The sequence below is a fragment of the Nansenia antarctica genome (assembly GCF_963989245.1).
Source record: "Nansenia antarctica genome assembly, chromosome: 12".
NCBI classification, from domain to species: Eukaryota; Metazoa; Chordata; class Actinopteri; order Argentiniformes; family Microstomatidae; genus Nansenia; species Nansenia antarctica.
In genome coordinates this window covers 3,324,131-3,395,429 of record NC_137682.1, presented here as the reverse complement: position 1 = coordinate 3,395,429, position 71,299 = coordinate 3,324,131, and the positions used below count along the sequence as shown (strand labels likewise).

The 71,299-nt window shown below is 42.4% G+C and overlaps 6 protein-coding genes across 7 annotated transcripts in view; 1 reads left to right on the top strand and 5 right to left on the bottom strand.

The window, feature by feature from the left end:
• Positions 1-5,121, bottom strand: part of LOC308168556 (potassium channel subfamily T member 2-like) — a gene marked incomplete at both ends in the record, with an annotated part of 29,954 nt that extends 24,833 nt beyond the window's left edge. The window contains 6 exons of the mRNA XM_080543155.1: positions 1,812-1,871; positions 2,008-2,056; positions 3,151-3,195; positions 3,435-3,534; positions 3,810-3,889; positions 5,030-5,121. Of these exons, the coding sequence (XP_080399281.1) occupies positions 1,812-1,871; positions 2,008-2,056; positions 3,151-3,195; positions 3,435-3,534; positions 3,810-3,889; positions 5,030-5,121 (426 nt within the window). The remainder of the gene's footprint in view (positions 1-1,811; positions 1,872-2,007; positions 2,057-3,150; positions 3,196-3,434; positions 3,535-3,809; positions 3,890-5,029) is intronic.
• A 5,745-nt stretch (positions 5,122-10,866) lies between these two features.
• zbtb41 (zinc finger and BTB domain containing 41) lies at positions 10,867-23,155 on the bottom strand (the record flags this gene model as incomplete). Its single annotated transcript, XM_080543154.1, has 11 exons — positions 10,867-12,703; positions 13,295-13,383; positions 13,999-14,104; positions 14,229-14,335; positions 14,610-14,705; positions 16,814-16,943; positions 17,488-17,635; positions 19,908-19,977; positions 21,156-21,363; positions 21,781-22,143; positions 22,228-23,155. The coding sequence occupies 11 exons, from the start codon at positions 23,153-23,155 to the stop codon at positions 12,045-12,047; spliced, it is 2,904 nt and encodes a 967-aa protein (XP_080399280.1). The 3' UTR covers positions 10,867-12,044.
• A 7,009-nt stretch (positions 23,156-30,164) lies between these two features.
• Positions 30,165-36,506, bottom strand: LOC308168362 (sentrin-specific protease 5-like). Of its 2 annotated transcripts, XR_013937730.1 has the most exons (8): positions 36,079-36,506; positions 35,634-35,681; positions 35,374-35,451; positions 33,233-33,370; positions 31,935-32,018; positions 31,000-31,050; positions 30,316-30,530; positions 30,165-30,263 (listed from the first exon to the last, which is right to left on the bottom strand). XR_013937730.1 is itself a non-coding variant. In XM_080542924.1 (7 exons), the coding sequence occupies exons 1-7, from the start codon at positions 36,316-36,318 to the stop codon at positions 30,420-30,422; spliced, it is 750 nt and encodes a 249-aa protein (XP_080399050.1). In that variant the 5' UTR covers positions 36,319-36,506; the 3' UTR covers positions 30,235-30,419. The 2 variants fall into 2 exon arrangements, 1 of the variants encoding a protein (XP_080399050.1); XM_080542924.1 differs by having other exon boundaries at positions 30,235-30,530.
• A 71-nt stretch (positions 36,507-36,577) lies between these two features.
• On the bottom strand, positions 36,578-39,143 carry LOC308168554 (uncharacterized protein; the record flags this gene model as incomplete). The annotated part of the gene is made up of 3 exons (XM_080543153.1): positions 39,080-39,143; positions 36,938-38,092; positions 36,578-36,720 (listed from the first exon to the last, which is right to left on the bottom strand). Exons 2-3 carry the CDS (start codon positions 37,779-37,781, stop codon positions 36,578-36,580), a joined length of 987 nt encoding a protein of 328 aa, XP_080399279.1. The 5' UTR covers positions 37,782-38,092; positions 39,080-39,143.
• A 1,575-nt stretch (positions 39,144-40,718) lies between these two features.
• Positions 40,719-44,223, top strand: ahsg2 (alpha-2-HS-glycoprotein 2). The gene is made up of 7 exons (XM_080543247.1): positions 40,719-41,079; positions 41,681-41,791; positions 42,186-42,267; positions 42,428-42,588; positions 43,000-43,107; positions 43,214-43,270; positions 43,378-44,223. The coding sequence occupies exons 1-7, from the start codon at positions 40,876-40,878 to the stop codon at positions 43,933-43,935; spliced, it is 1,281 nt and encodes a 426-aa protein (XP_080399373.1). The 5' UTR covers positions 40,719-40,875; the 3' UTR covers positions 43,936-44,223.
• An 18,396-nt stretch (positions 44,224-62,619) lies between these two features.
• Positions 62,620-65,952, bottom strand: LOC308168553 (mesoderm induction early response protein 1-like; the record flags this gene model as incomplete). The annotated part of the gene is made up of 6 exons (XM_080543152.1): positions 62,620-62,631; positions 63,518-63,652; positions 64,377-64,468; positions 64,625-64,706; positions 65,395-65,546; positions 65,865-65,952. The coding sequence occupies 6 exons, from the start codon at positions 65,950-65,952 to the stop codon at positions 62,620-62,622; spliced, it is 561 nt and encodes a 186-aa protein (XP_080399278.1).
• Between the last annotated feature and the right edge of the window lie 5,347 nt (positions 65,953-71,299).

Sequence of the window (71,299 nt, the reverse complement as noted above, 5' to 3'; positions counted from 1 at the left end):
GAGAGAGAGAGAGAGAGAGAGAGAGAGAGAGGAGAGAGAGAGAGAGAGAGAGAGAGAGGGAGAGAGGGAGAGAGAGAGAGAGAGAGAGAGAGGAGAGATGAGAGAGAGAGAGAGAGAGAGAGAGAGAGAGAGAGAGGGAGAGAGAGAGAGAGAGAGAGACATAGAGAGAGAGAGAGAGAGATGGAGAGAGAGAGAGAGAGAGAGAGAGAGAGAGAGAGAGAGAGAGGGAGAGAGAGATGGAGAGAGAGAGAGAGAGAGAGAGACACCAGCGTAAGTAATGGGACAGTGCAGCAATTTTTTCATACTCCAAATGAAAATGAAATTAAATGAATTGTTTGAAATCAAACAATTATTACAACACCTTTTTATGCATAGTCCCTCTATTTTAGGTTACCCATAAGTAATGGGACAGATTTATTAAATGTTCAAATTAAGCATTAATGTTTAGTATTTTGGTTGACAATCCTTATTGCATGCAATAACTGCCTGAGGTCTGCAGCCCAGTGACCCCACCAGATGCTGGGTATCTTCTCTGACGATCCCTGCCAGGCCAGTGCTGCAGCTATCTTCAGTAGTTGTTTATTTTGAGGTTGTTTTGCCTAAAATCATATCATCAGGAAATAATATGCATGTTCAATTAAATGGTAAATGGACTGACTAATATAGCACCTTATTCCAAAGCACTTTACAATGGCCAATTCACATTCACCCATTCACACACCAATGGCGGCAAGCTAGCATGCAAGGCACCGGCCCGCTCATTGGGAGCAATTTGGGGTTCAGTGTCTTGCCCAAGGACACCGCGACATGTACCCAAGCCGGGGTTTGAACCACCAATCTGCCAACCTTGTGATCATTAGACACCGGTTCTACCTCCTGAGCCACAGCCGCCCCTAAACATGGTGAATGAATCATGGTGAGTGAATCAATTGACACCAATAGCAAACTCTAAAGAAAAAAACGCCTAGAATCAATACTAGACGTTGACAGCTCTCTTACACCTGCACAATGTGACGGAACGCACCTGACTTACCAGAGACACCTGTCAAGCCAATTGTCCCATTACTTTTGGGTACCCTAAAATAGGGAGACTATGCATAAAAAGTGTTGGAATTTCTGAATGGTGTAACCAATTTGTACACAATAGTAATAGTAATTGTTTGATTTAAAACCAAACTTTTGGAGTGTAGAGCCAAAAGAAGAAAAAATGCTATATGTATATGTTACGGTACATGTGGGAATACGGTACATGTGGGAAAACTAGGGTTAGGGTTAGGTACTAGGGTGCGACGGTTAGGGGTAGGGTTAGGGTTAGGGTTAAGGTTAGGGTTAGGGTTAGACATGCCAGCATGTACCAAGTCACCCTAGCACCTAACCCTAACCCTAGTTTTCCCACATGTACCGTAACACATATAATAGATTACAATCTGTTGGTATTAATAGCAGTGCCTTTTCACATCCTTATCAATCATATTACTGTTTATGAGAATATTGTGACATAATGCAATATAAGAGTTTTTCCTTGACACTGACATTACGATAGCCTCTCCTGTTCTGCTTCTGTATGTTTTTGGAATTTCTCTCTTTGCACTCTTGATCTGCTTCCACTATCTTCCCCCTGTTATAGAGTAGATCGACTTAACTCAGTCTCCTCCATTACTACTACTGACAACAATGTGGGTGTGGCTTAGTCAGTTAGGGGGAGTGACCTGTATCAATGTGGGTGCGGCCTGTATCAAAGTGGGAGTGGCTTAGACAGTTAGGGGGAGTGGCCTGTATCAAAGTGGGTGGTGCTTGTAGGTTAGACTTGCCTTGTAACTCAGGTAGGTCAACAGAATTGTTTCAAGAAGACAATAAACTGCCACAGACACCTGAAATTGAACAAACAGAAGGATGGTACAAGTGTTTTCACCAACCCACTGTGGTTGGGTTGACAAAAAGAAAAGCCAATGATATATGAGGAGATCTGTGTGTAGTTGGTGATTGTTGTGGATTCAGAAATGTCACCTGTAGTGCCCATAAGGGAAGACTTCTGTCGACCCATATAATTGGTGACCTGCATGCAAAAAAAAAGCTTGTATTTGTTAATGAAATGCCACATAGCATTTTCCATTCATCATCATGACATTTGTGACAAGGTCTGGTTAAAAAGTCCTCAAGTAAGCCCCTAAGGACTAGGCTCTAGTGCAAGCTGCCCACCGGGGACTGGGATCGAATCCCGGTCTCGCCAGACCCGGATATGGCCGGGGCACACAGGGAGCGGCATATTGAGCGGCCGCTCCCAAAGGGGGGTATAGGACTATTTCCGGACAAGGATCCGTCGCGCAACACCGCCCCCGTCTGGTGCTGGAGTCAAGTCCTCAAGTAAGGCGTAGTCATTTTTCCGTTTTTTTTCCAGATTATGAAAGTGAAACAGACTGTAAGCTTTCTTGATGGGATATGTCGCACTAAAATAGTTAGATAGAAGAAATAGAAGATATGCTTATTTAAATGTTGGTACACGTCAAACCAAATAGCGGAGAAATGCGCTCTGAATCAAAACACACGTAAAACAGCTGCTAGTAGGCTAGCGCTAAAAAGGAACATCACTACGGACATCTAACTGCATGTTTAGCACATCACAACATGCTGATAGAACATGAACATGCTAAAAAACACATAACTACACATAATTAGATGATCACATAGTCCTCTGAAAACATCCTAAAACGTAAGTTTGTTTACAAGCCATGTATCACTTACCCAGTAGCCTAGCCCTAGGGCACACGAGATAGTGAATCCAATTCACAAATTACGAGTAGTGATCCTAAAACTGTTGGGCTCTTCAACACTTAAACTTTCGTAATTAAGCAAAAAAAACTGGGGGGAAAAAATCTTAAAAAGAAGCTTTTTGCTCATTTGCACGACTTGAGAATCGCCGACATGCGGTCCTTTTCACCAGACCGTGTCACATTTAAACACATTTTAGAAATTTGAAAACATCTAACAAAGTTTGACAGTGGGGAGAAATGTCACTTAGTGTAGTCTACATAGTGAGTCTAGTAGTGATACAGATATAGTCTGTTTCCAACGGTTTATCACAAGGGTAGCTGGATAATCTAAATAGGTTCTCATGTCGAAATTCCCCTCCTAATGGATAAAAATACTCACCAGTCAATCGTCAAAAAGATATATGTTTGATTTGTGCATCCCCAGCTTTAAAGAGAGAAGGGGTCACAACAATTCATGAGTGATAGTTCTGACTATGCACAATAATAATCACTGTCACAACAATAAAACTGTGTCTACCGAAAATATGTACAATAATTAAATATGAAACATGTTGATGTCATTGTTTATCACGGGGGGGGCAAAGGCAGGGAACGGACAGTGAGTAAACACACTTCACCCTCATAGGGTAAAATAAACACTAAATATTGAATGAATATCCATACCAGCGGTGACCTGTCGAGAGATCGTCTGTCAACACTCGGCACATATAAAGGACACAGCTCAGAACCTTCAGAGAGAAGTGGAACACTCGTATTCTCAGGCCTGAGAGAAGACAAAGCGGTGGTCATGGTCACGTTCTTCTGCTGCACCAAGACTGTATCTGACACATTCTATCTGACACATTCTATCTGACACATTCTATCTGACACATTCTATCTGACACATTCTATCCGACACATTCTATCTGACACATTCTATCTGACACATTCTATCTGACACATTCTATCCAACACATTCTATCCGACACATTCTATCTGACACATTCTATCTTACTGTACCATTAAGGTGACTACAACTGCCAAAATATAATGACTTACTTGATCTTTGGTTTGTGATGAAGAACAGCTTGAGTCTCTCTTTAAAGGTACATTCGTTGGCATAAAATTCAACCTGCACCCTATAGGAAAAATAGTAAAGACACGTTGTCAGTTGATTATGACCTCATAATCACTATTTATGGCTCATTTAGAATGATAGAACACTGAGGGTCTGATTCACTAAGCATTTTGCAGCCAGGAGCAATGTACACCTGTTTATTCAATACTAGATAAAACACCAAACAGACCTGAACACAAAATTGTCTTCATTTGTGTTTTATTGCAATGTCTCCTTCCTTTCTCTTTTTTAAATTGAATGTTTTAATTTCTATTTCTCTTTGGGAAAAAGCAGTTGCAATTTTTGCACTATAGTACAAACTTTGTGAATCAGGCCAACAGTTTTCTGATGTATTTACCGTCATGCAGAAAGTCAAGTTATATTGTACAACACTCCACTCTACCATCCACTTTAGTGTGGTTAACATAAAACACAATGTACAGTATTCCCACATGTACCGTACATATATTCTTACCTAAGTGACTACACATGAGCTGTCAAAACAAATACCTGGAGTTGCAATTATTATTACTTTAACCACAAGAAAATCTGGGTTGCACATTAATTAACGAATTAACCATTAATAGGACGGTATATAAAGTGTGTATAATGTGTTCATGTATCTAGCTATCCAGAATACACGTAAGGCCTACCTATTAATTTTGAGTATAAAATCCTAGAGCAAATAAATCAAGAACAGCAGGCAGGCATAGGCCTATCTGTTGCCAATAGTGGTTAATAGGCAAACCTTGTTAAAGATAACATCCACAATTACAATAGGTGAGCTTAGAATGATAAGGTTCTATCTCCGTTTAGAATGATAAGGTTCTATCTCCGTTTAGGGCAGTTCAGAGCTATTGAGCGTCAAAGTTTTTACATTCCATTATGTTCTGTGAGATGGAACCTTTGTATTTTATGAATGACTAACTCAAAAATGTCAACATTTTAAAAATAACACCACACAGGCATTAATAAACACCTAATGGATCAGATTATGTAAAAAAACTCAATTTTGACAAAAATGGAGATAGAACCTTATAATTCTAACGTCACCAATATACATCTAATATTTGCAAATGCAGGGTACAACGATTTCGTGTTAAGTGTTAGGCTACTATGTTTCACTCATCTCCCTGTCTTGATGTGAACTCCGTAAACTTACCTGTCGTCGAAACTCTGGTCCCTGAGTAGCACATCCCTGAACCTGTACCTGGGGGACAGAGGGGGGACCACTTCACTCTCCTGATCAACCATACTGTCCCAAACCTGTTCATCAGACGATCACTTCAACTATGTAGTCAACGAGTAGTAGCCTAAATAATAACTTTGATAACATTAATCAAACGTGTCGCACAGTTTAAAGAAAACTTCGCACCCCGAAAATAGTGTGCATAATTCCAACAAGCTACATCAAATACTGAGATGATCTTGAGAAAGACGTGACGTTCATTCTTTGCAGAACCAAATGTAGGTAGCACTCTCATCCCTCTCTCGGACAAACATCAGATCCATCCCGGGCGTGACTCCCTCCTCTGGGACTAGTGTTTGCTACCCAAGCCTATTACGTCATCGTTTGAGATGGGCAATTAGCATCCAAAGACTCACAGAGCGCGCTCATATCGCAGGGTCATTTTTTTAATACGGTGCCTTTTCCGTCCCCAGTACTAAATCATGTTGTATTTTGTCTAAATAGGCTAGGTGCACGATCTCCACTACTTCCTGAAAGGCACCTTGCATGAACATATCCTGTCTCACTCTATTGGTTTAATTGATTAATCAGCTGTGCGGTAAACTGTTGGAACACACAGTGCACAGCTGATTAATGCACCTAGCCTATTTGGACAAATACTAATTCCATTAGGTTTTTCATGTATAGTCAATTGTTATTTATTATGAATACAATGATATGGGCTTCTAAGTTGTTGTTTTCTACATTTTAAAAGCTTTGGTTAAAGATGTAAATTGGATTTTGCATGGGATTTGGGATGTCCCCAGTGTTGTTCATTCAACTTCAATCCAAAAAATAACTATTAAAAACATATACATTTCCAAATATGTTATTATTATTTCATTTCCCTGATCAATATCTATTGAAATCAAATATCGTTTTTATCCATTTTAAAAATTATTTTGTACAAAAAAATTAAGGTTTTGCTTACAATATTGCTTGTCCCTGCGATCACTGTCCACCCTGTTATGCTGTGTTAATGTCCCTTTACAAGAAAACCATATTTCTCAATCACATCACTCTCATGAGGTGACATCACATCAGTGGAGGGGATTTCAAATGTGGTAAGCTGTGTGATTTTCTGCCTCTTTTACCATCTGATTTTTTTGTTTTTATCCAGTGAGTTTAATGTGGTTGACCATAACGTGTCCACCCTGTTATGCCTAAATATTGAGGAGAGCAATCAAATTGAATAATTAAAAGTATTTAGTGCAATTTAGATTCCTCATCAAGTATTCATGGTCATTCTAGGCATTATGCTAACACAGGCAGGCTAAAGGCTAACTTTAACTCAAAATGTCCACCCTGTTAGTGTCCACCCTGTTATGTGTCCACTCTGTTCTGGAGACACTCGCCCTATTCGGGTATTCTAAATAAAATACAATTTAGGTGCCTGAGCTCGACCACTATGTTTTTCAGCAATCTAGATATGTCCTTTATATAATAGAACATTCAAATATAGATAAATCAACAATTTATTTTTCACAAGTTATGAAGTCCAAATGGCACTGTATTTTTAAAATGACCCCGCAAGCTTTGAGATGCTGACGTTTATTTTATTTATTTGTGATTTGAACATGCAGGTTCTGTAGACTATAGGTTATAGGCTTACGTTTACCTTTAGAAGTTAAGAATCTAACCCCAGCCTGTCTGTCTATACTCTCGGTACTAACTGCTGGTAAATATATATTCATAGGCTAGACCTATATAGCCTACATTTATAAATAAGTTGTATCTTAATAGGCCTGCTATTACTGCATCATGCATATGGGCAATGTGCCCATTCCACTTATTTACTCTGGCAGACTAGGCTATCACTTGTTACTTCAACATTATTAATTATTAATATAAAATACCAATCCATTCCATGGTCTCTTACTCCCCGATGTTAAACCTTGCACAAACAGGAAGGCTCAAAGCATGTGAAGTGTTAGTGCTGAACTTGGTGAGTAAATGGTGTGCAGTGCACTAACAAAATGTTTGTTCATTAATTATTTCTATAATAAAACATTTACATACAAAATAAGTCTCACTGCACAATTTACTAACCTATGTTCAATTAACTATTTTAATCAGAGCCCTGTAAGGTGGATATACCTATTATTTGGCCAGACAACCACAAACATTCTAAGTTCAAGAAGCAGAAACAACTGACAGCTGACAAGGACTGGTATGCGAGGGGTACTGTGGTGACCCCCACGTAGGACCCGGTAAACACACACCACCCAGACAGGAGACGACACGGAGTAATAGGTATACTTTTTTTTATTTAACCTTTATTTATACAGGTAAAAACACATTGAGCCCCAAGGGCTCATTTTCAAGTGTGACCTGTTCACAGGCATACAACAACAACATCCACCACAAACAAATACAATACAAAACCTGGCCTACATAGTCTAAAACTAAACTAAAACTACACAGTCTAATACTAAAACTAGTCTAAAACAGTCTAAGATGTCTTAAACTAAACTAAAACTACAAAACCTAAAACTAGACAGCTAAAGAGCTAGGGACAGGGAGGGGTCAGCAATGGGCAAAAGGGAGGGTCAACTCAATTGCAAGAACAAATCATAGACTCGCACTGTATGTCTCTCAGCAAGAGCTTGAAACTGGAAAGAGGGATCAGATGAGACAGTTTCACGCCCACTGGACGTATTTAATTAGAAAAGTAGCTAGTAAGGGTTCTGAAAAAAGCAATGTCCAGTGAGTCCAACTAAAAACTCGCCTCCTGGCGCCTAACGGGGAGGGGGAAAAGGGTGGACTGATTTTCTTGTAATCCGCTTTGAGTTTCTTCAGTTTATCTCTGCACTGCTTGGGTGTCTTGTGAACGCCAATGTCCAACAAACGGCGAGAAATTGCCTGGAAGATCTTCGCATTACGAACGGTAGAGTACAGATCTAGCTGGATTTGGTCTTCAGACCAAATACAGATGAGGGCCTGGACCTCGTTTGGTGCCCAACTCGAACACGATTCCATAATTAAAAAGAATAGTAGAAACAGTCAAATTAACAGTAAAGAACTAGTATCTAGTACGCTGTTGTATGTTCGGCTGCCGGCTGAGTTTTAAAAATGGCGGTTAGAGATTCGAGGTGACTTCCATCGGATGACGATTTTCCATTGACCAATCAACGGTGTGCAGCGTCACACGTCACACGCAGCCTGGCAAAGAGACCCGGATATGAAATGTTAGACCCTGCTCCGATGTGGGACCTGGGACCTGGGACCGAAGCGACCTGGAACGACGAATGGAAAAGGGGAACGAAGCGGGCTGACCTGGGTCAGCACCAGGTCTGCACCGTAGTGGAAAAGCGGCTATAATATTCCTTCGGGGGGACAACCCGGTGTCCCGTCTCCGACTCCGGGGGGATGGTGCAAAGAGAGGGGGGCTGGTCGCTCTGCGAGGGGCGGGCGGGCTCGTGCTCTCCCTCCTGCCGGTTCTCCTTCTTCGGCGTATGGGTTGTTGCTTCCTCTCAGTCTCCACTCCCACCAGGCTCGGGGCCGAGAGGGGCTACCCTTTTACCACCCCGAGACCTGGTTGAGGAGGGGCTCACCCGGGCTATATTTCTGGGCCAAGCCCCATCTGTGCATTGATGAGCGGAAACGCCCGACGCCGGTCCGGAGACGATTGAGCCTCACCCATGCAGGATAGCCTTGTCCAAGTCCATCCAGAGGGGCTCAGGGCCGGCGACTGGGATGTGGTGGTCACGGAGTTTGGAGGTGTTTGCCTCCCACTCCGTGCGCCACATATAATCCGCCGCCCATCTCCTCACTGCGGGGATGAGACAAACGTTATCATCACCGCCGGGCACTGATATTCTCTGCCATACCACGGCCCTCCTCACCCATATGTCGCGTTGGCTATTTGCCCCGTACGTACCTCCGCTCCGCCTCTCATTTTCTCTCCCCCCTGGTCGCATCGGCTGTGTGTTCCAGTTCTGTGAGGCTCAGGAAGAGTTTAAAATCCAAGGAAAAGGCTTCTTTTTGTCTTGAAAGGCCTCCTCCTCCAACCCTCCACCCGTTGAATTAAAACCAAAACTTTAAAATCAATCTATGAATCCATAGTAGAAACACTGCCACTAAAAGCAAGTAATGTGGTAAAAACGAAACATTCAAATAAAAGAGACTATTAAAAAAGGTACAAAGGATAAAAGGTATGAAAGAGCCTGACATTTCGCAGGGTTTCTGCTTCATCAAAAATTCACCATTCAATTGGCAGGTTGCACTGTACTACTGGCTATTTGCCCCGTACCGACGCCTCTACTTTACCTGGTCTCATCGCAGGTTACAGGTGTGCCTCATTGGCGAAACGAGCCAATCACTTCGTTCCCCGCGGCGTCCCACCTGATGCCGTAACGCGTGGCAGCCGGGTGTATGTGACGTCACCCCTTCCGTCACTCAGCCCCTCTGCTCCGTGCGGGCGCTGTCCATGGTGCTGAAGGCATTTTTACATTTTTGGGCATTTAGCAGACGCCTTATTCCAAAGCGACTTACAATCAATACATTTGAATACTAAGCATGTGAATCATCAATCCACCAGTCGTAGCAGGAAGAGTAATCTAGCTCAGGCCCGGGGCCATTGTTAGAAGGAAAAACCTTCTCCTATCACCTTCTTCTAAAACCCTTTTTTTTTTTTTACACTGGAGAAACAGAGAAACAGTACAAGGGGGGCAATAGAAGTTTTTAGGGACACAGTAGAGACGAAAAGCGGGTGTCCTCAGGAGAAGCTTAAATGTCTACAATGTAATGTAAATGAAATAACTTTACTCTGGTTGGTGCTGTTGAAAACCCCTTTTTTTATGTCAATGTCTAATTTCTATCCACCATGTCCTCTAGGTGGTGGTGTCTGGGTAAGTTTCCAGTAACACATTGTGTTACACTGTAAGACACCACTTTCACCACATCTCACTGCTCACTTAAAATGACTCAAGATACACAATAGAAGAAGTTGATTGGGCCTCTGTATGGTAACTTACTGTTATGTACTCAATATGTTCTATATACAGATCATCTGAATCCTACCTCATACCACTGGCGGACTCAAGAGGGGGGGGCAGGGGGGGCGACCGCCCCTCCTGGTGCCCCCACGGTTGGAAAACGTCTGTCTTAAGCGTCCTTTTGAGTGTCCAAAATGAGAGGACGTGCCCTATTGGTGCCCCTCCAATGGTCTAAACTTGAACATGTGCCCCCACAGTTGAAGAACGTCGCACTAAAGTGCCCTTTTCAGTGGCAAAATTAGAAGATGTGCCCTATTGGCTGCCCTTCCAATGGTCTAAACTTGACCATGTGCACTGATGGGGTCCCATGTTGTGCAGTAGGTGCCCTTTTTTTCTTTTCCCCCCTGCCCTTCAAACAGCCTGAGTCCACCACTGACTCATACCCAAACCTGCTGCAAATACACTGATGAAGGATGAGGTCATCCGGGAATAATTGCCATCTGTAGACTGATGTCAGGTAACTCCTTGTGATTGTAGAAGGTGGTAGGTATTCTGATAATTATACGGAGACATGCATTTCAAATAAGTTTATGTGAATAAAGTTTTCATCTGTTTATAGTGGGGGTCACGTTTTCATACCGTAGGTGGAACACGTAGGATCTCCAATTTCTGCACATGATTCACTTTATTTAGCAAATAAAAGATTGTTATTGCACATATTAACAACATAATAATCCCTCCAGGTTACCTCCAGCTTGTGCACATGGTCTGGGTTTATTTGGTGAAAGTGTTGAATGGACAGAAAAGTTTGTTTATTCGGTTGTTAAGTCGTGACGTGTTTCCGGGTCCAAAGTTGGCTGAGGCGCTGTCTTCGAAATGCCTCAGTAATTAGTAATAATAATAATTAATTATATTTATATAGCGCTTTTCCGAGGCTCAAAGACGCTGACAAATATGGGAAAAACGGGAAAGTGCTGTGTCCCTTGTTGTATGAATAGATCCCAGTCTAAAAAACGATTGAACTGTACATTCTACCGCTGTAGTACACTGGTACTCTGGTGCGGGGAATTTCTGGTTTGGACCCGGAAATTGCTAAACGTCACGTTTGACGTCAGACTTAACAACCGAATTGCAACAACATACGAGTCCTCCTCAGGTGACACAGAGGTGTCACCATAAGGAGATCATAAGGGCACAAAAGGACAATTCATTAGCAACACTTTATTACCTCCTGTGTGTTACTAAAAACCTACATTTCAAAGAGACACACAGTACATACACATGATATACATATTACATTGACTGGTTGGTTCAGATATGGTTAAAGGGACACATCACCAGTTTTTAACATCACATTCATTCCTATGATCAATTGGGGTCATTGGGGGGTAAAACAAATTCATCCAGTCAGTTCAGACTGTGTGTGGCTGTATTGACATACTAATGACATCATAGTCATTAGTATTAATAGTATTCATTTCCTTAGGACCTTTTCTCTTATCTTTTTGACTACAGAATATAGAAATAAATCGCAGTTTTCAATGAAAATGTGATGTTAACAATTAGTGTCCCTTTAAGGGTATTGATGTGCCGGTACAAGAGCCCCACCCAGAGGGGATAGAGGGGATTGCAAGCTGACTAAGCCTCCGAATCAGCATTAAGATTCACTTCCATACTGGCAAGAAATGTATTATGATATGTGTCACATATTAATACATTCAATATGCACAGGGGTAAACACATCATGGTGAACAAGACGTTCATCCCACCCATAAACTTTAATTAGATCCCACTTAAGCTGTATTTTAAGTAAAAGTACATTTAAGTACTTTTTCCAGCCTACACCCAGACCTTTGAGAAAAATAGTTGGAGAGTCACTGATTTCATGGCATGACAGAGAGTGCTTTTTATATAAAAAAAAGATAAACATTAAAAACATTTCAAAAAGAAGGCTCTGAATAGGAGTGGGCCAACACGAGTCTACATACAGGAGCAGGGATAGAGGGCATCAGTCAGTGGGTGTGATCAGAGTTAGAAATGTTCTGAACGTTGGTGCCAGAGTCCAGTCCCAGCAGCGTGCCTAGATAAGACTGGTCCCTGGGGTCCAGCATCTGGTCTGGCCGCACGGGGTGCACGATGTTGGCGGGCTGCGGGGTGAGGGTGTACTTCTCCAGGAAGGCCAGGTCCGTGGCGGCCTGGTACCCCGACGCCTGTTGCTGCTGCCCCTGGGCCTGCATGGATAAGACACTGTGGGGTTGGGACGAGAGGGGTGTCCCATGCCCACCCAGGTCACCCCGTCCTTGGACGACCCCTCCTCCCATCTGGACAGGTACTAGAGTGACGGGCGCACACACACCCACGTCTGCGGGGGTGCTCTGGAGGACGGCCTTGGGTTCGGCCGCCCGGTAAACCTTGGAGGGTCCCCCGTCGTATGGCGTATGAGTCACGATTTTGTCCTCACCTGTCAGCACTACGAGAGGCTGCTGCTCTGTGAATTTGGTGCTGTGCACGTGGTCCATGTGGTACTTGAGCTTGTCTTTCCTCTTAAAGGTGGCGCTGCAGTGGGGGCAGTTAAAGGGGCGGGCGTCGGAGTGGATCACCATGTGCTTCGTGAGAGTCTTCTTGATCCGGAAGGTCTGGTGGCAGACTGGACACCTGTAGGGTTTTTCACCTTCGTTTTTTTTTTAAGAAAAGGTGTTTATTAGCGGGACAAAGACAGTATTAAAGAATATAGGTTGACATACCGCCTACCATTCTATCATCTGTGTAGTGTATATCAAATTCAGGTCAACATATTTCCATTGCAGCGATTCACATGAAATATAGACCAGACATTGGTATTATCTCAATAAAACTACACAGCTAAAGAAATTGTAAATGTAAAACAATGTACAATAAAGTGTAATGATACAGGGAAAACGTATTAAAAGTATTTTAAAAAAGCACTAAACCAGCTTATTCCATGCCTACCTGTGCTAATTAGAATCAGCTGGGTTAGTGCATGTTGGCGAGTAAGTACTTCCACTCTTTTGAAAAAGGGTTTCCCACCTCTGAATGCAAGTAAACAATTCATTTGTCACCAAGCTAATTAATACCAAAGTCTCATCTCAATTTCATGTGAATAGGATGGAATGGAAATATGTTGAATTAAAAAATTGTTGATGTGTTGAATACTTATTTCCTCCACTGTATGTCAAAATATATATACAATAATATGCAGCCACCCAAACAGGTTGACAGACTTCATGGATCATCATTTCACCTGAATGGGTCCTGAAATGCATCTCCAGACTGGACTTCCCCTTGAACTCTTTCTTGCACACTTCACACTGATGCACAGCCGTTTTATATCTATGGAAAACAAACTGCATCAAACCCTCAGCCCTCATCAAACTATTCATCAATCAAGAAGACACATAATAGGGTTTGCAACACAGATTTGAGGGGCTCAGGGATTCTGATAACAGAATAAGCACAATTAGAATAATTCGAATTATATATCATTGGAAGATACTAATTCTGATATTATAGAATTCTACTTCTATAGAACATTCGCCCCTAAAGGCCAATGCACACGGCGTGCGATTTTGTCGCACCGCCGAATTCGATTCCATTGTTTTGAATGAGACAATGCACACGGCGTGCGATGCGATATTGTCGCACGACAACATTCGATTCTCAATTCACACCACCGAAGTCAACAACACGGCCCATCTCATATGGGATTACAAGACACCTATATTACATAATAATAACAATCGAGCATGTAGGCACAATATGCCCAGTTGTATCTTGTAGAAATTGTGGAAGCAAGGCAAGCAATATTGGTAGAGCCTATAGTAATCAGCCTGCCTGGTCCGACTTCGGTGGTGTGAATTGAGAATCGAATGTTGTCGTGCGACAAGATCGCACGCCGTGTGCATTGGCCTTAAGTCTCATATGAGCACTTCTACTCCCACTTCTTACTTCTGCCACACTTTCTCCCCCAGGTGGACACTCTTGTAGTGGACGGTCAGGTGATCGTGGCGTCTGAAGCACTTCCCACACTCCTCGCACTGGTGCGCTTTCTCCCCTGAAGAGAACCGAGGAGATGTCAGAGTGAGCACTTTGTGTCACAAACTATTGTTGTGCTGCACAGACGATTGTGCACAACAGCGAAACAAACATAGGGATTTATTATGGAAATAATAGCACACCAGAGTGTATCTTCTGGTGTTTGGTCAGATGGTCGTGGCGGATGAAGGTTTTCCCACATTGGTCACACTCGTAACGTTTGTCATCGTGATGGACTCGGAGATGAAGCCTATGAATCAAGATTGGAAAAAAAAAAGTTTGATATGCATCAGAAATGTATTAATCAATCCATCACTAAGCCAACCGTTTTGTGATTTCTGATTCTAAATTATTGAATTGTTTTTGTTAAAATGCTGATCTGATACACCATTTCACTCTTTTACAAAGTCAAAAACATCCCATAGTATTTTGACCAATAGAAACTACATAAACAATGGAACTCCCACCCACAGATGACGGCCAATAAGAGCTCCTATGTCATTAATTGCCAAAAGGATACTGACCTATAGGAGCTGCCGTGGCGGAAACTCTGACCACAGATACTACAGAGGTGAGGTTTCTCTCCACTGTGAATCCGCAAATGTTCCCTCAATGTCGTTCTAAAATGGGGGAAAAACATTACAATCATTAGACTGACAAGTAGTATATACAGATTAGATTCCTATGATGACTCTACTGAGAACTACTGTCACTCTTGATGAAAGTCTAAAGTGACCGAATCAATAAAGTTGTTCTGCTTTTGTATCAATAAATGTTTACTTTGCTAGTATAAACAAGTGAGTTTATACTCGCAGGAGTCTCGTCCAGTTCAAAGTCTTCCATTCTATTGAGGCCTTGGGTGAGTGATTAGCATTACATCTTGGTTTGGTAACCTATCTGTACAACTAAGGTCCAAACTGGTCCGACTGATGCAGACTGCATGGAAGATCATAGGGGTGAAAGGCCACTCATCCCTGCAGTCTATTTTTGAACAGGCTACTCTCAGACAGGCTAATAGAATTCTCATGAATCCCTCTCATGTCCTACATACAGAGTTTGACCTGCTGCCCTCTGGGAGGAGGTTTAGAGTCCCCCGCTCTAGATTAAACAGATTTAAAAATTATTTTATTCCGGTTTCTGTTAAACTTTTAAACTGCACCAGATGAATGTGAACATATCTTGCTTATCGTTTTATTTCCACTCGTCTTAATCAGGGCTGCCTTCTGTTTGTGTTTTAACATTCTGTATTGTCTGTTGCTCTTTGTTGGCTGCTGTGGGGTGCAAGCCCAATACACATTTCCCAGTGATGGGACAATAAAGTGACTTTTGACTTGACTTGACTTTTGAGCTCAAGAGCTTACGTGACAAAAATGTTTGAAGATTTTAAGGAAAACGGTACCAGAGTACGGCGTCACAGTCAAGTGAAAGAATTAGGACACCCCATGAAATATATCGTTCTTTTTTTAAGAAATATGGACATATCAATATTTGATCTTCTTTCAAACAATATCTATTGATAAAGGCAATGTACTTGAACCCCACAAAAACTAATGAAAATGTTTGTTACCACTTATTTAACATATAAGATATGTTATTTCTCATATTTATTTTAATCCTGTTCTTTTACCAACTGCAAAGACAACAATATAGTAAGCTAGTTACTTTAGCTAGCTAAAGATATTGGCCCGCCCCCAAATCATTTTACTACTTGTTTAGCTATTATGTTACAATGTTTCTGTCGAACCCCGCAGTGAAGGTATCTAAGCAACGTAATGTAGCTAGCGAACAGAAGTGGGGAAAAAACATCAGATCAGATATATAAACTGGTTATTTTGATAAACTGGACACATTTTGGGATGCATATTAACAATTCATAAAATGACACGTTAACACCTGTAGAGCCAAAATTACAGCTTTTTGCCAACGGAGGTTTAAAATTGAGGATTTAAAATCCCTGCTGCCGGCCGGTGCGAAATGCATTCTGGGAGGCAGAATGCATACTGCAGTGTAAACGGTCGGCTGGTATTGGCATACTTATTATGAATTTAGTAGGCAGTATGCAGTATATACTCATTGAGTATGCTAGTATGCAGTATGCTAGTATGCCATTTCGAACACAGCCAATGTCCTAACGTTTCCTCGCAAGAAAATTTGCATTTCTATTAATTACATTTTTACAAATCGTGTTTAAAAGGTTTTTTTGTTTAGTGATATTACCTCATATCTCTCAATATTGTTCAAATGAATATCAAATGTCCATGTGTTTAAATATGTTGAAAAATAATTTCAAGAAGAAGATTTTCATGGGGTGTCGTATTTTTTTCCACAATACTGTATGTGAAGCAGATCTACTGGGATGCCAGGTCCAGGCAGACCCTGGAGAGTTTTAAATCCCTCCTTAAAACACACCTGTTTTCCCTAGCCTTCCCCCCCACCTAGCTATCGGTCCCTGGCTTTTATTATTTTATAGTTTTTATTGTAGGTCCCTGGCTCTTATTGTCTTATTGTTTTATAGTCCTTTTATCTTCTCTTCTAACTTTACCATATCTTGTATTGCATTGTATTGTGTGCATTGTGCATCTTATTTATTTCCTGCATTTTATCTATTTTTACAACTGTGAAGCACTTTGGTTCAGCACTGCTGTATGTAAACGTGCTATATAAATAAAGCTGACTTGACTTGACTTGACATCGGGGGGTCAGGGGTCAATTAAGGAATGATGAATACCTCTCCCTCACTGATTTTCCACAGATGAAGCAGGTCCATTTTCGCTTCCCCCCATGTGTACATTCAATGTGCCTCTTCCTGTTGCCCGTGTCGTTGAACTGTCGGCCACAGATGTCACATGGGAACGGGCCTGCGGACAGAGGGGGAAGGGGTCAAAGTTGACAAACTCAAAACCCCTGTGTCACTGCAGTAAACTAACCTCGACATATGGTCATTGATTAACGTGAACCATTTGTAAACTCAATAACATTATTTAAAACAAATGATAGGACACCTCTCCCCTACATCCCTACGGTTGTGACTAAACAACAAAACGTTGTGGGCACTTAGGTGGCGTAGCGGGTTAAGCGCTGACCATGTACCGCAGGGCTCCCGGTTCGATTCCAGCCGCGGACATATCCTGCATGTCAACCCTTCTCTCTCTCTCTCACCCATCCTTCCTGTCATAATCTCTACTATATCTGTCATTAAAAAAATATATATGAGTGGGACTGCCCCACTCAGAAAAAATAACTTAAAAAAATAAAAATAAAGAAAAAACTTTGTGACTAAACCAATCTATATACTCTGAATGAATACGATGAAATGAAACTGGCTAAAGAAGAATCCACAAGGACTGATTCCCTGATCTAAACTGTACTTCTTAAATCAATGTTGCATTTTCCCATTATTACCTAAATGGTACTTTTCTTGGTGCTTCAACCTGGCAAACCTGGACTTGAAGTGGTCGTCACAGAAAGCACATTTGAAGGGCCGGTCCTGTGAGTGGAGGATCATGTGCTCCTCCAGGTGGGGCCTGCGTGTGAAAGACTTGTGGCAAACCTGAGAGAGGAGAGAACGATGAGGATCAACTAGTGGTTGTGAGGGTCAACTACCACACCACCAAATTCACACTGCTGCTGGCCCCCAGGTATTGCTGTTGGTAAGTAAGTAAAGCTTTATTTATATAGCACCTTTCATACAAGAAATGCAGCTCAAAGTGCTTTACAACAGGAATAAGAACATAAAGTGAATAAAAAACCATATATAAAAACATATACCAGTGGGGAGAACAAGTATTTGATACACTGCTGATTTTGCACGTTTTCCCACTTAGAAAGAATGTAGAGGTCTGTAATTTTTATCATAGGTACACTTCAACTGTGAGAGACAGAATAAAATTAAAAAATCCAGAAAATCAAATTGTATGATTTTAAAGTAATTAATTTACATTTTATTGCATGACATAAGTATTTGATACATCAGAAAAACAGAACTTAATATTTGGTAAAGAAACCTTTGTTTGCAATTACAGAGATCAGACGTTTCCTGTAGTTCTTGACCAGGTTTGCACACACTGCAGCAGGGATTTGGGCCCACTCCTCCATACAGATCTTCTCCAGATCCTTCAGGTTTCGGGGCTGTCGCTGGGCAACACGGACTTTCAGCTCCCTCCAAAGATTTTCTATTGGGTTCAGGTCTGGAGACTGGCTAGGCCACTCCAGGACCTTGAGATGCTTCTTACGGAGCCACTCCTTAGTTGCCCTGGCTGTGTGTTTCGGGTCGTTGTCATGCTGGAAGACCCAGCCACGACCCATCTTCAATGCTCTTACTGAGGGAAGGAGGTTATTGGCCAAGATCTCGCGATACTTGGCCCCATCCATCCTCCCCTCAATACGGTGCATTCGTCCTGTCCCCTTTGCAGAAAAGCATCCCCAAAGAATGATGTTTCCACCTCCATGCTTCACGGTTGGGATGGTGTTCTTGGGGTTGTACTCATCCTTCTTCTTCCTCCAAACACGGCGAGTGGAGTTTATGCCAAAAAGCTCTATTTTTGGTCTCATCAGACCACATGACCTTCTCCCATTCCTCCTCTGGATCATCCAGATGATCATTGGCAAACCTCAGACGGGCCTGGACATGCGCTGGCTTGAGCAGGGGGACCTTGCGTGCGCTACAGGATTTTAATCCCTGACGGCGTAGTGTGTTACTGATAGTTTTCGTTGAGACTGTGGTCCCAGCTCTCTTCAGGTCATTGACCAGGTCCTGCCGTGTAGTTCTGGGCTGATCCCTCACCTTTCTTATGATCATTGATGCCCCACGAGGTGAGATCTTGCATGGAGCCCCAGACCGAGGGAGATTGACCGTCATCTTAAATTTCTTCCATTTTCTAATAATTGCGCCAACAGTTGTTGCCTTCTCACCAAGCTGCTTCCCTATTGTCCTGTAGCCCATCCCAGCCTTGTGCAGGTCTACAATTTTGTCCCTGATGTCCTTAGAAAGCTCTTTGGTCTTGCCCATTGTGGAGAGGTTGGGGTCTGATTGATTGAGTGTGTGGAGAGGTGTCTTTTATAAAGGTAACGAGTTCAAACAGGCACAGTTAATACAGGTAATGAGTGGAGAATAGGAGGGCTTCTTAAAGAAAAACTAACAGGTCTGTGAGAGCCGGAATTATTACTGGTTGGTAGGTGATCAAATACTTATTTCATACAATAAAATGCCAATTAATTATTTAAAAGTCATACAATGTGATTTTCTGGATTTTTGTTTTAGATTCCGTCTCTCACAGTTGAAGTGTACCTATGATAAAAATTACAGACCTCTACATTCTTTCTAAGTGGGAAAACCTGCAAAATCAGCAGTGTATCAAATACTTGTTCTCCCCACTGTACATGCATATAATGAATATAAAAGCAGGGGAAAACAGTAAAAAGAAAAGGTAAAGATCTAACTTTCTATATCCCTTTCATCTCTCTACCTTACACAGTCTTTCTGTACTTCCCACTGGCTTTCCACCAGCACCACAAACATCAGTTTTTGGAAAAGGTCTGTCTCAGTCTCTGTGTACGTTCTCAGTCTCTGTGTACGTTCTCAGTCTCTGTGTACGTTCTCAGTCTCTGTATACGTTCTCAGTCTCTGTGTACGTTCTCAGTCTCTGTGTACGTTTTCAGTCTCTGTGTACGTTCTCAGTCTCTGTGGACGTTCTCAGTCTCTGTGTACGTTCTCAGTCTCTGTATACGTTCTCAGTCTCTGTATACGTTCTCAGGTAGAGAGGCTAACAGGCTAACTGTTGGTAGAGAGGCTAACACCGGGTGATAATCAAATCAAAGCTTACATCACATTTCCAGCCTTCACTCTTCCTCTTCCTCATGGCCAGGAACTCTTGGATGTGGTCTGGATGAAACCTAAAACACACCGCAGTGATTAAAACACATCAAATACCAATGTACACAGGGCGCTTAGGTGGCGTAGCGGGTTAAGTGTCGACCATGTAACCGCAGGGTCCCCGGTTCGATTCCGGCCGCGGACATATCCTGCATGTCATCCCTCCTCTCTCTCTCACCCATCCTTCCTGTCTAAATCTTCACTGTAACTGTCAATAAACATGAAAGATATGAGTAGGACTGCCCCACTCAGAAAAAAAAAACTTTAAAAAAAAACACATCAAATACCAATGTACAGTATGCTGATACATTGGGAATGACCTCTGACACATGCATGCACATTGCTTATTATCAAAAGTTCTTAATATATATAACCATCACTGGGGAAGTTATTAATAAAGACAGAAGTGCAGTGTTATTAGGTGCTGAAAATAACTTGTTGGGAGCACCTATTGGCATAAAGGTCAACTATTCAGATGACTATTACCTAGAACACCTGTAGTTTACATACGAGTACCGCCAAATACCTAAAACATAATATAGGTTTTTAATCAGCTTGGCTGTTAAAGGCCGCATTATAAGTAGGGATGGGAATTGATTAGATGTTATTGATACCGATTCCATTATCGATTCTGCTTATTGGTTTGATTCTTTATCGATTCCCTGATCGATTCCTGATACATTTTCTGTGTGGTACCGACAACAAATTCCACCGACCTTGGTCGTGTGGTCATTAAACGATTAAACGATTAATTCATTCATCGATAAGAGAATCGCTAACCTCGGATGTTATTGATACCGATACGATACTGCGTTGGAAAATGTGTTACCGGTTCTCCAACTGGAACCAGGTTCTTGATTCCCATCCCTAATTATAAGTGAGTGTGTCATGTGACATCTTCTGCCCCTCAGCACTACGTCTCCTAAAGACACCCGCTTTCCCCTCTCTACTGTGTCCCTAAGAACTTCTATTGCCCCCCTTGTACTGTTTCTCTGTTTCTCCAGTGTAAAAAAAAAAAGGTGATTTTTCCTTCTATCAATGGCCCCGGGCCTGAGCTGGATTACTCTTCCTGCTACGACTGGTGGACTGATGATTCACATGCTTAGTATTCAAATGTATTGATTGTAAGTCGCTTTGGAATAAGGCGTCTGCTAAATGCCAAAAATGTAAATGTAAATGTCATGTGACAGGCATTTACCTTCGGACATGTTTTGCCAGAGTTTTCTTGCTGGCGTGCAGCTTGTTGCAGAAGGGACACTTGTGGTCCTTCCTCTGGAACGGGGCGTCGCTGGTGTGTTTCTTCTTGTGCACCGTCAGGTTGGACTTGGTGGAGTAACACTGCAGACAGACGTCACACTGGAACGGCTTCTCGCCCGTGTGAACCCTGGTGTGGCTCTCATACTTTCCTATTGAAATATATAACAGTACAGAGATATAATATGACAGGACATTTGATTCATCATCACGACTACTGAGGCCAAGAATTATTCCTTATGACCATGTGACGTCACCTGATCTGCAGAAACTGACATGGTCCTAGTTGTTTAACCTAGGGCAGTGGTTCTCAAACCTCTCCTCGGGGACCACCAGCCTCGGGGACCACCAGCCGTTCCACATATTTGATCTGTTCCACCACCAGCACACCTGATTCAACTAGTCAAGTACAAACCATAATTGCTTTGCACTTGATTAGTTGAATCAGGTGTGCTGGTGGTGGAACAGATCAAATATGTGGAACGGCTGATGGTCCCTGAGGAGAGGCTTGAGAAACACTGACCTAGGGCCTTGAGTTTTCCCTGGACAGGTCACAAGTCAGTACTCACCTGTGCGGTCAAAGGTCTTGTCACATTTGGGGCACTGAAGAGTCTTCTTGCTGGAGGTCTGGATGATGACGGGGGCCAGGCCCTCAGGGTACACTGGTGCCTGGTTAGAGGCATCCGTGGCCTGACTGTACACCTCCACCTCCACTCCAGTCTGTTGCTCTGTTTCCATGTCTGAACTCTCCTTGCTCCCTCTGGTTCCACACGCCACACTCTTGTTTTCCATTCTCACCGCTTCCTCCTCAGCCTCTTCTTCTCTCTCCTCTTCCTCCTCCTCCCCATCCTCCGCCGCCTCAGTTGGGGTCGATGCCGCTCTTCTCGTGTCAGAAGATTTGGGCTTTTTTTGTTTCCTCACTTCTTCTTCTTCTTCGTCTTCTTCTTCTTCGTCTTCATCGTCGTCATCTTCTTCCTCCTCCTCCTCAGTTGTGAGAGTGTTTGTTGTCTCTTTACTGGCAGGATTGTTGTGACATCCTGACTTTCCCTCAGTTGCAACACTGCCGCCGCCCCTCCCTGTGTCACTTCTCTCGAACTTGGCGGGGGTCCTCCTCCTGCGGGCGGACCTCCTCGTGCTAACACCCGTCTCCTGACTCACTCCTGACATCACTTCTTTTTCCCCTGGTTCTCCTCCCTGCATAGTGCTGCCGTGGCTGTGGCTCTTGGCCAAGTGGTTCTCCAGAGACTTCTTGTAGCAAAACGTACGGCCGCAGAACAAACACCTGACACCAGCCGGGCTTTGGACGACCGTGGAATGATCCGTCGGGGGTTCCGGGGCCGCCTTCTTATCTGCGCCTGGATGCTCCCCTCCTCCGCTTGCCCTTCCCTCTGCCTTCGACTGGTTTATAGCCCCCGGTCCCGCCAGGTCATCCCCCCCACCCCCACCTGTCAGGAGCTTCACCATGTCCGTCATGTCCAGGAACCGAGCCGCCTCCGTCAGGCCGGGGACCTCGCTCTCCGTGACCACACACTCGGACGTGTAGAGGAAGCACAGCAAGTGCTGGAACGCGGTCTCTTCCATGTGGTCCAGGGTGACGTGGGTAACCCTGTCTGGGTTGTTTGTCAGCTTGGCGTTGAAGTAGCTGCTGCCGTGGGCTAGGACGACCTTGTGGGCGCTGTAGCGCGTCCCACCCTGTCCCACGGTGACAGACAGGTCGCAGAACCTCCTCTGCTCGGTTCTGTCCTCGTCTAAGAACTTGAGCAAGTCGGAGCTGCGCTGCGTCATGGTCAAGTGTCTCCTCTGCTGAGATGAAGGCGTGAGAGTGTCATGGTCTGTTGTTGTTGTGATGTTGGAGTCCGCTGCCTCCTTCTCTACACCGGCACCACCGACCCCCCTTCCTCTCTGCATAGGGTGCCGAGGCTGACTGGACGACTTCCTTTTCATCGTTAGCTATCTTCAATGGGTTATCGTCGAACTGTTCTGAAAAAGACAAAAGACAAACAAAAAAGATCTGCAATATCATGCGTGAAGGAATTTTCTTTTGAGGCGTTTCCATGGTAACAGAATGATCCTTGGGGACTCAATTTTTAATTTTCAAATGTATGCTAAACAAAAACCCTTGATAGCTAACTTTAAAGGGTTCTCCAACAGAGACAGCCGTTTCAGAGCCATTTCAGGTTCTGCACAACCTGTATAATACAGGAGAATGTAGCCAATACAATTTCATACAATTCTGTTACCGATTTAATTGAGTCATTCAGTTATGGATTTGGTAATAGAATGACCAGTTTTAAATCACATATTCATTTATAAACTAAAGTCGATATTAGTTTAAACACTACAAGTATTTGGTAGGTCTACCTATACTTCTTAATTGTGTTAACTTTCATTATGCTCGCTCCTCATGAGGGCATGACATTAGAAAATAATCTAATAATCTACCTTTTTGACCCGGACAATCGGGAAATGATTCTAAATCTTACAGAAGCCAAACCATTTCTTGAAAACGAAATATAAGTGAAGATATTAGTTGGCCAAGGTCAATAGAACATTAATGAGGTTACTTTTTCTGGTAGATGTTTCCTTTTTCCATGTTTGATGTTTCCAAAAGTCAAAACATTTTGTATGATGGAAGAAGATGGTTGAGAAATGTATTTCTGACTTAATTTCCTAAAAAATAGACACATTATATTTTAATTTTCACATTCATTGACATTTCATTTCACCCCATTTGATATATAATGCTCTGATAAATGTCACATTTTGATCCTCATGGGTAACCTTCTACACGGAACGGCCCAGAGTGATCATATTATCTGGTCTCAACAACACGGAACGATCTTCTGCTCAACGTCTCAAACGAAGGTGAATCAAAGTGTATCAGAGAATGTGTTCTCGTGAGCTTAGAATGAGAAGGTTCTATCTCCGTTTAGAATGATAAGGTTCTATCTCCGTTTAGAATGATATGGTTCTATCTCCGTTTAGAATGATAAGGTTCTATCTCCGTTTAGAATGATAAGGTTCTATCTCCGTTTAGAATGATAAGGTTCTATCTCCGTTTAGAATGATAAGGTTCTATCTCCGTTTAGAATGATAAGGTTCTATCTCCGTTTAGGGCAGTTCAGAGATATTGAGCGTCAAGGTTTTTACATTCCATTATGTTCTGTGAGATGGAACCTTTGTATTTTATGAATTACTAACTCAAAAATGTCAACATTTTAAAAATAACACCACACAGGCATTAATAAACACCTAATGGATCAGATTATGTAAAAAAAAAAAACTCAATTTTGATAAAAATGGAGATAGAACCTTATAATTCTAACGTCACGTTCTGTCTGGGTTACAGTGTTGCACTGATGAAGTCACACACTCGCTCTCCACCTCAAGGACCCCCATGTTGTCACTCCACAACGGGCCCCCCTCAGAGGAGAACGTTGACTAACGACCCCAACTGCCCCCCGGGGAAACACAAATTGCCCGAAAATTGTGTTCAAGCCTACCTTAGGGAGTCCACGCACTTAAAGAAAAGCTTTAAGAAAATCCTTATATGTATTAATTATATAGAAAAATAAGAGAAATCATAATTTCATGAATATCTCAAAACGCCCCACCTTCCCATTTCTTGCAGAAATGTCGGACACATTACATTGGGGGACACATAAACAAGCCGCTTGTTCACATTGGCAGTTTCAGCTTTTATCTTCGAATGCCCGTTTATTACAATCATGAAGCAAATATCTTTTTAAAACATATTTATTTTTATATATATATGCAGGTTGATGTTGAAACGCTGTGAAAGTTAAAACAGTTTGTTTCTACCGATACAGTTGACGAATGTGCTGAACTCTATCACAAGGTATGCGTTGGCTATACGGCATTATGGGTATTGTAGTAAAAACAAGAACTAGGAACATTGGAATGCATGATATCATGAGAAAACAACCAGTAGGCGATATAGTGTCATAAAAATTACTTTGGCTACAAACTGTACTTGTGTAGGTCCATGGGATGTAACTAAGTACATTTCTTCTTGTGGGTTTGGACTCATTTAAAGACTCTAGTCAACATTAACTGTACTATCTATGCTCATTTAAAGACTCTAATCAACATTAACTGTACTATCTATGCTCATTTAAAGACTCTAATCAACATTAACTTAGTCACAGGAATGGGTTTAATCTAGGTGAACGAGACCTGTCTGTGTATTCAATTACTGATCTACTCCTGCCATTGGCAAGGCATCTGTCTCCTAAGTAAATCTGTTTGCTTGAAATCTACCTGGTGAAAATGTTTGTTACTGCTCAAATGATTGTTCTGAACCCTGGCTAACACCGAATTTAGAAGACACTTGCAGTGCCTTGCAGCTTAATCCCACATATCTAGCTTGTAGTGATTCCACCACCAGTGTTAGACCAGACATGTATACTGTACAAGCATGGTGAAATAGACCAGAGGAATCTGCTACTTGTGGCAATGGGATTCCTCAAACCAGTATCCTCAGCTGTTCTGTGACATCATGCAATAGAGGCATATTCCGATTGCCATTGGTTAGGAGGACTGGGCAAGGACAATGTTGAGAGTCAATAAGTACATTTGGATTTGATGGTTGCTCTTTGCAGGTAATCTTGTTTCTGCTGAATTTGTGTCCTGTTCATGGTTTGTTCTTGTCTTTCTGTGAGGTACCATGTAGGGCTGTTACGATTATTCGACGTCATCGACGTCATCGATTACGTCAATACGTCGGTTGCCGTAAAATGCGTCGGTTAGTCGTAAAAAACAACATGGCTGCGACCAGTGCAAACACGGAGGCAGAGCTGGCCTACTCGAGCTGGCGGCTAAAAGACTTCGCCCACGATCGTCCAAAGTATGGGAGTACTTTACAAAAAAAGAAACCAATGGCAATGTGGTGGTCTGTAAACTGTGCAAAAATGAATTGGCCTATCACAGCAGTACGTCTGCAATGAACGAGCACCTCAAGCGAAAGCATCCTGGAGCGCTTTGTGAAGACAGCCGCAAGCTAGCACCGTAAGTCAGCGTTGTATTTCTGTTCACTTTTCCGGCCGTGTATCAGTGAAAAATGGATAGCTACTAGCTGGCTAGCTACGGTAGCCTTACTAGCCTATTGTTATTGTGGTGCTCGCACCTACTGTACGTTATCTAGCTCGTAGCTCGCATGCTACGTTAGCATCAATTTAGCTAATCATAACATAGCAGCGAGAGTAACGTTAGCTATGTAGCTGGCTAGCTACGGTAGCCTTACTAGCCTATTGTTATTGTGGTGCTCGCACCTACTGTACGTTATCTAGCTCGTAGCTCGCATGCTACGTTAGCATCAATTTAGCTATTCATAACATAGCAGCGAGAGTAAAGTTAGCTAGCCATGTAGCTACTAGCTAGCTATGTGTTGTGGTGATGGACAGACTTCTAAATGGCCATGTTGGCTAAACATAGCAGTGAGGTGGACATTAAGGGGCCTACACATGATAAGAAATGTGTGCTTTTTTTATTTTCAGGAAGCAAAGCAGTGTGGAAAACTTTTTCCACAAAAAGAGCACAACTCCATGCACACCCCAGATGGCTGCTCAGCTTTCTAACAGCATCTTACAGATGATCGTCAAGGACATGAGACCTGTTGCTATTGTGGAGGGTCAAGGCTTTCGTGAGATGATCAACACATTTGAAGTTAACTTTTATATTTTATAATATTATATTTTATGTTGAGATTGTTATTGTTAAAGATTGTTACTGAGAGTATACGGTATTCCGGTTAGAATGTCACTTTTTTACAGAATTTACTGCATTCCTTGCACTTTTCCTTTTACTTGAAGTTAACTTTTATATTTTATAATATAATATTTTATGTTGGACTGTAAGAAAGAGAGGATCTTTTTTGTTGTGTGGAATATTGCCCTGCAGTGCAAGAATAATTGAATAAAATACTGAAATGTTGATAAGAGAAGTTTTTGACATTTATTTGGGGAAAATTAAGTGATACATTAATCGAACAGCAAAAAAATAATCGTTAGACTAACCGTTAAATTAGTCGTTAGAATAACCGACTAATCGACAAAATAATCGTTAGATTAATCGTTAGAAAAATAGTCGTTTGGGACAGCCCTAGTACCATGTCATTTACAGTGAAATCCATATTGTACAGGGGGGGTACTTATGTCAACCGTTGCATAAACAACGCAGCGCTGACCATGTAACCGCAGGGTTCCCGGTTCGATTCCAGCCGCGGACATATCCTGCATGTCATCCCTTCTCTCTCTCTCACCCATCCTTCCTGTCAAATCTCTACTGTCTCTGTCACAATGAAAATGAAAATATGAGTGGGACTGCCCCACTCAGAGAAAAAAATAAATAAATAATAATAAAGTATGTGTCCTGTGAGCAGGGCCTTCTGTTGCTTGTGACGCAACACTGTACTTTGCAAACTACTTATTAAATACTCAAAAAAAGTATTGTGTTTGTGCTCTTTGTGCCTCCGTCTCACTGAAGACCAGTCAGTCTGAACTTAGATTTCCACAACAATATATTAAATACTGTATATATGTTCAGCACTATAGGAGCACATATAGGAGTACATATCTGTTTGAGAAACATTTAATGTGTTACTAGAAAATACGTGATGTGATAGTCAACTCAAAACCACAACATGCAAATACAGTCATACTTTATTAAATGTTTGCAATTCTCAATATTCTCTGTTGCTATACACATTTGTATTTAGTAATTATTGTATTTGTATAAAACATCTGGGAATGAGACATACATAACACCTTATTCAAACAATTCTCCATAATTACTTTTGTATTTCTTTTATAGGATTCCCCAGAATACTTGCTTGCAATTCTTCAAAGTAAGGAGGCAACAGCAGCAAAAAAATATACGACACATTTCTGATTCACTTGCTCAAGGCCTGACTCATTTCATATTAAACATAAACAAACCTCAGGAAAAATGTTATCTTACAAAAAGGTGCAGAATATACTGACACTGGCGGACTCTGGGGGCGACCGCCCCTCCTGGTGCCCCCACGGTTGAAAAACGTCTCGCTTAAGTGCCCTTTTGAGTGGCAAAAATGCACTTTTTGAGTGGCGAAAATTAGAGGATGTGCCCTATTGGCTGCCCCTCCAATGGTCTAAACTTGACCATGTGCACTGACGGGGTCCCATGTTGTGCAGTAGGTGCCCTTTTTTTCTTTTCGCCCCCCCCTGCCCTTCAAACAGCCTGAGTCCGCCACTGTATACTGACCCAATTTTTTTTACCTAAGCTGAAATCTATTATATGACTGAAGTGAACAAAACTACATTGATTTTGTTACAATACATTCAATGAAAATGTTTCAGTAATACTACTGCCTTGAGTAACACTCAAGACTGCACAAGGAAAATAAACATAAACATAGAGTTGTCAATCATCATCCTGATTATAATATATGCTTCTGACTTTAAGACATGGAGCGGCAAATACATACATAAGTTCCCTATAAACGAAAAAAAAATCTACATCTAAGCTAACGAGTTATTCCTTACTAAAAGAAAGCTGATTATCATCCTAATGATATGGCACAGCATGCTCAGATCTAATACCGTTCTGTCAGATTTGAGAGGGTGCTTCTCCAATCAAATCAACAGTAGCAGCCAGATGTCAAACATCCCCACACGTGAGGGAGTGTGCTGTCCTGAGTCTCTACCTGCTGTCCTGAGTCTCTACCCACACGTGCTGAAATGTGCATTTGTTGTATTTCACTTCTAAACAAGTCGTGAGTTTAGAATGATAAGGTTCTATCTCCGTTTAGAATGATAAGGTTCTATCTCCGTTTAGAATGATAAGGTTCTATCTCCGTTTAGAATGATAAGGTTATATCTCCGTTTAGAATGATAAGGTTCTATCTCCGTTTAGAATGATAAGGTTCTATCTCCGTTTAGAATGATAAGGTTCTATCTCCGTTTAGGGCAGTTCAGAGATATTGAGCGTCAAAGTTTTTACATTCCATTATGTTTTGTGAGATGGAACCTTTGTATTTTATTAATTACTAACTCAAAAATGTCAACATTTTAAAAATAACACCACACAGGCATTAATAAACACCTAATGGATCAGATTATGTAAAAAACTCAATTTTGACAAAAATGGAGATAGAACCTTATAATTCTGACGTCACGAAGTGTCTAGGTTACATACCAAGAGGTCATTCTATTGATACAAGGGCTATATCATATTTTTGCACCCCACTGTATATCAGCTCAGACACAGGGCACTGAGAGAGGACCAACAAAGAGCTTGACTACTTAAGTAATACAAATATTGAATGAAACAAATTTGATCAAGTTTAATGATTTACAATTAACTTGGGGGGGGGGATTTTTGAAATATTCTTTGCAATCACAACTGACCTGTAATAGGCTAGCCTTCTAATTACCATGCTGTCTTAACAAGAAATGTAAGTAATGAGACCAACAAAAAGTATTATTTCTTTACTAAATTATGTCAATAATTAAATAATAAATAACAAATAACAAACACAAATGTGTTGAGTAGTTAATTAAACCTCTGATCTAGGGAGTAGTTAATTAAACCTCTGATCTAGGGAGTAGTTAATTACCTCTGATCTAGGGAGTAGTTAATGACCTCTGATCTAGGGAGTAGTTATAATTAAACCTCTGATCTAGGGAGTAGTCATAATTAAACCTCTGATCTAGGGAGTAGTCATAATTAAACCTCTGATCTAGGGAGTAGTCATAATTAAACCTCTGATCTAGGGAGTAGTTAATGACCTCTGATCTAGGGAGTAGTTAATGACCTCTGATCTAGGGAGTAGTTATAATTAAACCTCTGATCTAGGGAGTAGTCATAATTAAACCTCTGATCTAGGGAGTAGTCATAATTAAACCTCTGATCTAGGGAGTAGTCATAATTAAACCTCTGATCTAGGGAGTAGTCATAATTAAACCTCTGATCTAGGGAGTAGTCATAATTAAACCTCTGATCTAGGGAGTAGTCATAATTAAACCTCTGATCTAGGGAGTAGTCATAATTAAACCTCTGATCTAGGGAGTAGTTAATGACCTCTGATCTAGGGAGTAGTTAATGACCTCTGATCTAGGGAGTAGGGGCAAGGGGGGTTGTTTGAGGCATGGTCATGGTGTCAGATGTGTGTGTGAGGGGAGAGTGAAAGGTGAAAGGTGAAAGGTCAGCCTCAGCCCTTGAGCTTACACTCACAGAGCTCTTCATAGATTCTCCTGCGCACTCTTGGCATGTCCTCCTGTGAGAAATGGAGAGGCTTTCCCAAGGCAAGGCACCTGCAGTACTGAGAACCAGAGAGAGGGAGGGGGGAGAAAGAGAGAGGGAGAGAGGGAGATGTATATAAAGAGAGAGTGGTAGGTGAGAAATGGAGACCAACAAGAAAGTCAGACTTTGTGGATAGCTGAACTGGCAAATGAAGGTGAATTTCATGATGATGACAAAAGCAGAGAATTCAAGAAATGGTGGCTTATGATCACCAGTTGTTCATAGTTAGTAAGTTACCTCTAACACAAAAACATCACAGTCGTTCATAGTTAGTAAGTTACCTCTAACACAAAAACACCACAGTCGTTCATAGTTAGTAAGTTTACCTCTAACACAAAAACACCACAGTCGTTCATAGTTAGTAAGTTTACCTCTAACACAAAAACATCACAGTCGTTCATAGTTAGTAAGTTTACCTCTAACACAAAAACACCACAGTCGTTCATAGTTACCTCTAACACAAAAACACCACAGTCGTTCATAGTTACCTCTAACACAAAAACGCCACAGTCGTTCTCGTTGGTCTGTTGTGGAATTCTCTGTAAAAGCAATAGAGGGAGACAGAGAGGCATGTACAGATAGTTATGGTAATAATATCATACGGTGGTATTTCAGAGCGGCATGTTTGGTAGGATTTCATACTACTGGACAGTCATTACAACCATAAAGAATCTTTTCGAAAGCTTGGATGTTACATAATGGGCTGGTTTGACAGACACGCCTTAATCCTAATCCTAGACCAAAAAGCATTTTCAATTAAGATTTTACATGAAGATTTAGTCCAGGACTAGGCTTAAGCCTTTTCTTTAAAACCGGCCCGTAAGATTTTAAGGACAAACCATTCATCTACATGTTAATAATACTACATTTGTTCGATTGTCCTCAACGTCATACAGACGCTAGATGCACTGATTACAGATAACCGGTATAGGGATGATATTGGCCTAAAATGCTGGATCGGGAATCTGAGATGGGGAATTCTATTTACGGATTCTATTTGCGATGACGCAAATGGTTGTAAAAACCTGCCAGACTGATGTTTGCGGTCCGGAACTACATCGGCTAAACTGCTTGTTGAAAAATGTGCAATGCAAGTGTTTCTAGGGATGGCAGTAGCTTTCCACATTTGTAAAAAACATAAAAATAATAGAGAGCCTCTATCACAGTGGTTCTCAACCCTCTCCTCTGGGACCCCCAGCCGCTCCACATGTTTGATCTGTTCCACCACCAGCACACCTGATTCAACTGATCAAGTACAAACCATAATTGCTTTATACTTGATCAGTTGAATCAGGTGAGCTGATGGTGGAACAGATCAAATATGTGGAGCGGCTGGGGGTCCCAGAGGAGAGGGTAGAGAACCTCTGCTCTATCAGATAGGTACTTGGTATCAGCAATAAAAGTGGTATCTGTGCATCCTTACCTCATGCACAAACACCGTCCAGCCACTTTGAAAGGCAAACTGCTTCTTCTCTTTTGCTTCAGTCTTTATATATTTCAAGATGTTCTATGGAAATAGAGAAGGAAAACACAAATACATGTTTTGTACTTTTTACATTAAGTCAGGAGACAGCTTCCCTCTCAAAAATAGTTGGCATGTGTATTATCATTTCTCTCAAACATACATCACGGTAAAATCAATGTACGCGGGCCACCAGTTACCCATCTCTGCAGCAGAGAAGGAACACGTTTTGTCGTGGGCAATTCTTTCAATATCTTATTTATCTTTACTCAATTACTGACTAGTAATTTCTGATATCACAGAAATCAGCTGTTGATTGTTCAAGTTAGACCGCATTTATTGTAAAGCACAATAGCATACAGTCGAGATCCGTTTGCAAAAGCATCTCCCCCCTTGTTCCAAAACCTTCCTAATATCTCTCAACAAGTAACTTCCCACATTGCTAATTTACATATATTGGTCTAAGACAATTGGCTGTAAGTGTCTACCTCCCCTCTGGCCCTAAAATGCTATTCCATCTGTCCTTCCCAGCCTTATCACCTGTTGTTTATCTGGCTGAAATCCTGTTTACAAAGCCATTTCTTAACCCACCCGTTCCTGCTATTTATAAAGCCCTTTGGTCTTTCCCTGCAAACTCCCTCTGACCCTGTAACAACTTGCCAGCTATCCCTTCCCCATCTGCCTTGTCGGTTCATTCATCCCTCCTGGTCGCTCTCTTTCACCCCACCTTGGAGATACTGTGTGTCCAATTAGGTACATGTGGCCATTAACGATTAATACTGGTTCCCCATACACAGACTAGACTAAAATGCATCTTCAATGGAGCCTCTCCATTGATATGAGATAAAATCAGAAATGTAATATTGACTTGCAAAATATTTTTTGGGAAATCAAATATGTAGATATAATTTAAATGTGTTTTTTCTTAAATAAATCCAGTCTGGGGCGCTTAGGTGGCGTAGCGGGTTAAGTGCTGACCATGTAACTGCAGGGTTGCCGGTTAGATTCCGGCCGGGGACATATCCTGCATGTCATTCCTCCTCTCTCTCTCACCCATCCTTCCTGTCTAAATCTCTACTGTATCTGTCAATAAAAATGAAAAATATGAGTGGGACTGCCCCACTCAGAAAAATAAAATAAAATAAAAATAAAAGTAAAAAAAAATCAATAAAATAAAATAAAATAAAAATCCAGTCCAAGCCTAATCAGTGTCCAGATGACAGAAGGCATCGGTACGTTTCTATAGGAACTGCCTCTACCTCTGCAGCGTCCTTGAACACGATGCCTTGGGAGTCGTACAGGTGGATCCTCCGGCTGCTGGTGTCGGCGGTCACCAGGCACCAGTGGATCTCCAGGTGAATGGGCACCAGCAGAAGACTTTTGGAGAAGAGGTCCACCTGCACAACACAGCCAGGTTAGAAGAACACAGCCAGGTCAGACACCAACCGATAGGGAGGAAGTTTCACAGCAATAATAATAATAACTTGAATTTATATAGCGCCTTTCAGTGTACCCAAGGTTGCTTTACAGAGATACAGGAAGGAAAACAAAAACAGTCAGACAAACAAAAACAACAACAGAACTAGAGGCCGAAGGCCTTGGAGAACAGGTGGGACATGAGGGCCGTTTTAAAGGCGCCCAGGGTGGGGATGTTGCGGATCACCGCAGGGAGAGAGTTCCATAGGGTGGGGAGAGAGTTCCAGAGGGTGGGGGGGCAGGGAGACAGTTCCAGAGGGTGGGGGGGGGCAGGGAGAGAGTTCCAGAGGGGGGGGGCAGGGAGAGAGTTCCAGAGGGGGGGGGCAGGGAGAGAGTTCCAGAGGGTGGGGGGGGCAGGGAGAGAGTTCCAGAGGGTGGGGGGGGGGGGCAGGGAGAGAGTTCCAGAGGGTGGGGGGCGGGGGGCAGGGAGAGAGTTCCAGAGGGTGGGGGGGGGCAGGGAGAGAGTTCCAGAGTGGGGGGGGGCAGGGAGAGAGTTCCAGAGGGTGGGGGGGGGGCAGGGAGAGAGTTCCAGAGGGTGGGGGGCGGGGGGCAGGGAGAGAGTTCCAGAGGGTGGGGGGGGGGGGGGCAGGGAGAGAGTTCCAGAGGGTGGGGGGGCAGGGAGAGAGTTCCAGAGAGTAGGGGGGGGCAGGGAGAGAGTTCCAGAGGGTGGGGGGGGGCAGGGAGAGAGTTCCAGAGGGTGGGGGGCAGGGAGAGAGTTCCAGAGGGTGGGGGGGGGGGCAGGGAGAGAGTTCCAGAGGGTGGGGGGGGGGCAGGGAGAGAGTTCCAGAGGGGGGGGGGGGCAGGGAGAGAGTTCCAGAGGGTGGGGGGGGCAGGGAGAGAGTTCCAGAGGGTGGGGGGGGCAGGGAGAGAGTTCCAGAGGGTGGGGGGGGGCAGGGAGAGAGTTCCAGAGGGTGGGGGAGCAGGGAGAGAGTTCCAGAGGGTGGGGGGGGCAGGGAGAGAGTTCCAGAGGGTGGGGGGGGGCAGGGAGAGAGTTCCAGAGGGTGGGGGGGGCAGGGAGAGAGTTCCAGAGGGGGGGGGGGGGCAGGGAGAGAGTTCCAGAGGGTGGGGGGGGCAGGGAGAGAGTTCCAGAGGGTGGGGGGGGGGCAGGGAGAGAGTTCCAGAGGGTGGGGGGGGCAGGGAGAGAGTTCCAGAGGGTGGGGGAGGCAGGGAGAGAGTTCCAGAGGGTGGGGGAGCAGGGAGAGAGTTCCAGAGGGTGGGGGGGCAGGGAGAGAGTTCCAGAGGGGGGGGGGGCAGGGAGAGAGTTCCAGAGGGTGGGGGGGGGCAGGGAGAGAGTTCCAGAGGGTGGGGGGGGCAGGGAGAGAGTTCCAGAGGGTGGGGGGGGCAGGGAGAGAGTTCCAGAGGATGGGGGGGGCAGGGAGAGAGTTCCAGAGGGTGGGGGGGGCAGGGAGAGAGTTCCAGAGGGTGGGGGGGGCAGGGAGAGAGTTCCAGAGGGTGGGGGGGGGCAGGGAGAGAGTTCCAGAGGGTGGGGGGGGGCAGGGAGAGAGTTCCAGAGGGTGGGGGGGGCAGGGAGAGAGTTCCAGAGGGTGGGGGGGGCAGGGAGAGAGTTCCAGAGGGTGTGGGGGGGGCTGCCACACTAAAAACTCTGTTGCCGAAGGTTGGCAGCAAGCAGGCCTGAGGAGTCTGAAGACTGCAGGTTTCGGGGAGGGGCATGTATCAACACAACATGCCAAAAGGAGGACGAAACTGTCAGAGAGCAGAGACACCGTAGGTGATATTATTTTAGGTTGGTTGGATCAGAAAATAAGAATATATAGCTAGTGAACTGAAATGAGAGCAGAATCTGTTAGTAGAGGCAGCCATGGAACAGTCACAGAAAATAACATAAAGACAAAATAAAGACTAATACAAAATATGCTCACAGACTACTGAGAACAAAATCACAGCAGGAGAAACAAACCCTGACCTTTTTGGTCCATCTCTTCACGCCTTCGTAACCTTTGGTCATGTGCTGCCTATGGAAGAAGCTGTTGAAGAAATGGACCTAGAAAAAAAGTATGAATAGCACATTGTTATAAAAAAGGTGGGGATGACAACCAAAGCAGTTCTAAGCATTAAGATCTTTTTAATTAGTTTGAAGTGAAATCTCATGAAAGCCCATGATATAATAGCATAACACATCGGTTAATGAATAAATGGGGGAATATGACATGAAACGAAAACTACCTTGTGCTGTGCAGACTCCATGATTAATTCACCATACATATTCATCACCTTGAAGTGTTAAACATAAAAAAACACAAGAACTGAAGACACAGTACATGACAGTAATTTAGATCACACTGAGAATCATAGAAATCAAATCTTTCACTGTAATGATATAAGCTAACTCAGTATGGGGGTAGTATAAATCCACCTATGGATATGTTACGGTACATGTGGGAATACGGTACATGTGGGAAAATTACGGTTAGGGTTAGGTGCGAGGGTTAAGTTTAGGATTAGGGGTAGGGTTAGAATTAGGGTTCGACATGCCAGCATGTACCAAGTCACCCTAGCACCTAACCCTAACCCTAGTTTTCCCACATGTACCGTATTCCCAAATGTACCGTAACAGATATAAAGGTACAGTACATCAATACCAATATAATAGTATGTCAAAGCAGCCAACCTGGTCATTGAGCCAGTTCTGATTGTCCAATGTAAACAAGTCGTCCAGTGTCAGGGTGTGTTTCTTGTAGACCACCCGGAAAGAGTGCATCGGTCTCTTGGCCAAAGCAGCCTGGCACTTTGCTATCTCTGTGAAGATGAAATCCCTCCTATGAGAGAAGAGAGAGAACAGATAAGAACACAAACTGGGTTGAGATTCCCATAAGGTACAGAGTGTATTTGTGATATCATTTAGCCTCATATAGGATTACGGTACTGAGTGAGGGAGGGAATCAAACCCCGTGGCTTCCCTTGCCAACTTGCTTTTTAGTAACCATACATGAAGAACATGATAGAATACTTAATACAAAGTGGAGGAAGGTTTTGTTTTTGTTTTGTTTTTTATTCAATCCAAAATTGATGCAGGTTGTGTGTTGTGTCTATGTTTGTGATCTTTGTTATTGTATGTTTCTCTTTCTTTGTCTTTTGTTGTTTTTTTCTTTGATGTTGGTATATAAAAATTATAATAAAAATATTGTGAAGAAAAAAAAAACGTGCTTTTTCGTCAGGCCAGTGTTTAGCTTCTCGCTAAGGTGCCTCATGACATCGCTCTTGCACAGTGGGATGAAGCTTCCGTACTTCCCATAGAAACAGTCAAGGAATTCTATAGAGAAAAATAAAGAACATTGAACCAGGAATCAGGATTAGGGTGAATTTGATTCAAATTCAGGAAGTGATTTGAAAAATGAAATTCCCAACTTACAATCGCTGAATTACAATTTCAATTCACCTGAATTGACTGAAGAACAGGTGACAAACCCCAACCCTGACATGGACAGTAGAAGCAGAACAGAAGGAAACAAACAAACAAACAAAAGTACCATAGATGAGCTTCCTGATTATTACTTCACAGCTGACTTCCGCGCAAGCCTGTTTGCTTTGAGCAGCAGCAGGCACTGCTCTCTTTATCCCTGTGGCATTGGTGGTGGTGGTGGTGGTGGTGTCCAACCCCACATCTTTGGCTGGGCACTGGTCCGGCACTGGAGGGGTGCCCATTGAGTGGCAAACTGTCTGGTCAGGGCCAGCTGTTACCAGCCTGTCCTCAGGACCATGACCACCACCACAACCCCTGGTCAGAGCTGCTCTCCTCTCTTTCACCCTTTTCTCTGATTCTCTGCCTTTCACAGCCACGGTGGTGTGCTTTTGACATTGTGTGTTGTCAACGCTTGACAGGCGACTCCTAGCTCTGACCCGTCTCTTAGCTTTGAACATGGAAAGCCACAGGAGACACCTGGCTCTCCTCCACTTCCTGTGACCCCACTTCCTCCACACCCGGCACCAGAACTGGATGTTACACCTTAACTGTCTCTTGGGTCGCATGGAGAGTGGTGACACTCCCTTCGAAGTGGACTTGAGGCCCTTTCTCTTACTCTTTTTTTTTCTCTGGTTGGCTCTGATAACTGCAACGGTTGGTGCAACAACAGGGTTGCAGAGGTGAGAGGGGTCTGGGAGGGGCTGCTGCCCATTGCTGTATGAGGACGTAAAAGGGGCTTGGAGGTCAGGTGACAGAATGGTCACGGAGAGAGACATACTCTGGCCACCCAAAGAACAGGTCTGTGACACTGAGCTCAGGTTTAAACTTGACCTCAGATCTATTTGTGTGTTGTTGTTGTTGTTGTCAGCGGGAGAGCGGTTGTTCTCTGAGTCAGGGTTGATGAGGGTCATGGTTGATGTTCACACTGTGAGGGACTGAAGCAGAGTCAGGAGGTTCAGGAGTCTCAGCTTCACTATTCCTCCTCGTCTTCTTGAGTTGAACTGCTATTAGCTCCAGACTAGTCTTTGGGCGGAGAGCTGAGAGCTTATGTCTCTTGAATAGGCCCAAGTGGTTGTGGACACTCCATCTTCTCCTGTTCTTCCATGGGAATCCTCCCAGGTGGGCCTGACGGAGGGTGGCGACTGGCGAGACACCTGCCCCTTCCTGCCTTCACTCTTGCTCTCCTATACCGCCTCGAATGACGCACCATGCGCACACGCCGCTGGTTGAGAGAAACAACAACAAATGTCCTTAGAATTAGATAACACTGACAATGCTGATTTACAATTACAAACATACTTTCTGACTCATTGGAGGGTGTCCATAAATATTTCACTGGACCACCACAGAGAGACACTTGGGATGGTGGCACGCCTGGCTGCTGTAAGGCTCAACTCTAGTTGGTTAGCTGTGTGATGACCAAAACATGATATGATAAGCAAGGTAAGCTAACTACCCCTGAGTGTTGCCCTACAGTAGTATGAGGAAGAAGGCGTGATTAAATCTGAATTCAGACGCATGACATGTGTGTGGAAGAGATATCATTATTTTTTTAGAACAAGTCTTCAATGAATGAACTAGCTATATGCCAGCGTCTAGGCTCCCGTTGTCATCTTAGATACAGCCAACCAGCCAGCCAACCAGCCAGCCAGCCAACCAACCAGCCAACCAGCCAGCCAACCAGCCAGCCAGCCAACCAACCAGCCAACCAACCAACCAGCCAGCCAACCAGCCAACCAGCCAGCCAACCAACCAGCCAACCAGCCAGCCAACCAGCCAGCCAACCAGCCAGCCAGCCAACCAGCCAGCCAGCCAACCAGCCAGCCAGCCAACCAGCCAACCAGCCAGCCAGCCAGCCAGCCAGCCAACCAGCCAGCCAACCAGCCAGCCAACCAGCCAACCAGCCAACCAGCCAGCCAACCAGCCAGCCAACCAGCCAGCCAGCCAGCCAGCCAGCCAGCCAACCAGCCAGCCAACCAGCCAACCAGCCAGCCAGCCAGCCAGCCAACCAGCCAGCCAACCAGCCAACCAGCCAGCCAACCAGCCAGCCAGCCAACCAGCCAGCCAGCTCTTTTAGAATAGCTACATTAGCTAACATTAGCTGCATGCATGTGGAGCTCACATACCATGCTGCCATGCGTGGCACTAGCTGCAGTTATTATCAACCCCCTCGAACAACATGCATTTACAAATGTGAGGTAACACGTACAGCTTTGTTATATCACCACGATGTCCGATGATCAGATGTCTCTCACATGGACCATGCGTGTCTTCGTTCATCCAGACAGTTTTAAGGAAATGACATGTTGTTGATATCGTGCGGTGTCGCACGTTGGACACGTCACTTAAATCCCTGCCAATCGGAATGTGGTAAACCTCCTCATGGCCATTCTGTTAGTATTCAGACACTAAAATGAGCTAAAATGCAAAAATGTCACCAACAAATCACTCAATCAGTTGAATTGAGTCCATCTTAATGCAAGGATAATAGTTAGTGTCATTTTGGAATCAATATCTAATTTTTGTAGATAAAAAGTTCTATTCACACAAGGCCTGCCTATAACTGTGTAATTGTAATTGTACATTTAAATTGAGTTTTTATTTTTGTGCTTGCTGGGATCTGTAATGATGTAATGCAAAATACATATTTAATGTAGTAAATATTGTCAAATAGTAAGTAGTATATATAGTATAGCATATTTAATTCAAACTTTCAATCTGGATTCAAATACTACACATTTATTTTATAGAAATATAATTTTAAATATTTAATTAAAATCTAAAGATTTAAATCTGAGATTTACCCTTTGCCAGATGTATTATATTATTATATTTGAGGAAATGTATGCTAATTAACCCAGGGTCATTCAGGGTCAGTGATCAGACAACAGTGTCTAAACCTTGATTTCTGTGTGAGATTGGGCCACTCCACTGTATTATTGTGTCATTGTCATTGCCTGGTAATGTCATAAGATTGTCTGAGATAAGACTGGGGCTACTGAGTATAATGGTTGGAAAACTAATTATTATGAGACACTGGAGGAACGCAGGGGAGCCGTCTTTCCAGGAATGGCTTATGGAGTTGGCAAAGGTGGCAGCATACGAACAAATGTCCTTCAGGACTATGGACAGAAATGAACAATACACAGCAAAAGGAGGCTACTTGGGATATATTGCTAGTCGGTAGTAAGACTTAAGTTGACAAATTGGATGAGTGATGAATGTAATCTATGGGTGCTTTTTTATTTTATATTTTGTTCTTTTCTCTGTATTATTTCTGTTTGATGACAGCAATACTTATTCTGTGATATTGTTACCATTTTATACAAACGTATAAGTCAAGAAATGTGTTTATTGAAAAATTCAATAAAATACTGATTACAAAAAAAAAGACGGGGGCTACTGGGGCACCGTTAATGTTATTGTGTAGTTGCTAAGTAACATATAGAAAAATATACTGTATAGCCCTAAACCTAACTCTAACCCAACTCAATATTCCTTTTTTTGGTTGATATTTAATTTTTAATCAGATATTTAGATATAATTTAAATGTGTATTTTTTGCTAAATAGTATGTGTATTTAAATGTATATTTTTTTTCTAAAAAGAAAATGTAAATATTTAAATTTGTTAATTTGAGACTCTCTCTCTCTCTCTTGACCAGATCTAGGCAGATTTCTAAATATTGTTCAATATTGTACAAATGGCATCCTATAGGAAAAGAAAAGATTGAAAAGATTCAAACTCTGAAGTCTTTCTGACACCAATGTACTTGATGACCCCAGACTCAGACTTTTTTTGGTCAGCATTTATTTTGGAAGTATTCCCCAGGAGTCCAGTCTAAAGGCATACACAACCCACATGTGACGCAGGAGTCTGCGGGGTGATCGTGTTTACCTTGGCCCTGTTGTGCAGTTTAAAGTACAGGATATATATTTACCACAGGTTGCTTGGACCTAGTCCCACACTGTCTCCTCCTGACTACCTGCCCGCTACAACCCTCAAAATGAGTCCCCTGGGTATCGTGCTGGTTTTGGGGCTACTGGCGGTGGGGACCTGGGCACAGTTGATATCCACAGCATATCCACCATGTGATTCACTGGAGGCAGAGACCGCAGCCTTGGTGGCACAAGACTACCTCAACGCCCAGCACACTCACGGCTACAAATACAGGGTGAACAGGATTGAGGAGTTCAAGATTCTTACCATGGTGAGGAGGCAGTGCTAGCATGAACAATTGATCATGCAAAATACCATATACGGTACTATACTGTTTGTATGATATGTTTGAATTGTAATGTCTCTGAACTAACACTGGATGATATTGTCCTACAATATAAACTCTAGCCTGAGAAGAACCGAGGAGAGAACAATCTTTAGATATCATTATGGGTAAAGAATTGACAGCTTTCATCTTATAGTTACATAATACATTAATATGCCATTACAGATTTTTAATACAATACTAGATCTGATACTCTGATGTGTTTTATTATTGTAAATCAATCTTACCTAGATTTATACTATAATCTAAACTGTAGGTTTTTCAACTGGTGTCCTGTTAAAACTAAATACAGTGTTTTCGGTTACCTGTGTATATGCTGATAAATATGCTGACTAATTTGACAGAAGCTATTTACTTTTGGGTGAATCAATTGTATGAAAGAACAGCAAAAATCTCAGTTCAAAGGCATACTTTAGCACTGCGAAAAAAAGACACTACTGAGCATCTATTTTACAACCTCCTAATTTAACCCTGAGCTATTGTAACGCCATTCATCCATGTAATGTTATCTCCTATTATAACTCAGCCTGGTGGGGGAGAATACTATAGTATGGAGCTGGACCTTCTGGAGACGTACTGCCATGTTCTGGACCCCACCCCTGTGGCCAACTGCTTAGTTAGACCCAAAGCTTTGACGGTGAGGCCATATCTCCACCATACAATTAATATAAGCTCAGAAATTGGGTAAGTGAAGACACAGATATGAGCTACTGTTTCACAACAGGCCTATTAGATCTATCGCTCAACAATGCCTCCTGGTGGTTGTATTGCCAAGGTAAAAGTGCCTCATATTGTGTGGAAAAAGCCTGTTGACTGTCGTGGTAAGTGTTATAGTTATAATAATTGCGTTGCATTGAGTCATAAATTGGGCCATTGATCTAGAACAAATAGGAACAATGTATCTGCAATGAACCAATAGAAACTTTTGAGAAATACTCTATGTCATGTTGTTTATTTCCTGTGTGTAGGTTAAAACTATTACATTCATGCCAGTGCATCCTTGGTAATATTGTTTTGCTTTCTTTATCTAGTCAGTGGAGGCAGATTGTGATGTGGTGTTGGCAAAAGTTGGGGCAGTTTTGTCTGTCACAGCTTTCAAGTGTAAAACTGACGGTAAGTGTATGCCACTGGCAGTGTCTTTGCTATAAAAATAAATTTTAAAAAGAGTTAATCTCTTTCTTTAATACCAACTAGATTATATAATAAAGTGAGTACACATCCACACGCACACACAAACTCATGAGCTCCTCTCTCTGTCTGACACCATGTATAGAATCCACTGAGGACCTTTGTCTAGGCTGTCCTTCGCTCCTTCCCCTCAACGATACTGCGGGCCTGGCCGTGGTCTCTGCCTCCATCAGCACCTTCAATCTCAACAAAACTGGCAATGCATCCCTGTTTGCCATTATGGACGTTGGACGAATGTCAACTCAGGTGAATGTGATCACATGATCATTATGTTGCCTAGCAACATAACAGTTATCACCCCTTAGCATTTCTCAACATTTTACTTATTAAAAAGGTAATAAAGGTACCATCTGATACATTCAGGTTGTACCTCTAAAGGCCAATGCACACGGCCCCGATTTTGTCGCACCGCCGAATTCGATTCCATTGTTTTGAATGAGACAATGCACACGGCGTGCGATGCGATGCGATTTTGTCGCACGGCAACATTCGATTCTCCATTCACACCAATTGAAATAATTCAAGAGAATTGAGAATCGAATGTTGTCGTGCGACAGAATCGCACGCCGTGTGCATTGGCCTTTACTTCCAAATGAATCCCACTCATTGTGGCATAACAATCTTTTCACTTGTGTCATCTTTGATTGTGTGTATTAGATCGTGTCTGGTGGAGCCGCGTACATATTAGCAGAATATGCCATCGTGGAGACTAACTGCACAGCTATTGACAACGATAACTGTGTGCCCCTGAACCACACTCTGGCCGTAAGTATACAGCGTACATATACACTACTACTGTATCTTGAAAGGAACAAAAAAAACGGATGAAGTAAAGGTTAACAATAGGCATGTGTTCCCTTTTCTTGACCAGCAACATGGCTTTTGTCAAGTAAAAGGAGACGGTTCATTCAACTGCAATATATTTACGGTAAGAATAAAATATTTATTACACTAATGTTTGTCCCCCCCAAATTTTGGGGGGGTATTTCGTGTTGTATGTAGACAAAAGCTTTACACAATCTCTTGTCCTTACAGACTCCTCCTATAGGCAATGGCACGGTGGCAGTCCCACCGCCAGTGGTCCACGTCCACACTGGCAACGCCCTCCCAGTCATTGACGGCCTGAGGTTCCACAAACTCACTACCCTCCACGACCCGAACCTCATCGGCCTTATGTCTTCAGAGTCAGGAGAGTCAGACGAGGTCCCTGTAGTCGTTGGCGCTGTCGTTCCTGTAGAGGAAGTTGGCGCTGTCGTTCCTGTAGTTGGCGCTGTCGTTCCTGTAGAGGGAGATGGCGCTGTCGTTCCTGTAGTTGGCGCTGTCGTTCCTGTAGAGGGAGTTGGCGTTGAGGTTCCTGTAGTTGGCGCTGTCGTTCCTGTAGAGGGAGTTGGCGCTGAGGTTCCTGTAGTTGGCGCTGTAGTTCCCGTAGAGACAGTTGGCACTGACACAGCTTCTGTGGGCAGTGAAGGGCCTGTTTTATCAGTGGTAAAGAGACAGGTCCCTGCAGCAGATGCTCCTGCCATTCCTGCCATTCAGCCAGTGACCATGCTGCTGCAGCCAGTGTGCCCAGGGAAGGTCAAATTCTTTAGTTAGTACTTCTGATCGCAAAAGACTCTTCACTATTGCAATGATCAACTGCAGCGGGTTTTTACCATATTGATGCATATAGAACAAAGGCATGAGTGTGGTGCCACCTGACAGTCTCTCCATTTTGACGTCAAGAGACTTATCAATTGGTTAGGTAGAGATTTACTGTTGGCTACTTAGTAAGTAGTAGTTGTTATGGTGCTAAGCATGTGAAGAACTACATAGTATGGTTTTTGTGTAGTCTATACTGCTCTGTCTAATACCCGAGAATAATAAAGATTTACATTCACTGATCATGTGTCTTTAAACGTGCAATCCTTAATTAGTTCTTCAGCCAAATGGCTGGCCACTTCTTTAAAGTTGGTGAAATGTGACAAGACAGTCCATGATATTGAAATTAGAGTTTTAAGCACATTTTAAAAATGTGTACAAGTAAAGTAAAATAACCTTATATTTTGGGTTATTATGCTAAGCCATGACAGTTGTACCAGGCTACTATGGCATTTTTGTTTTTTTAAGCTATTTTATTGACAGATACAGTAGAGATTTAGACAGGAAGGATGGGTGAGAGAGAGAGGAGGGATGACATGCAGGATGTCCCCGGCCGGAATTGAACCGGGGACCCTGCGGTTACATGGTCAACGCTTAACCCGCTACGCCACCTAAGCAACTATGGCATTTTAAGTCATATCCTTCCAGGATTAATCAATACTGTATCCTGAAGTGAAATGACCAGCAGAAGAAATCCCGGGTGTGTCTGTAACAGCTAATGTGTTTTTGACCTCAGATACTGCATAGGAGGAGCCAGAGGGTTCACTCCAGATCCATTTGCGTCTGTACATGGACATCTGCACATCTGGAAAAATAAGGACTGGCTGTTTGTTTTTTTTACAAATATCTGCACATTGTCCTTTTTGATTTGAAGTAAACATGTGTAATGTCCAGGATCTTAAGATATTACGAAATATTGACAATTTAGAAAAGTAATATTCCAGTAACACATGTGCAAGGTCACACAAATAATCATTAGTTTTTTTTCTCCATTGTATACACACAAAACATTTTACTATTCTGAAAACTTGAAGCAAAACTTGTATCAACGTATCGACCCCAGACTGCTAAACTCTAATGCTAAAAGCATCATTCCATAGTTTTTTTCCTGAGTGGGGCAGTCCCACTAAATTTTTCATTTTTATTGACAGATATAGTAGATATTTAGACAGGAAGGATGGGTGAGAGAGAGAGAAGGGATGACATGCAGGATATGTCCCCGGCCGGAACATGGTCAACGTGGTCAACGCTTAACCCGCTACGCCACCTAAGCGCCCCTAATCCCATTGTTTTCACGTCTCACCTGTTCAAACTCTGTTGGCAAAACACGTCAATCATGTGTCAGAGCATAAAAGAGGCCTCAGGTGACCTCTACTGTGTTGGGGGGAAAATGGAGCAGCATGGAAAACAGAGAGGAAGAGGAAGAGCAGGAGGAAGAGGAAGGCAAGCCAGTATGAAGTCCTTGCAACTTTGGTTGAACATGTACTCAATCATGGCCTAACAATGACCGAAGCTGGGCAGCAGGCCATCCGAAATTTGAGCCACTTCATGGTAGCCTCAGTATTTCAGCATTTAGAGATGAGAATAGGTAAGTAACCACTTCAGTAATAATAATAATAATGGATTTTATTTATAAAGCACTTTACATTTCAAGAATCTCAAAGTGCTACAGTCAATAAAAGAAACAAAAACAGCACAACACAATAAAGATCACTAAAAACATCAAAAGCAGAAAGGTTACTGTGGCATAAAACTAAATACAAAAATAAATACAAATCTGGCTACTGGAACGCTTTGTTAAAAAGATGAGTCTTAAGTCCGCTCTTAAAAGAGTCGACCGACTGTGGTGCTCTCAGGTGGGCAGGGAGGGCGTTCCACAGTTCGGGGGCGATGGAGCAGAAGGCCCGGTCTCCCATGGAGCGGAGGTGGGTTTTGGTGGGTTTGAGGAGGTTTGCGTTTGATGAGCGGAGAGTGCGAGTGGAGGGGCTGTGGGATTTGACCAGGTCCTTGAGGTAAGGGGGTGCGTTGCCGTGAATGCATTGATGAGTTAACAGTGAGATTTTGTAAATGATCCGAGAGGAGATGGGAAGCCAGTGTAGTGAGTGGAGGATGGGTGTGATGTGATCGTATTTGTGCACTCAGTAGTCTTCTACACTCTCTACAGTAATTGTAACTTTATGGTTTCTATGGATACACATTAGCTACAGATGTTATATCAGACTCTTGTGACCTGCACCGTGGCAGCAGAAATATGTCCATCTGTCTCCCCTTCATGGCCATAAGCAGTGCACACTGGGTAATCAGGCCGCCTCACATCGTACCCGTGTGACCTGGATGTCAAGGTCAGAGGTCACCTGTAAGACAATGACCTCAAACACGGGCCATAGCAACCAGTGCCAGAAAGCTGAAGGTTGACTGGTTGCCGAGTCAATTTTCTGATTTAAATCCAATTGAACATGCATTGAATTTGCCTAAAAGACGGCTGCAGTCCAGTAGCAGACTGGCCATTGGTAGAATTCCTGGTGGTTCCAGTGGATCTGTGGGCCAGTGAGACATACTATTTTGTGGGTGCAGTCAGTGTGAGCACAAACCTTAATCAATGTGCATTTATACCCAAGGCACAAAGCCTGAGTTCCAATGAAAGATTGGACTTTGGAAGCAAAGTTAGACAGAGACCTCATCACTGCTTTGACAAACGAGCAAGAGAACAGTCTCAGAGTCCAAATCTCTTGGGTTTGGTTCTTTTGAAATGACCCGTAGGAAATCAAACCCCACTACCCGAAGACCCCCCAATAAAGAGTACTTTTAATGATTAGTTTCCATAATTTTATTCATAATTAAAGGTAAAGACTGGGTGCTTCTGATGGCGATAATCTCTTGTTTGACTGGCCACCGTGGTTTCGTGAACTGAAAGAGAAGGATACACATTAACTGCACCATTTTCAATTGAACTCAATCACTTTTGTAAAATGCAGTTCACATGGATCAACACAACAGACACGGGCAATACAATGAAAAATAAAACAACATACCATATGGTTGGCGGTCAGCAGTGGTCTTGACCGCTGAGAGAAAACCTCCGTCATTGGAGCTTCATGGCCCGGGAATCTTTGTCACCACTAGACATTCCATAGGGTTGGACTTTTGGGTGCAGAGAACATGTAAGGTCATACTGCACTAAGGGTTGACGTTTTCTGGCAGAAGCTGAACCGTACATTGGTGGTTGCTGGTTATAGAGCTGAACATTATGACTGCATTGGAGGCTTCTCAGAGGGCTTATTGGGCTCCGTGGCAGGTGTTGAATTTCAAAGGGACTGAACCGACTGTTCAGAGGGTTTGTTGGAGTCAGTTGCAGGCAGTACAAAGAGCCTTTCAAGCAGCCAGTCTTAGTAAACAGGACGCAAACAGACTCAAGTTATCCATGGATTTTTTAATTATTTTTCAGTCTTTAAAGTTGTGGGTCCTATAGGATGGATGGGAGGGATTGCATTGCGCTTGAATCGTACCATATAATGGTAGTGTTGATGAAAAGAGATGGGCGGGGGGCAGCAATTTGAGAACCCAGGAGAACAGACTGGAGGACAGATAGTAGGTGGTGGTATGACAGGTGTAAGTTGAGCAGGAGGGGGACTATTAACTAGTTGGGGCATCTGGGGTAAGAGAGGTGTAGGATTAAAAGGTGTATTCCCTGAGGTACATGGGTAGGGACAGGGGGGTTGCAAAGCAGGAGCAGGGTTTTGGTCAGGAGGGGGACGCGTGCCTTGTTGGGGCCACTGGGGGTAGAAGGGATATGGGTAAACGTGTGGTACATCGGTAGTAGGTGGTGGTATAACAGTTGGAGAAGGAGTAGGAGGGGGACGCGTGTCTTGTTGGGGCCACTGGGGGTAGAAGGGATATGGGATATTCCCAGGGCCCTTGGGTACATGGGTAGGGACCGGGGGTTGCACAGCAGGAGCAGGATTTTGGTCAGGAGGGGGACGCGTGCCTTGTTGGGGCCACTGGGGGTAGAAGGGATGTGGGTAAACGGGTGGTACATTGCCCTGTGGGGCTTGGATAGTAGGTGGTGGTATGACAGGTGGAGGCTGAGTAGGAGGGGGACGCGTGCCTTGTTGGGGCCACTGGGGGTAGAAGGGATATGGGTAAACGGGTGGTACATTGCCCTGTGGGGCTTGGATAGTAGGTGGTGGTATGACAGGTGGAGGCTGAGTAGGAGGGGGACGCGTGCCTTGTTGGGGCCACTGGGGGTAGAAGGGATATGGGTAAACGGGTGGTATATTGCCCTGTGGGGCTTGGATAGTACGTGGTGGTATGACAGGTGGAGGCTGAGTAGGAGGGGGACTAGTAACTAGTTGGGGCCACTGGGGTAAGAGAGGTGTTGGATTAAGAGGTGTATTCCCAGCATCCTGAAATACAGGGGCTTGCACAGCAGGATCAGGGTTAGAGGCAGGCTGATATGGGCAGGACACTCTAATCTCACCCTCTCCAGCAAGTTCAAGGATGAACATCCCACCCTGAAACAAAAGTACAGGGAAATAGTTAAAGTAGTTAATCAAAAACATTCAAAATGAAAAAAATAGCATCCTCTCTAAATCATCAATGAAACCAATATTTATGTTGGCCTAAAATTGCAGGATGCTATACCTCGATTGCCACACAGGGTGCATAACGAGCGGATATGACCACACCCTCTGGATAAGCGACTACACTGTATCCGCACTGATGGGGAACCATCGTTAACGGCTGCCACTGGTCATTGACTGCAGGACAAGAATCAAACAGGTGAAACTCAATCAAATGCAGCCCTACCCACCAGTCAGAGACAACATGTAGGAAAAATAAAGATACACAACATGCTTACTATATCAAGGGGAAAACAGTATAAGGGTTTAGATTAACTGCTTACACTTCACTCTGATGTCCTCCTCAGAGATGGCCCACTCTATTTTCACAATCATGCCGTCAGGGTAGCAGGAAACCATAGGAGGAGGGGGACTAGTAACTAGTTGGGGCCACTGGGGGTAGAAGGGATATGGGTAAACGGGTGGTACATTGCCCTGTGGGGCTTGGATAGTAGGTGGTGGTATGACAGGTGGAGGCTGAGTAGGAGGGGGATTAGTAACTAGTTGGGGCATCTGGGGGTAGAAGGGATATGGGTAAACGGGTGGTACATTGCCCTGTGGGGCTTGGATAGTAGGTGGTGGTATGACAAATGTAGGCTGAGTAGGAGGGGGTATAGTAACTAGTTGGGGCATCTGGGGTAAGAGAGGTGTAGGATTAAAAGGTGTATTCCCTGAGGTACATGGGTAGGGACAGGGGGGTTGCACAGCAGGAGCAGGGTTTTGGTCAGGAGGGGGACGCGTGCCTTGTTGGGGCCACTGGGGGTAGAAGGGATATGGGTAAACGTGTGGTACATCGGTAGTAGGTGGTGGTATAACAGGTGGAGGCTGAGCAGGAGGGGGACTAGTAACTAGTTGGGGCCACTGGGGGTAGAAGGGATATGGGTAAACGGGTGGTACATTGGCCTGTGGGGCTTGGATAGAAGGTGGTGGTATGACAGGTGGAGGCTGAGTAGGAGGGGGACGCGTGCCTTGTTGGGGCCACTGGGGGTAGAAGGGATATGGGTAAACGGGTGGTACATTGGCCTGTGGGGCTTGGGTAGTAGGTGGTGGTATAACAGGTGGAGGCTGAGTAGGAGGGGGACTAGTAACTTGTTGGGGCCACTGAGGGTAGAAGGGATATGGGTAAACAGGTGGTACATTGCGCTGTGGGGCTTGGATAGTAGGTGGTGGTATGACAGGTGGAGGCTGAGTAGGAGGGGGACGCGTGCCTTGTTGGGGCCACTGGGGGTAGAAGGGATATGGGTAAACGGGTGGTACATTGCCCTGTGGGGCTTGGATAGTAGGTGGTGGTATGACAGGTGGAGGCTGAGTAGGAGGGGGATTAGTAACTAGTTGGGGCATCTGGGGGTAGAAGGGATATGGGTAAACGGGTGGTACATTGGCCTGTGGGGCTTGGATAGAAGGTGGTGGTATGACAGGTGGAGGCTGAGTAGGAGGGGGACGCGTGCCTTGTTGGGGCCACTGGGGGTAGAAGGGATATGGGTAAACGGGTGGTACATTGCCCTGTGGGGCTTGGATAGTAGGTGGTGGTATAACAGGTGGAGGCTGAGTAGGAGGGGGACTAGTAACTAGTTGGGGCCACTGGGGTAAGAGAGGTGTTGGATTAAGAGGTGTATTCCCAGCATCCTGAAATACAGGGGCTTGCACAGCAGGATCAGGGTTAGAGGCAGGCTGATATGGGCAGGACACTCTAATCTCACCCTCTCCAGCAAGTTCAAGGATGAACATCCCACCCTGAAACAAAAGTACAGGGAAATAGTTAAAGTAGTTAATCAAAAACATTCAAAATGAAAAAAATTGCATCCTCTCTAAATCAATGAAACCAATATTTATGTTGGCCTAAAATTGCAGGATGCTATACCTCGATTGCCACACAGGGTGCATAACGAGCGGATATGACCACACCCTCTGGATGAGCGACTACACTGTATCCGCACTGATGGGGAACCATCGTTAACGGCTGCCACTGGTCATTGACTGCAGGACAAGAATCAAACAGGTGAAACTCAATCAAATGCAGCCCTACCCACCAGTCAGAGACAACATGTAGGAAAAATAAAGATACACAACATGCTTACTATATCAAGGGGAAAACAGTATAAGGGTTTAGATTAACTGCTTACACTTCACTCTGATGTCCTCCTCAGAGATGGCCCACTCTATTTTCACAACCATGCCGTCAGGGTAGCAGGAAACCATAGGAGGGTTGGGTGTCGACGGCCTTGTGGCAGGGCAGGACATTCTCATTGGCAAACCCCACAGACGCAAAGGGAGAACATAGCTATCCTCCTGTAAAGGAAATAAAGGTCCATCCTAAGTCTTACACAGAAGAGAATGAGTTACAGTTATTTTTGTATAATGATCCCCACCTCCAGGGTCACGTAGCAGCCATCATACGGTGCGACGAACATAAAGTCCCTCCTTGTTGCCCTCACAGTGTAACCACAACTATCGGGCAACTGGGACAGAGGCAAGGGAGACAGGAGCCTTCCTGCAAGAGAAAGACTAAAGGTCAAAACATTGTAATTTGGGGTATTTTTATTTATTTTAGTCAGTGACAAGGAAATTAGTTTTTACCCCCAATAACATCATGGATCCTTGTCATTATTTTGATTACAGAAGGTTAAAAACACATCGGATATGCAGAGACAATGATATGGTGATGTAGATAATGTATCAGTATTTAATGTGAAGTGTCTAATTTAGGCTCCTCAATCCTGCTGCAAAAATAATGGATCAAAAAATACAAACACTTGCCTCTGTCCACATGAAATCCGGAGCCCGATGTAGACCTGGATGTGTCGTGGACCCTGAGTCTCATAGAGCCACTGACACATTCTACCCGTGGTTCCATCTGTAGGAGACGCTCCACCGCTGGACTATTGGAGCTAAATGTGCTGTACACTTGTCCCTTAAGGTACTCGGGCTCATTCCACCCTTTGAAACAAATGAGAAGTCAAGTCAAGTTGATTTGTATAGCACTTTACGTACAGCAATGCTGAGCCAAAGTGCTTCACAGTAAAAATAGATAAAATGCAGGAAACAAGCAAGCACAGTGCACACAACACAATGCAACACAAAACATGGCAAAATCAAAAGAGAAGACAAAAAGGACCAAAACAATAAAGCAATAAGACAAGACAATAAGAGCCAGGGACCAACAACAAAAACCACAAAATAATAAAAAATAAAAAAGGCATATGCCATGCATGTTTAAAAAACGCTATTTTCTCCTCAAATTGTAATTAAGCAACGAATGGGTTCCAGAACTGTAGCGCTCAACCCCCCATTTACAATGGCAGGTGCAACTGCTTAAGCAAACAAAATTCTTGATTGACAAGGATGGCAATACAGGCTACTCATTAGACTGAATGCTGCAGTGGAGTACACATACTACTAACTAATCCAAGTTAATGCTAATTTGTAATGGTAAAACATACTTGTATACACTGTAGCAATCTTGGCAAATGGAAGGCCACCATCAGCCTCCCGAGACAATCCCATTTATGTTTCTGAATAACGACTAAAGCAAATATGGCCTCGTGCCAAATCTATACATACCCATATCCGACTGGTATTCAGCAGCACCATCATTCAGGGAGTTATTAACCATCCACATCTTTGGAAAAACTGGCTTCTTTTCTTTGCTTGTCGTGTGACCAAGAACGAGCCTTCCAGACCGCACACCATCTCCAGACTTGTTATTTGGGCCTCTGTCATTCTGAGCTGCATTCCCTGTTAAATCTGTTAAATGGACTTTCACAACTTTGGATGAATCTGATTTTGTCCGCGTTAATACACCGCCATGACTACAAGCGCTCAGATAAAACAGAATCAGGCGTATCAGAGCTTGGCGGCCCCCTTTCCCTTTCCAAGACATTGGAATAAAAAAAGCACTTTTTGCGCACACACGCCAGACCACCACTTCAGTGTGACGCAAACGTCGATTTCGTGGCGGTCACAAGAGTTTATACGACTCGTTTATGGACTGCGCATGATTACCGACCAATCTCGCATGCACAGGTGTCAGCAATTTCAGCTTGTAATATTATTATTATTATTATTATTATTATTATTAAACACGATGAGTGTTTTGCGTTATGCTTTGAAAATAATAATAATAATAATAATAATAATAAACTTTTGCCAGTGACGCGCGTGCGTCGAGGTAAAAAACAGATCAGTAACAGATAAGCGCGTCTGATTACTCGCAACCAATTATGGGAAGGATGTCTAAGGATGTCTATTTCTAATCAGTAAATATGTTCTGGATAGGCTACACATTTTCTAAGAGACATTTCTTCGTAGTGGAGTAAAGCCCTCATCTTTTCACAAGTTAGATTAGGGTAGTGAAATGTATCTGCTTTTAACATGAGACCATACTGTATAATCATTAGAAAGAAATATACAAATTTGACTTTTAAACAAACCTTAACTTCAAACAAAGTATGTAGGTCTACTATAATGAAATGTTATGTACACGTTTGAACTATCATGAACTATAGAGGACAATAAAGCATGTACTATAATAAAGTAATATGCTATGTAAACTTAATAGAGGATTATAACAGTACAACAGAGGTAGCGAGCTCTTGCTTTCCTCTGACACCGCAGTTTAAATATCCTGCTACAAAGTGCTTTCACAGACCATAATACAGGACCGGTTCTGCCTTCATTCATCTTAAATCAGAATAATTCTGCTGTTTTGGTGATGACTGGCAAAAAGTTGGATAAAAATGTGTAAAAAGTTACAAATTAACTGTAAATAAGGAGTGTGCTTTTCCCGTTGAAAGGTGGGCAAGATGGAAATCTATGTTTATTTTTTTTACTAATCTTACTATCCTTGTAACTATTTTCATTTTTTTTTTTTTTGTCTTGTGTGTTTGTACTATCCTACCTTTCTGCCCGATGGATATTATTTTGTTTGTGGTTTCTTTTCTCCTATTGACGTGCAGTAAGTGTCCCTTGATGTTTATTTGAAACATTGATATGGACGTGGAGTGGAACTCTGTACAAGCCTTCTGGGCTTCGTTCCCTCCTTGCACAATTTCTTGTGTGCTAAATAAACAAACTAAACTAAACCAAACTAAACTAAACTAAGGAAGGCGGACACCAACGGTAACATTAGGCCTACCATCATTTCGCTGACAGCCGACAATTTGACGTTGTCGTGTTAACGTTATCAGCGTTAGATAGCTTTCTGTTGCTTTAGTGATGTTGACACTAGATACTCTTGTTACCCAGTGAACAATTTTACGTTGATTAGACGTCTAAACAACGTCTAAATGGCCCTTAGACGTCTAGGCGAAATTGAGGCTAAATACCCGCCAAATTGGAAATTTAAAAAACGTCTATGTTTAGACGTTGAAATGCCGTTGAAACATAGACGTTGTTTCAATTTCCAATTTAGCCTAAATTTAGCTTAATTATAACCTAGACATTGAAACACCGGTGTTTAAACGTCTAGGCTAAAACAAAGCCAAATGGAGGTGAAATTGAAACGACTGTTTCTATAGGCATTTCAACGGCAGACTATATATAGCTGTTGAAATGCAGTTTAAACAGACGTTTCAATTTCCAATTTCACATCAATTTAGCTTTGTTATAGCCTAGACGTTTAAACACTTAGTATAAGTAGACAAATACAATTTTCATGAGTAATAAGTAAATATAAATAAGGAAATATGAATAGGAACATGTATTTATTTAGGGAACTAGTAAATACGAAATAAAAATAAGGAAAAAAGAATATTAAATATTAACAATGTTGATTGTTGTGGAACATTTAACAACATAATAACAACATATCATAATAACAATTAAATAGGAACATTTAACTAGTAAACATTTAACTAGTAAATACAAAATAAAAATAAGGAAAAAAGAATATTAAATAATAACAATGTTGATTGTTGTGGAACATTTAACAACATATTTACAACATTTTTAATAACATAACAATTAAATAGGAACATTTAACAACATAATAGTTTTTATTGACAGTTATGAGACAACATTTAGGTTGTCTTCTGTCTGTAGCCAGCACCGCCCATTCTGCCTGGGGCCTGCTTCAGGTGATCTCCGATGCTCGCCCTTGCCTCCACCTCTGTGACCTTTTTTAGTTTCATGACAGCCTCTGTAATTAAATAAAGCAAAATAAAAGTTATTTTCACAGAAGAATCCCATTTAAAACTTTAAAAAGCAAGAGTAAAGAGCCAGATAAATTGTGGATTGCCTACTATGTGCCAAAGAAAATGTAATATGCTTGAATGTCTGGTGCCCTGTAGCTCTTGTTCCTATAGTGAGCAAATGTTTGACACTCGCCACAAAATAATCTGTAGTATGCTACCACCCACCCTAGACCCCCGTGTATGGATAGTAGAGTTGAAGCCGTTGCTATAGACAACAAACCTTTAGTGCACACCTTTTTGATCATGTCAAGTTAGCTGATGACGGTGCAGGCCTGATCAACAACAACATGGCGGCCTACAGTACAGAGGATAAGTTAACCACCTAGTATAATGCTGCCTGGAAAATTACCTCAGCATCGACAAGACCAAGGAGCCGATTGTGGACTATAGAAAGGGTAGCAAGAGGAAGAGAAGAAAAAAGCCCCACCCCTTGCAGATTCAATGCTTCTTGCCCAGTTATCGGTTCCAACCTACCCAATATGACACGGTACAGGGCAGTCTGCCCAAAGGCCCTCTTGTTCCGCGGCCCCCCACCACTGATGTTGAAAAGGGACATCAGGCTATTTGTCATGCATCTGTAAGAGAGAGGAGGAAAAGCCGTTACATGACTAATGTGCATTATGGGTGAAATTATGTTATACATGAAGTCAACCTGCGTCTTTGTTCATGCATTTAAATACCTGTCCATCATCTTGTTTATGCAGTCCCTTGCACTTTTCCCTCCGATCCTCATCATCACGGAGGTCTGTGTGGAATTTTTTTTACAAATCATGTACAATCATTTCAACCCTTTGAAGTTTAAATATTTTGCCATCTCCATTGAACTCATTTTCAGGTGTATTATACATTGAACTCATTTTCGTGTATATTACATTTTTGGGGGTTTAAATTTGTCGCGGTAAATGCAGCCGTAAACTTTTATTTTAAATTATCACCATGCTTTGTCGGAAATGTTCCTTCTTCAGCTCCTCCTCCTGCTCTGTGAACTCTGTTTCTGTCCCCAGCTGTCGCAGTGAAAATGTTTGCCCTGGCTCTCTCCTCCTCACCTCGTCCAAAATTTCGAGGAGTAGGCCCACAACTCTCTTCTGGAATGCTGATGTAAATCACAATGTAATAAGTTAAACAAAGTGAAAACATTCCGTGCTTAAGCAAACCGCAAAGATCTCACAAATATAACCATTTCTGACTGAGGCAATGGAAGGAGCTTCTTCTTTTGTATTTTCACATACTTAACAGGACTGAAGTCAAATAACATGAAATGTTACTAGCTTCAATTGGAATTCTTACTGTTCTCTGAGACTGGGTGTTTGTCTTTAGGTCCTGTTGAGATAGAGAGCATACGAACAAGTTTGCTAAATCAGTTTGGAGCAGAAGAAAAAAATCACAAACATGCAGATAATCGTGAGATGCATTTGAATACATACGTTTAGGGGGAGTCAGGCTTTTCTGGGGTGTACCAACAACAACATGTACCAACAACAACATGATTTGAACACGAACCTCTAGGAGTCCTGGTCTGTGCTGGTGGAGAGTCAGAGAGGGCCACTATTGAAATGAGAATGAAACATGTTAGTGATACAGGTCACTAATATAGACCTGTAAGCTTCTTACTATCAAAAGGAAGTACCATTGGAGCTCTGTGCCCTCTGTGGAGTCAGGCGTTTCTTGGACAAGCCTGAAACATAGAATGATTTGTATTCAACTGTTAAGGGTCGCTCTAGACCTCATCTGTGTCAAAACATCAACAATAACTAAGACATGCTGTGACAACGTGATTTGAACACGAACCTCTAGGAGTCCTGGTCTGTGCTGGTGAAGAAATGAGGGCCCTGGACCTTGATATTTGACTCAGCCTTCTATGTGTCAAGCCTGAAACAGCCTCTGGTGCAGCAGTCTCATCTTCCGGTGCAGCAACTTCATCCTCTGGTGCAGAGTCTAATTCTAAGAGCTCTCCATCTGAGCCACTGGAGTCTGGATTTTCCCCAAAGTCCTCATGCTCCTCTGTTTCGTCATTACTCTCATAGTTAGAGCTTTGCTGAGTCAAGTTAGACACGTCCTCTTGCATGTCCCCCTCCTCACGTGTGTCCCCCCCCTCCTCCTGCTGTGGCACATTCTCTTCAGATGGCTCTTCATCACTGCTTGATGCTAAGGCAGCATCCAATCTAGCCCTTTTTCGTTTCCAGTCCCTTACATAGTTGGAAGCCATGTTTATGTGTGGTGTGTAAGTAACATACAACTCACCAAATAGTGTAAAGTACTGGTGTCAGCCACCAGCTGAGAAACTGGAAAAGAAACCAGAAGTTCGTAAATTACACAATACACAGCACCATTAGAACTGCACATGAGCAGTATTGCAGTTTGATATTGATGATTGAAATGGAGACTATTTACAAAGGATGAGTCAGGTCATAAATTCATACAGAAAAATTCCAGTTAAATCAATAACTAGGGGTGTAACGGATCACCAAACTCACGGATCGGATCGTGTCACGGATTTAGAGTCACGGATCGGATCATTTTCGGATCAACACAAAACATTTTATCTTTTTATAAAAACTACCTTTTCCTTGAACATCACTGCTGCAATCTGGTTGCCAAGTGAAACCTAACTTTACCTAAATAATAAAGTGAACATACATTTAAACATGGTATATAAAAAAAAAGCAAATAAAGCAAAGCAGCCTCAAGTTTATAACTTCATATTCATTTTCAAAAAGATGATGTCCACATTGTCTGGGGTGAGGGTAGATCTATTTGCAGTCACTATGGCTCCTGCTGTGGAGAATAATCTCTCGCTAGGAACTGAAGTAGCAGGCACAGCCAGGTAGCGTGGCTCAAGCACGTTGACCATATTTTGAAACCCTCTGTTCTCCACAACGGAGTATGGCCTCATGTCTGTCGCGATAAACTTCCCAATGGAATTTGTAATGGCTTTAGCACGGTTTGAGTCTGCAGGAATGGGTTGTTTAAATGACATTTGGAGAAGTTGTTGAGCTACCTTTTTCTTGCTCCCCGGTCAACACACCAGGGTGATGTCGAGTCAGTGAGTACGTCACAGATTATTTTTTTCTCTCGCAGGGCTCAGGGTATCAGATTTCAGGGTATCAGGTTGCACACAGCTTCATGGCAACTCTACGTCGTGATTTACAAGAGACATTAACTAATATTAAGTAATGTTATTACTTGATTACATTTTGCTATTGTTCCGCAGGTACACATGCGTTCCGAACTGTGGAGGGTGGATTATCCGTGATCCGTTACACCCCTATCAATAACCCTTAAAATCAATAACTTAAAATAAAAAAAACACTGAAATTAAATGCCCACAATGAATCTCACAACCACAAATGTTACACATACCATTGTAAAATATATATGTATTTATAAATAAATGAATAAATTCTCATATCAACACCCACTTTCATCAAATAAAAAGTTCGTTTGGGATGAGATCGCCTGTCTGATCTGCTCTCCTGTCACTCAATTTGCAAGTGCAACAGTGTCTCTCAGTCAGTAAAAAACAATGGTGCCATTTCACTGACAAGAGTAAAGAGAAGGAGAAATGGCTCAAGTTTACAGGTTACCTCAATGTTTAGGTACCTATTAAGCATTGGGTTTAAATCCGAAATTTTAGGCTACCTAATAGGCGCACTTTCACTTGCGTTCATTGCAAATCGGCAGCAGCTAGCCAGCACTATTTGCCTGCAGTTAGACAAACCAAGGCCATAGCCTGTAACGTTAGCTAGCTCCACGCGGCCAATGGCGATTCCTAGAGTAGCCCTAACTTAAGCTTCCAATTCACCCAAAGCTGGTTAAACTCATAGCAATGACATTACGTTCTTTTCTGCAGTGTTTAACAAATAATCAAGTAACGTTATCTAAAACTCTAAAAACGTATCTAAAAATCTAGATAACGTTAACGTAGCTTTGTGTCGTAGGTTAGCACTTGCTAACCGCTTAGCTAGTTTCATTTACGTTCTTCGACAGCATGGTTTGTACAACGTAAAAACAACATATTTTTGTACTCACCCGCAAATACCCCTTCAAATACCCAGTTAATGAATTTGTACAAACCTTCGTGGTGAAAGGACAGGGTTTTCGACTTGCTTCACTGAAAATGTGATGTTTTCGCTGGTGAAACTGCTATGTGACCTTCCGCGGCGAGGATTAGAGGTGTGTGGAGAGGTGTGTGGTGCGATGACGTATGGTAAGAGCGACGCTTCATTGAACTGCTCTGCTCAAGTAATACTTTATTATTCATTAAGTGATGGTAAAAATGCCAGCACATGGATATATATAAATATATATCATCCCATAAGTGGGTAAAATGTATAAAAATAAGAAATTAAAGAAATGAAATAAAATCATCAAGTAATTTAAAAGTCATACTAGGCCACCTCAGTCCCTCCCCCTTTTGTCCTTTCTGGCTCATTCATTGGCTAACAGAGGCAGAATGGGGACGAGTGATTGGCCCTCAGACCTGTCAGGCATTTCTGTGCTTCATAATGAGCAGGAGGTGTATTGGGACTACCTGACATTTATTTATAATGAGTACATTGTAATTAACACAAAATGTTAAGAGATGTTAACTCCAAAATAAGATTTTGCTGGTCTGGAAAGGAGAAAGCTCAGCTGGAGGGAGCTCTGGGGAATGGAGGCAAGCAACATCAGCTTCATCATCAGAGCTACCTATGATGTGCTCCCATCTCCAAAAAACCTTCACCAGTGGTATGGTGAGGACCCAACCTGTGCCCTCTGCCCAACTCCAGCGACTCTCAAACACATCTTGTCCGGTTGTAAGACCAGCCTCACACAAGGCCGCTACACCTGGAGGCACAACCAGGTCCTCAAGAGCCTGGCAGCAGCTCTTGAGAGCAAGAGGAATACCACCAACTCCTTGCCCTTGAAAGCAACCAATTCCATCACGGCACCAGCATTCATCCGAGAGGGACAGAAAAAGTCCAACCATCCTCCAACCAAACCAGAAGCTGGACAGCTAGCCATGGCCCGGGATTGGAAGATGCTAGTGAATAAATGAATAAAATGTTTAAAATGTTTAAAATGTTTAAAATGTTTAAAACAAGCACATTTATTCAATTAAAAGCTTCACACACCAAAGCCACGTGTCATTATCACTCTGCCTGTCAAACGTGCGTGTGTGGATGTATCAACTCGTCTGGGACGTATTCTGACAGTTTAGAGGGGTTTAATAACGGTTTTAATGCATTTGAGATAAGTAGAAAATATGTTTAGACACAGACCGCATTTATCTGGGTTAAAGGACAGCGACGTATAGACGCAATTTAAACCACCACTTCCGCATGAATAACTATGCTAGACTACATGGAATCTCATACTACATGACGTCTGGGACGTATTCTGACAGTTTAGAGGGGTTTAATAACGGTTTTCATGCATTTAAGATAAGTAGAAAATATAGCCGTAATATAGCTGGTCTATATTTGGTTTATATTCTAGACGCGAGGTTGAAAAGACGTCTATTGCTCATTGGGTAACTAACATTGCCATTTTCATCTTTTAAAATTCATTCAAATTAACGTTGATTCATCCCATGTATAAACATGATTCTTACCTGTTTTGTTACACGTAGATGCGTGTTGAATAATACTAATAGTAGAGGTGGGAGGTTAGTCACACATGTGCAAGTCACAAGTCCTCAAGTCTCAAGTCTTAACCTTCAAGTCTCAAGCAAGTCCCAAGTTACTGTGGTGAGAAGTCAAGCAAGTCAAGTCGAGTCCCTGCTATAATAATTTTGCTATTTAGCAGACGCTTTTAATCCAAAGCGATGTACAATTACGAATTACAGGGACATTCCCCCTGGAGTAACTGAGGGCACACTAGTAGTGGTGTGGTTTCAGGCGGGATTTGAACTCACAACCTTATAACAAAATTACTTGGAAAAACAAGAAAAATCTCTGAATTGTTTGTTGGTAAACTTATCACACTGATACATGTAGAATCAGAATCAGAAAGTGTCAGAGTGAAACTATCAGAATGTCAGAAAGAATCAGAATCCTTTAAAATATTATTTAAATATGACGTGTGTATCATGAAATTGTTTAATTCTACTATGAAAATCAAATTGTTAATCATAAAAAGTGCCTATTTACACTTGTCTGTATCTTCATTTTAAATGTGTTATGCAACATTAGCCCATATAAGGGGGTGTTCTCACTAGAACATTTGCTTCACTTGAAAAACGGAGTTTAGGATAAAGTTCGCTTTGCTCTGCGTCGTTTGGAGCTGTGAGAACGCTCATTCGAAGTAACTTCCGGAGCAAATACCCGTCGGATGCTCCGCTTGAAAAGGGTGGTTTCGCTTCGGTTAGAAACTACACATCCATCACTTTGCTTCGCTTCTGGTGAGAACGCTGCTCGAGGCAGTCCATAGGAAAACAACAGCGCAGGCGTGTTGATCTGGATAAGAGCGGAACAACAGGCAATTCTCAATTTTTCGGACCAATCAACTACCACGTCTGTTGCTTCGATTGCGTATGTTACTTCGTTTACATGAAGGGCTGTGAGAACGCAAATCAGAGAAAATAATGTATGCAACAATGTTGCGAACTCATCCCCTTGCTCCGGGTCTCGATTCTGACTTTCATGTGAGAACATGACCTAAGGTACACTGTCTATATTATATCTGTATTCAGTAACTATACTGTGCTAGCCACCTAGGGGCCAAAAGCTAGTTTCAAGAAATAACACAACAGAAGAAGTCATTCTTAATACATTTATTAAATATAGCCAATGTTATTCCATTCACAGCAAGTCTAATCTTGGTATACACTTTTATTGTTGTCATTTATGGAGGAAAATTTACAGCACATCATTTGTTTAAAAAAATAAATAAGACAAACCAAAACGAAACTACTGAATCAACAATCAACATAACTTTTTAGGCTTAAGCTTTAAAGACATTTTTCCCCCTTTTTTTTTTTTACAATTTGTGAATGTAAGTTCGAAGCAGGAATACAAAGTATATTGTCGAAAATGTCAAACAGAAGGCTACAGTAACAAAAATAAACTTTTCTTTAAACAATGCCCTGTGATAAAAGGGGCCTCCGCAATAACCAATAGAGGTTATTTGCTTTGAAACTGGTCATGTACGTAACATGTAATGTCTGGAGAGAAGAAACGTTACTGGAACCACATGGTATCCCAATTTCAACTGCGCTTTAAATGAACTCGCGTCACGTTGCAACTTATCAATTTCTTTCACAGTCACTAGTTTTTTGCTTCAAACACATTTCTGAATGTGCTAGATGAAAAGTGACAATGGGAAATTTTGCTGAAAGAAAGGAATGACTACTTTTATTACAGCTCAGGGCAAACATGGAGAAGAATCCTTGAAAAAAGCTTACAAGAGAGACTGTAAAATACAGCAGGTTTAAGATAAGGTTATCAAAAAGTGTAAGAACTGTACAGGATAAGAAATCTTTACAAACTTTACACATAAAATCACAGAAGTACTTTTATAGTAAAAACAAAAGAGACAAACAAAACAATAGGAAAGCGCTGACTAAGAAAATCCAAAAATACAGCATTCTAACCACTGACTTATAATACAGGACATCACTGATGCCAGACGCTTTACACAAACAAACCTGGGAGGACAGGCCCCATTGGTTCATTTCTCTTAATTGAACAAACATAATCATGGTCACGGCCTATGAGGGGGTCAGGATTTTAATTAGCAAAGATGTCATGCAGCAACACTGTGGCTTTACCATTCGATATCAACAGAAAAAAGATAAACACAAAATGATGAAAGTGCAACTTAGTGTGTCTGCGACAGCGCCAGCTTGCTTATCTCTCATCCTGTCAAAGACACAAAAACCCTCTCGTAACAACAAGACCATCCTCCTACCTCCTGGGTTCAAATGGCTTGGATAGCAAATAACCATCATTGTAAATTTCTTCTTTTAAAAAAAATATATAAATATCTTTCACATATCTTTCCAGTGGGGGTGGGTGGCTAGGACCGTTGGACTGGACTGGTTCTGGTTTGACATCGTTCGCCGACATCGACGAGTGTGAGCCGTCTCCAGAACCTTGTGAGTTGTGACTCACTAAACCTATTGGAACAATGAGAGAGAGAGAGAGTGAGCTTCTAATGTCATGAACTAACCTACCTGATGAGATGCAAGATTCTCACTAAAACCCTGTGTTATTTTTTTCACAGTCATAATATTGTAATCGGTTCGTTCACACGCAGTCCCTGTGTGTGTGTGTGTGTGTGTGTGTGTGTGTGTGTGTGTGTGTGTGTGTGTGTGGGTTACAGATGTCAACTTTTAGTTTTCATATTTGGCAGCCTGGGCCATGTTCATAAGTTTGTTGTTAGAGGCCTTCAAATGGCTGGTCTACCTAAGAGAAGGGCCAAACAGTTAGCAAAGTATTGCTCAGTATCTGCTGTTATTGGTAGCCACTCAATATGGAGAAGGCGGTGCTTCTTGTACCCATGAGCTGGACACTGTCTGTTGTACAGTATTGATACTGGATCTGTCAACCCACTGGTATCATCTGGTGTGAATAACATCCTGTGTGTAGCAGAACTGGTTGTTGGCTCAGCACTACTGTAACTGACTCCATAATGTCAAAATGCACTGATAGTATTTATGTCCTTTAGATATTGTACATGTATGTGGACATAAATAAAGCATTTAAAATGTGTGTGTGTGTGTGTGTGTGTGTGTTCCTTCCGTACCGTTAAGACTGCTGCCGTCCTCTCTCTCAGAGAGGCTGGTGCTGCTGTTGGAGGTGGTGGGAGGGGGCGAAGCCGCTCAGACTTCTTCCACATGTAATAAAAGGCCACACATTCTCCTACAGACCTAGTTCTCACCTGAAAAATGTAATTCAGCAGACACGAGAATAGCCATTATTACCATCACTTCCAGAATTGGACTCAATTCTATTTCAACTCCAGTCAACTTCTTACGGAGAGTAATCGAAATGCAATTTTTGAACTGAAAAACGTTTTAGTTATTTTTCAATCCATCAACTAAATTTCAATTCTTCTCCTGAAATTGATTAGAGGGTAAAATGGAATAGACTCCAACTCTGATCGCTAAAAAAACACATATGCAAACTATAGACATTAACATTTGGCAGTATTCTTAATATAGACATACTTGTCAATCAAATATGGGATGGCAGCTAGTGAAACAGGGAACACATTGGCAACCGATCAAATTGTTCAGACTTTTATTCTGAAAAAATGTAAATACATTTCAATGTTGTTGAAAATCAATGACACACTTGCTAGTCAGGCCAAAATATTGCAATGCGATGGATTGGGTGAGTAATCCCCACTACTACCTAGTTAACTATAACATTACTTAACATTGTTAGCAGGCTCACAAAACAAGCTGTAGTTGACTAGCGAGTGTCGTTGATTTTTTTTTTCAACGTTGACATTTATTAAAGATTTTCAGAATAAAAGTCTGAACATTCGATCAGCTGCCGACTTCTTCCCGGTTTCACCAGCTGCTGTCACATGTTACTGTGTAGATTATCAAAATCATCTTTGAGATTTTAAGATAACATTCATAAACGGCATATCTTACCTTGTTGGTTTGTATCAAATTAAAGTCTTTGCCATAAGCTTTTAATCCTTGTTCAAAATTCCTACATTCTTCTTCTGTCCATGTGTCAACAACTACATACAAATTACATACAATTAGAAAGTAATGAATACAGTATGCAATATACCATTGTAAGAAAACATCAAATATGAATGTGCTAAACATGATTGATTAATTGTTTTCTTTCAATATTTGATTGACATAAGTGTAAACCATATGACAGGTCTTACCTCTAGCTGCCTTCACATTAAACGTCAGTCTTCTTAACGCTTCCTCAGTGTCAAACTCACACTTGACCAACTCATAAAGCGCCTGGGGGAAGACAAATGGTAAATCAGACATTCAAAGATATGATAGACAGGGTACAGGAATCTTGAGGTTAATTTGAAAGTGACAGTTGGATCTAAGTGACAGTTGACACTAGAACAGCCGTGTCTATGTTACCTACTCAGGGTATATACAGGAATCTTGAGGTTAATTTCAATACCTTTCTAAGACTTTTTAAAGACCTTGTCAATATTTTTCCAGACCTCACCGCCACTTGGAGCTGTAACCGTTTACATCAGTGACACCTTTAACTTAAGAGTTTTAGTTTGCAATAGACTAGACCACTATCATACAACAGAATCTCCGGTTCAGGACTCAAACTCTTTGGATAGAGTCTAATTCAGAAAAATACCTACAAAATTCAAGACCTCATAAAATCGTGATAAGACTTTTTAATACTTATTAAGGGTCTTGATTTTCCCAAAATTGATTTATCAACATTTAATACTTTTCAAGACACCGCGGATACCCTGTAAATCAATCAGAAAGATATGATAGAGTCTGCGTGAGCACTTGCAAGATAAATTATACTTTTGGATATTGACACAATGAATAAACATTTGGCCATCTTAATTCATACTACAGCATTCAGATGGTGCTATGATATTAAGATTGGAGTGCTCGCCCTTTTCAGCACAAGCTGACTTATTAACAGCCGTTGTCTTAACTGTACCTGCTCATTGTCTTTGATGTGGGACCCCTCAGGGATGGCATCCACCCCCTTCTTCTCTCCTGTGAGTCTCGACGCTTCGGTCAAAAACTCCACCACCTTGACTTCAGGAAGGAACTCTGGGTCCCACAAGAGCTGGTCATCATTTTCATACACTATGGAGACGGACGGAGGGAAGGGGAGAGAGAGAGAGATCAATTTTTTATTTAATTTTGCCATTTAGCAGACGCTTTTAATCCAAAGCGATTTACAATTACGAATTACAGGGACATTCCCCCTGGAGTAACTGAGGGCTAAGTGCCTTACTCAAGGGCACACTAGTAGTGGTGTGGTTTCAGGCAGGATTTGAACTCACAACCTTCCGATCACAAGTCCAACTCACTATCCACTAGACCACCACTACCCCAAATCAAGATCAATTTATTTCCAATGTATCTATGTGTTAAGTAGTAACTTAAAAACCAAGCTCTTACCTTTCTCGTTGTCTTTATATTGACATAGACCAGAGGGAGTTTCAGCTCTACCGTTCCGTGTGATTTGACGGAGTGCGCCAGGGACCATGATGGAGATAAGCGCTTGCGCTTTATCATGTGTTTTTTTATCCCTTGGAAACAATAAATCAAATCAAATCAAACACAGATAGCAATAATAATAACAAACAAGTCATAATGTTCAAGCAGAAGAACACAGTGCCACAAAACAGAGAAATTAACATTTCACAACAGGGGGGGCGAGCGGGGGTGAGGAGAAATTTACATTTCACAACGGGGGGGGGGGGGGGGGGGGGGGGTGGAGGTGGAGGATCCATGCCACCCTCCCAAGGCAGCAAACCTAGGGGAAACACTGTACAGATATACATTTGTTATTATATCAAAATGATCAGCTGTATGATTCTATCGATTATAGCTAGTAGCAATCAACTGTGTGTCGATTCGATCCATGCAATTTGATCTGAATCCTAAAGAATATCATCATATTTACCTGCGCTCGTACTCCCAAAGGAGGGCTGAAATACAAACCAAAACACCCAAAGATTAGTCCAAATCCCATCTAACGAACTTATAATCATGATTTGGGCATATTGCTGCCTAGATAATTCAACGTTATATGATCATAAAGTTGATCGGATCAGGAGATTAATACCATGATACTATGTTGCAGTTTTTTTTTAGATTGTCCTGGTTATTGATCATAACCATCAAGTATTACACTGATCAGTCTTAATTGTTCTAAACTCTAAATTCTAAATTGTTATTCTAAACTCTTCTTGTTTAGAATCCGGTTGGCAGGAAAAAGTAAAAGCCAGGGTATAAAGGAATCTTGAGGTTCATTTGAAAGTGACAGTTGGATCTAAGTGACAGTTGGATCTAAAGGGCTCTGCACACAGCGTGCGATTTCTGTTGCACGTCAACGTTCCATTTTGAAGTTTGAATGGAAGTCTATGAGAACATCGCATTTACCCACACACGGCCCCGATTTTAATCGCACGGCGAACATTCGATTCCATTCATTTTGAATGGGACAAAGCACACGGCGTGCGAGTTTTGTCGCACTGCTTTGTCCCATTCAAAATGAATGGAATCGAATGTTCGCCGTGCGATTAAAATCGGGGCCGTGTGCGGGTAAATGCGATGCTCTCATAGACTTCCATTCAAACTTCAAAATGGAACGTTGACGTGCAACAGAAATCGCACGCTGTGTGCAGAGCCCATAAGTGACAGTTGACACTAGAACAGCCGTGTCTATGTTACCTACTCAGGGTATATACAGGAATCTGGAGGTTAATTTCAATACCTTTCTAAGACTTTTTAAAGACCTTGTCAATAATTTTCCAGACCTCACCGCCACTTCGAGCTGTTTAACCGTTTACATCAGTGAGACCTTTAACTTAACAGTTTTAGTTTGCAATAGACTCACTAGACCACTATCATACAACAGAATTTCCGGTTCATCTTTGTTTTTTAATAAAACTAATAAATTCCCAAACTTTTACTAAAAGTTTTTAGGACTCTTTGGACAGAGTCTAATTCAGAAAAATACCAACAAAATTCAAGACCTCATAAAATCGTGATAAGACTTTTTAATACTTATTAAGGGTCTTGATTTTCCCAAAATTGATTTATCAACTTTTAATACTTTTCAAGACACCGCGGATACCCTGCACTACCACCAAGATGGTAGTGAACCCGTCAGAGGGAGGGAGACCTGAAATGAAGTCAATCGATACTTATTTCCTAAACAGGCGAGGAACGATAAGGCTACGAAGACCCGTACACACATAATGAACGCAACATATAGTGAACAACCGACAACAAGAGAGGAAACAGAGGGATATAAATAGCCACAGCTAAACAAGACACACCAGGTAGCAATTACAGTAATTAGGACAGACAGAAATACATACATAAACACCAGAGGACGCCAAAGGGTCGCTCCACAATAGGAGCGACCCCCCAACCCTTACAATAAACTCTGAATAAAAAGCTGTACAGTAGTATTAGACACATCGACATTTTCTTTCAAATAATCAAGTTTAAAATAGCATACCTTATGGTTACTGCTGAAGTCACGTTTTTGTACTACTTTGGATATGCAGCACAACTGAGTGGCATTGTAAAGTCTCTTTCATGCCATTTAGATGACCATTGTCAATGTGTGTGCCTAGGAATTCATAGTGTGACATTTATGGAGTCTGATACTCTGGCTATTCCTGAGGATGGTTATATTATGAATGTACTGTACCTTGCACATCCATTTACATTGTCCTTGAAGGAAGAAATATATTTATGATACACTAATGCTCAATTATGTCAATGTTGCAAATACGACAGAGGTTGATGGAGGTAGAAAAACAACAAGAGTGTATAAACTAAAATAAGTATATAAAATAAAATAAATAATAAACATAGAAAAAATAGTTGGCATCAACTATTTTATATAATTGGAAAGTTTATTTACCTTTACAGATAATGTAATAACACAGGCACCTATGAAGTAAACCATGCCTCGTTATTATCATAAAACGTATTTTGGAACATAAAATTGAACATGTATCCTCATCAATAATAATAAAATAAAATAAAAACATTAGTCATTAACAAAAAACTGATTCAATTAAATTAGGAGTATTAGCAATTAATTCACCCTTCACTTGTTCTGGTACAAGTTTGGAATTGCCGTTTTGGAGTTGTAGGTTTTTCTAGGCAACTCGTATTGGCCATCAAGAGTACTACAGCATGTCCTTCAATGCTGGCTTCTCCATTGTATTGAATCAGCGCATCTCTTTTGCGATGTAACGTGTGAGCGATCTGTTAGTTAGGGCTTACACACCGGCAGTTCCGAACGCCGGTTCGCGTTCGCGTGCCGAAACCTCCGAACGTTGGCGCTGTCTGGCGAATGATACACTGGTATGAACGCGGGCTCGTTCGCCAGACAGCGCCAACGGTATAATCACCTCAGAAAAATTGCCATTAGACAATTATTTCATAATTGTTTTTTGATTGATTGATTGATTGAAAACTTTATTAGAAGATTTGCAGAAGTAGGTACATGAAAGTACATATTACATACAAGGTCAACTAAAAGGATAAAAACCCAAGAAAGCCACTGGCTTATTTCAATTGGGGTCCTTGATTTTCAATTCATCGTTACATGTAAGACAGACAGGGAAAAAAAACAACTAGTACTATCTACACGATAATACAGACAAATAACTATTACTATCTACAAGATAAAAATACATCCATCATGGGAAGAACAATACTAGATATACAATACAACAAAACATCAGGTATGTACAGCGGGTAGGACAGGTGGGGACATACACCACAGGTGGGGGCGGGGGACAAAACACAAAGTATGTACAGTGGGTAGTTCGGGTCTTTTAATCAGATTTTTGATTTAGAGGGTCCAGTTACGGATTGCAGCCTCCTGTAAATGTTTTTTGAGAGTGGTTTTGAAGGTGGGCAGTGTTTTGCACTCCTTTAAGATTATAGGAAGGGCGTTCCACATTTTTACTGCATAGTTTGCAAATGAGTTTAACCCCTTGTTTGTGGTGCAACGCGGTTGAACGTGGTTCGTGGAGCTTCCTCTGGTGTTGTATGTGTGGACGTTGTTCACTTTTTGGAAGTATGTTGACAGGTACTTGGGTGTCTTTGTGGTGTAGCGTATCTTGAAGACCAGGCCCAGTGCAAGCTGCTGCACTCTGTCAACTACTCGTAGCCAATCAAGGCTCAAAAAATGAGCAGCGGTTAGATGTGTCCTAGGGTTGAGGCCTAGCAGAAGCCTAACCAGTTTATTTTGGGCTGTCTGGAGTCTTGTTTTATGGGCCTTTGTGGTTCTATAGTACCATGATGTTACGGCATAGTCGAAGTGACATTGAATGAGAGCTCCTGATAGGGTCCTCAGTGTGTTTTTACTGACAAGTGAGGATATCCTGTACAAGAATCTAGTTCTATGGTTCACTTTTTTGATTACTTTTGCTGCCATTTTATCTCCGGAAAGATTTGCCTCTAAGATGGAGCCCAGGTATGTAATATCCTCTTTTCTTGTGATATTAATGTTACCCACTTTTATTTTAAAATGTTCAGCCTTTCTGAGTTTAGATGGGGATCCGTATAGGATGGTTTCAGTTTTACCTAGGTGTATTGATAGTTTATTGTCAGCTAGCCAGATGCAGATTCTACTCAGTTCAGTGCTTAGCGCTTTTTCCACCTGCAATATGTCCCTGTCAGAGACCAGCAGAGCCGAGTCATCCGCGAACAGGAACAAATTGCAATCACATGCTGATGACATGTCATTCACATATATTAGGAACAGTAAAGGTCCCAAAATGCTTCCTTGTGGAACGCCGCAGGTCACTGGGAGGGGGGGGGACAGTGTTCCGTTCACACTAACCACCTGTTCCCTCCCCTCTAAGTAGGATTGCATCCAGCTCACCGATGTTCTATCGAACCCAATTGCTTTCAGTTTATCTAACAATATGTGGTGATCTACTGTGTCGAAGGCCTTCTGGAGGTCCAGCATGACCATGCCGCAGTACTTGCCCGAGTCCACCTCATGGTTGATGTGGTCGTTCAAATAGAGAAGGCATGTGTCAGTGGAATGGGATGTTCTGAATCCTGATTGAAATTCATACATCAGCTTTTTTTCGGTAAGGTACCTATCGACCTGTTCATAAACTATTTTTTCCATAAGTTTCGAGATGGAATTAAGAATAGAAACAGGTCGGTAGTTGCCTGGGTCTAATTTTCTTCCTTTTTTATACAGTGGGGTTACCCTTGCTATTTTAAAGTCAAGGGGGACGTGTCCCTGTTTGATGGAGAGGTTTATTATGTGGGTGATGATTGGGGTAATGGAGGCAGCTGAGTCTTTTAGAAATCTGGCTGGAATATTGTCATGGCCCGTGGCCTTTTCTGAGTGTAGAGCGCCTAGCTTTTTAAACACCTCATCGTTTGACACCATGGAGAGTTTAAAATCATCATTGCGTACACCCAGTTTATTGTAGAACTCACGGATGTGCTCTACACCATAACGCCCTGAGTGGGGTGGTAGATTGTTAACTAATTTAGTGGCTATGGTTGTAAAGAAAGTGTTTAAGCACTTAGCCACATCCAGCTTGTCTGTAAGGAGAGAATCACCAGATTTTATGCTGATGTTTGTAGACCTGGTTTTGAGTTTTTGACTGCAACCTAGTTGGCTATTAAGTAGCTTCCAAAGGTCACGTGGTTTGTTTAAGTTTTCTTCGATTTTGTTATCGAGGTATTCTTTCTTAGCAGATTTGGTCATGGTAATTACCTGATTGCATAGTTTGTTGCATTGTTTTTTAATTTTCTCAAAGTGGGTTTTGTGATCTTCGTTTAAGTGTTTCACTAATTTTGATTTGCATTTTTGAACTTCAGAGCATTTT

Excerpts from the sequence above, each read along its gene's own strand:
- LOC308168362 (XM_080542924.1), bottom strand. The coding sequence starts at position 36,318 with ATGAGGCTAAATGATATCACAAATACACTCTGTACCTTATGGGAATCT. Across the intron at positions 35,452-35,633 it reads TGGAGTCTGCACAGCACAAG|GTCCATTTCTTCAACAGCTT; the intron begins GTAGTTTTCGTT and ends CTTTTTTTCTAG. Across the intron at positions 31,051-31,934 it reads GGACGGTGTTTGTGCATGAG|AGAATTCCACAACAGACCAA; the intron begins GTAAGGATGCAC and ends TTGCTTTTACAG.
- ahsg2 (XM_080543247.1), top strand. The coding sequence starts at position 40,876 with ATGAGTCCCCTGGGTATCGTGCTGGTTTTGGGGCTACTGGCGGTGGGG. Across the intron at positions 41,792-42,185 it reads TTAGACCCAAAGCTTTGACG|TCAGTGGAGGCAGATTGTGA; the intron begins GTGAGGCCATAT and ends TTCTTTATCTAG. Across the intron at positions 43,108-43,213 it reads CCCTGAACCACACTCTGGCC|CAACATGGCTTTTGTCAAGT; the intron begins GTAAGTATACAG and ends TTTCTTGACCAG.